Here is a 72089-nt window from a genome sequence, read left to right on the forward strand (position 1 = left end):
AAGCGTTGCTGGAAATGGAGGAGAAGCTGTGAACCCCGGTGGAGGAAGTAGTCTCGATGGGTGAGGAAGATCAGCGCCCCGAGGTGGAGACCAGCCGGGTGAGCGTGGCCCCCGGAGCCGTAAGTGCGGAGGGTCCCCGGATCCCTGTTGTTTCACCTGCTCAGCCAGAGGCTGGGGAGCAGATAGATCCAGGTAGGGAACCCCATGATGCACAGGGAAGCTCCGGGGGAGAGGCAAGTCGGATGGAACAGCATGGAAGGAAGCTGGTGGTGGTCCTTGCTAGGGGCCATGCTGTGCGGGCCCCCCCCCCCAGTGGCCCCGGTCGAACCCGCAGCATCTGAGACAGTGCGAGGGGTGCCGGCCGTAATGGCGGCTGCATGGAGTGAGGGGGAGGTGCCGGCAAGTGTGGACTGTGTTCAGAAAAAACACCTTGGACAAACATCCTCTGCAGACACCAGGGAGGGTGGGGGCGGGGAGGTGGATGTGTCACTTCCTGTTTCCGGAGGTGCGGCCGGAAGTGACCTCCGTGAACCGGAAGTACCACTTGCGGTGACCCCGGAGGTTGGGAAAGAATGTACTGAGGAGGTGGGGACACCCCAGGCCTCGGTGAACAAGTCTCCTGCTCCTCTGGGTCAGGTAGGGACTTTGGGGGTCTCGGGGGCTCCTCTGGTGGCTACTGCCTTGGGTACCCCTGAATCCTCCAGTGGAGCTTTACCCGGTGGACAGACAAGTTGGGGGGAGTCCCCTATGGGGGAACTAAGGGGAGAATGCCCGGCCTTGGACTTCATCAGGGAACTGGAGGGGTCCCAGCGGCAGGAGCAGGATATGGCACGGGGAATGGAAGTGGCTTCCTCTCAGGCTCCCGCCGCTGTGGGGGGTGTGGCTACGTCTCCATCTGCGGAGGTGGTTGGGAGCAAGGCACCTGTTGGGGGAGGGATAGAGGGTGGGAGTGGGGGGATGTGCGCTGCTCCGTCAGAGCCCATGGGCTCATCTCAGCGGGGGTCTGACCCTTCCCCCACAGTCCCGAATCCCATCTTGGGCACGCAGGAAGAGGCAAACCTCTTAGGTGCCCTGAAAGCTGGGCGCTCATTTGCCCAGGTGGCAGGTTCCTCTGTTCCTCTGGGCCCCCTGTATGGCCAGTTTGGTGCCCAGAACTTCAGGGCCCCCCCGAGGAACAGCTCCAGGGGGCACAGGCTTGGTCAAGGGGTACGGGGGGTACGGAGAGGCGCAGGCGGAATGTGGTGCAGCTCAGGTGGGAGGGGACGGCCGCGTGTCCCAGTAGGGGTCAAGTAATTGACTACCTGCTGGGATTACGCTTCAAGGTTTCTGACTTGTTCGCGGTCATACATCCTGCGAACAGCAAGGAGTTCGATGTGAGCTTCATCTCCGTGGTCTCTATGGAACTTTTCCTGACCCTGTACGAGATCATCAGGAAGTCAGATCCGTGGAAAGGTTTCCGTGTAGTACCTCTTTCGAGGCAGGAGGAGATAAAGAACGTGACCGTCTTGGTTAGAAACGAGTCCCTTCCTCCTGAGGATATCGCAACCTGGCTGGCGCGGTATGGGCAGCTCCAGACTAGGGTTGAGGAAGAATTTGGACGAGCGCGGGGTCTGGACAGGTGCTTGGTTGGTCAGGATCCTGCTCAAGCGCCACAACAACACTGTGGCACATGTACCCGGGAGTGCGTTTATAGGGAGAGACCGGATCCTGGTCTTCTACCCTGGCCAGCCCCGTCGCTGTTTCAAATGTGGCAGTCCCACGCACCTTAGCGCGGACTGCACTATGCCTCACTGCGTGAGGTGTAATGGTTTCGAGGGTTGCAGACTTATAGTCTGCAACCTCTGTGGGGAAATGGTGCACCCCTTCAGCCGCTGCCCCAAAGCTTTTAGGGGGTGCCAGGCTGAGGAGAGTGCTCCAGGCCCGGAGGGTGGGCGGGTCCCTAGACAAAGTGGGGGCCCCAATCCTTCTGGGTCACAGAATGAGGGCGCCCCCCTCCCTCAAAGGGTCAGACCCCCCAGGCGTGAGCAGGTTCCCCCGGCCCCATCCGGTTCTGTGCCTGATGGGGCGACAGTAGGAAATCCAGCAGAGGTTCAGGCTAAACCAAAAAAGCCCTCTGTTAAGAATCACCCCCCCCCCTCCCCCAGTTCCCGCCCCTTCCCCTCCCTCCCCCCTTGTTTCCCCTCTCCCTGCCTCCCCTTCCCGTCCCCGCCACCATCCCTTTCCCCCCCTTCTTCTCCTTCCCCGTCCGCCTCTCCCCCCCAGATGTACCATGTCTGCCTCCGGATCCGGCGGCCCTTCTCATGCCTCCTCCCGCCTCCACATAGGTGGTGGGTGGTTGGTGGGTTGACCTGGAGGGTGGTATCCCAATGGACACCTCTGAGGTGGGTAAGGGGGTGAATAAGCGCCCCAAGGAGGTGTCTAGTGGGAGGTCGGACGGCGAGAGTGGGAGAGAGCCCCCCCAAGTCGGGCTGGGTTAAGAAAAAAACAAAAAAACGGAAGAGGAAAGGCCTGGGGAAGGAGGGTGGCGAGGACCCTCAGCCCAGCACCAGTCTGGGGGCGGGTGGGGGACCCTCGCTCGCCCTCTGGAACCGTTTTGGGGTCCTATCCTCCGATTCCGAGGAGGATTAACTTAGGTTTGTAATATAGAGATGAACGTAAACTTTAATCACTAAGGATGACGGTACTCGCTCCAATACGCCTTGCGACGATTAATGTTGCAAGTGTGCGTTCTGCGGCGGCTAGGTTTTCAGCCTTTGATTTTCTCGGCCGCGTTGAAGCCGACATTTTGTTTTTGCAAGAGACCTGGCTGGCATCTGTGGCAGAGATGCACCTAGCAAAGAGGGAGTGGAGACATGGGCCCTCCCTCTGGTCTCTTGCGGCTGAGCCCTGCAGTGGTGTTGCGGTCCTTTTTAAGACCGCTTCGGTGGCTTGTCAACGAGTGATTGAATTAGAAATCGGTAGGTGTTTGATTGTGGATGCAGTCGTGAGAGGGGAATTTCTCCGCCTCATAAATTTCTATGGTCCCCAGTCAAGGAGAGGGAGGAAGGACCTTCTTGCGCTGCTGAAACCATACCTGTTTACATCCCAGCAGGTGGTCTTTGGTGATGACTTTAATCTAGTCACCAGGTCAAAGGACCGGGCAGGCACCTCAGGCCCTCTGGGATATGATAGTATCTTTTTGAATCACATAGTGAGGGAGGCCGGGTTGGTGGATGTGCACGTTCACCACTTCCCCAACCTCACTGGTTTCACATACTCCAGAGGTAGTAGTAAGAGTAGACTAGATAGGTTTTTTTTTGAAGGGGGACTCGTCCTTTGCCGCTCCTGTGCTGCATGCGGTCGAGTTTTACGATCACTGTATGGTGTCGGTCACTCTGAATGTGGCGGACACCCCTCAGAAGGGTAGGGGCATGTGGCGACTAAATGGGTCGCTACTTGAGGACCCTGAAGTCAGGTCGGACTATGAAGACTTCTTTATGGAACAAGCTTCGCTCCTTGAGAGCGGCTGCTCTCGCCAGGAATGGTGGGAAGTAGTGAAGAAGAGGTCGGAAGGCTTCTTCCGTGAAGTCTCTGGTCGTCGGGCAGCTTCCCGGTACCAGGCCTACCAGAAGTTGCGCAGGCGGCTTGACTGCTTGGTTTCTGATGGTGGCCCTCAGGACCAGATTTCAGGTCTGAAGCTTCAGATGAAGGTGTGTCAGTATGACAGTCTCGCCTCCCTGGTTCTTGAGAGGGATTACGGGAAGTTCACCAACCTGGACCCCTATAAGAGCTGTGGTGACGCGGTCAGTGGGAAGGTCATACACGGACTGAGGGATCCCTCGGGTTCTTTGGCGAGGTCCAGGCCGGGAATCCTAGGGATCGTCAGAGCCCATTTTTCAGACCTCTTGAAGAAGGAGCCTTTGGACCTGGGAAGAGCCAAGAAATTTCTTGATGAGACTCCACTTGAGGTGGGGTCTGACCCCCTTGGCTCTTTGACAGAGGAGATCTCTGTGGCCGAAGTTGAACAGGCCATAGACTCTTTGTCTCTAAAGAAGTCGCCGGGACTTGATGGGTTCACGGCGGAGTTCTACAGGACCTTTAAGGGCCTCTTGGCTCCTTGTCTGAGGGAGGTGTTCAGCGAGTGTTTGGCATCTGGCCTGCTTCCTCCCTCGATGAGAAGGTCGGCCTTGATCCTTCTGTCAAAGGGGAAAGATCCGTCCCTGGTGGAGAATTGGCGCCCTATCGCCCTTCTCTCTACAGATAGAAAGATCCTGGCGAAGATTCTGTTTGTGCGTATGTCTGCAGTAGCGGGCAAGCTACTGTCTGCTTCCCAACACTGCACGGTTCCTGGCCGCAGCACCTTTAGTGCTATCATCAACGTCCGGGAGGCTGTGGAAAGGTGCAGGGCAACGGGTGATGGGCGGTATCTGTTGGCATTAGACCAGGTGAAAGCTTTTGACCAGGTGAACCATGAGTATCTCTGGCTTCTCTTGGGGAGATACGGTCTGCCTGATCAATTCATCGATTGGCTCAGAGTTTTGTACAGGGGGGCTGAAAGCTTCACCCTTGTCAATGGTTGGGTGGGTCCTACCTTTCCGGTGGACTCTGGTGTTAGGCAGGGCTTCCCGCTGAGTCCCCTGCTCTACGTCTTTGCGGTTGACCCCTTCGTAAGGAGGCTAGACTGCGGACACCTGAGGGGGGTCCAGGCCGAGCCCTGCAGTGGCCCGGATAAGGCGGTAAGGGTGGTGGCCTATGCGGACGACGTCTCAATAGTAGTGGCTAGCCGAAAGGAGGCCCAGTTTGTGGAAACACAGATTGGAGATTACTCCGAGGCATCCGGTTCGCTGGTCAACTGGACTAAGAGTGAAGTTCTCTGGTTGGGGGGGGGAGGGTGAGCAGTTTGCCCTCCCGGACGTCTTCCCCACGCCCCGGCCAGAAATTAGAATTCTGGGCATCCTTTTTGGCCAGGGTGACTATCCCAAACTAAACTGGGAGTGCAGGCTGGTGAGTGCCACCCAAAAGGTTAATGCCTGGAAAGGCTGGAAGCTGTCACTGAGGGAAAGGGTGAGCCTGGTCAAAACCTATTTGCTTCCCGAATTTCTCTTTGTCAGCTACGTTTGTCTTCTGCCAAGATCGCTCTATGCGCAGATCTGCAGTCTGTTCTTTCTGCTTTTGTGGGGAAACAGGCTGAATCTGATAAAGAGGGAGGTCACGTACCGACAGAGGAGGCAGGGTGGGTTGGACATGATTAATCCCACGGTTTTCTTTACCGTGGTGTTTCTTAAGTTCAACCTACAATCCATTTTTCAGGACGAACCCTCTCTGTGGGAACGCTCATGTAAGAACTGGTTTCTGGTTTTCCTGAGTGGGTGGGAGGGGGGTGGTCGCCCCGGTGATCTACGGAGATCCCATGGGTACCTCCCCACCTATGTTCCAACTGCCCTAAGGGTACTGAGGCGGTGGAGGATAATGGCCCTGGAGGTGGGCTCGTTGGGTCGGCGCGAGCTGTACCAGCGGGTCATGACCTCGGACTTTTTGAGACCACTAGCCTTAAGGGATTGTCCGGACAGGGTTCTCAGGGAGGGATTAGCCCTTCTGAATTCTAAGAGAATTCCGGCCAAGTTCTGGGATCTTGCATGGAGGGCGTTCCAAGGACGGCTCTATGTGAGGTCGAACTTAAAGTACCGGAGTCTTGAGGACAGGGACTGTCCTCGTCCCGAGTGTGGAGGGGCACTAGAGACCATGGACCACTTTTTGGTTGAGTGCCCTTTCAACTTGGAGGTTCTGGGGGAGGTTGGGGATGCCATTGGCTATCCCCGTCTCCGGGCCCTTACCTATTCTGAGAAGGTGTACGGCGACTTCAGGGTCCGGAGGGGTCATGAGTTATCGTTAGAGGTCGACCGATATGGGTTTTTCTCTGGCCGATGCCGATATTTAGAAATCATGGCGGCCGATAGCCGATATATGATGCCGATTTTTTTGGGCCGATATGTTAGGCCGATTTTATTTTATTTATTTATTTTTTTTCCTTTTTTATTTATTATTATTTATTTTTTTAATCCCCCTTGATCTAACACACCTTTCCCATTGGGGCGTTTTTCAGGCGCTTTTGGGCTAAAAATAGAGCCTGTAAAGTGCCTGCAAAATGGCTCCCCTGCAGTCTGTGTAAAAGACAGAGTGCTTTCACACTGAGGCGATGCGCTGGCAGGATCTTTAAAAAAAAGTCCTCCAAGCAGCACGTTTGGAGTGGTGTATACCGCTCCGCCACCACTCCTGCCCATTGATATGAATGGGCACCACTGCCGAAGCGCATGCAATGCGATTTGGCAGCAGTGCTTCACGGGTGCATTTAACCTCTTCCTTGGCCGCTAGCTGGGTTATATGTGCCCCACTAGCAGCCAAATAGCACCGCTAAAATGATGGTAAAGAGCCGCTAAAACTTGCGTTTTACCATCAACGCTCCAGTGTGAAAGCAGCCTTCATAAGTTATACAGAAAATTTCTTACATTTAAACATTTATTAAACAAAAAAACCTCCAATCAGTTCACTTGTATGTATGATTTAGATAAAAAAAAAAAAAAAAACCTATGTATTAAATAAAAACAGGTAGTCAAAACTTTTGGACGAAAAAAAAAAATGGGCTAACTTTACTGTATTTTATTTTATTTTTAAATAGTGTATTTTTTCCCCCAAAAAATGCATTTGAAAGACCTCTGTGCAAATGCCGTGTGACATAAAATATTGCAACAACCACTATTTTATTCCCTAGGATCTCTGCTAAAAAAATATATATCATTTTTGGGGGGTCTAAGTGATTTTCTGGCAGAAAATACAGGATTTTTACTTGTAAGCAACAAGTGTCAGAAAAGATTTAGTCTTTAAATGGTTAAACTGAGAACTTCTACACACAGAGATGATTTCATTCATTCAAGTGTAAACATTGTATCATTTAGTTCTTTTCTTGGCAGCCTGCACAGAGAGGAGGAAAGTGTTGCTATGACGACTCACACTGACTTCTATACAGAAGTCATTTCAAAGTCCCGCTGTAGTTCTAAATCGGCTTTTTATCAGCACAATCGGCCGATGCCGATTATTTAAAAAACTGCAAATATCGGCCGGCCGATATATCGGTCGACCTCTAGTTATCGGCACTGTTTTTAGTTAGTACAGTTTGCCTTTATTACACCTGGCACACGTGGTGCTTAGTGTCCACTAGGGGCAAGTTCCTGCCCGTGCATGAGGTGGCGGGTGATATCTTTCAGGAATTGGTGAAGGTGAGGTATCTTGAAGGAGAAAGAACGGGCAGGGAAAGGTGTGCCAGATTGTGGAGAGGCTTTCCTTTCCGGCCACCTTGACGATCCTCCCCCTTCTTTTTCCCTAGGTGGTGGGTCTGTCTGTCCTGTCCCTCACGTTTAGTTTTTTGGGCAATCTAATTTTAAAAGCATGGTAGGCACTGATGGTTTTGTTACGTTCCTGTCTATAAAGGGTGTGTAGTGTATATAGATAGGTTGCTATTGTAGATAAACTGTTCTAATCCGAGTGACTTTTCTTTTAAGCTGGTAAAGAAAGCATGTTTTCTTTTCTATTTTATTAAGTCTGTTTAAGTTGGTTTTCCTTTCTTCTTTTCAAGAATGAGTATTTATGTCTTTGTTTTGTAAATACAACTGGCAGCAGTTTTTTTTAAATAAAAACCTCCATCTATATAGCTAGCTATCTTGCTCGTTTTAAATAGAGCTTGCAGTCAGTGGTAGGAGATTGTGCGTGCTGTCTGCGTGGTCTGAACCCAGTATACACCGCTATATCCATCTATATAGCTAGCTATCTTGCTCGTTTTAAATAGAGCTTGCAGTCAGTGGTAGGAGATTGTGCGTGCTGTCTGCGTGCTCTGAACCCAGTATACACCGCTATATCCACCTATATAGCTAGCTATCTTGCTCATTTTAAATAGAGCTTGCAGTCAGCGGTAGGAGCTTGTGCGTGCTGGCTGCATGCTCTGACCTGTCCTGTGATTGTGAGAGCTTCCAGAGAGGTGGAGGAGGAGAGGGAGCTGATGGCGTCAGCCAGCCCAGGTCCGGGGCCCTCTTCCCGGCCTGGGACCGTAGTTCATCCCCCTGGAGCGAAAGACCTCTCCAGGGAGGAAAGACTGTTCCTGCAAACGCAGTTTGAGCTGCTGGACTGGACCCGAGCCCAGCCGGGAGAGGACCCCGGGAGGATGCAGAAGCGCCGGACAAGGATCAAAGTCCTTGTACAGAAGGCCACGGTGGCCTATGTACTGAAGTCGGAGAGGCTAGCAGACCTGCGGAATCGCAGAGACCGCTCAGCCAGTAGCAGAAGGGGAGAGTACCGGGAGGCCATTGAAGGCCTGAAACATGAGTGCAGAGACCTGTGGCGGCTGCTGGGCGGTCTCTGCGAACGCGGAGTTGGTGAGAGGGGCTTCCTCTCCGAAGTGAAAAAAGAGCTCCTGAGAGCAAGCCAGGAGGGATCCTAGGCAGCCAGGAGAAAAGGCTCTTACCAGAAAATGGAGGAGAAGCTGCGAACCCCGTTGGGGGAAGTAGTCTCGATGGGTGAGGAAGATCAGTGCCCCAAGGTGGAGACCAGCCGGGTGACCGTGGCCCCTGGAGCCGTAGGTGCGGAGGGTCCCCAGATCCCTGTTGTTTCACCTGCTCTGCCAGAAGCTGTGAAGCAGGTAGATCCGGGTAGGGCACCCCATGATGTGCAGGGAAGCTCCGGGGAGAGGCAAGTCAGACGGAACAGCATGGGAGGAAGCTGGTGGTGGTCCTTACTAGAGGCCACCCAGAGGGACCTGTAAAGGCTGGTGGCCGGAGGTTGGTGGACGACGTTGCTGTGCGGCCCCCCCCAGTGGCCCAGATCGAGCCTGCAGCATCCGACACAGTGCGAGGGGTGCCGACCGTAATGACGGCCCCCGCCGCGGCCGCATGTAGTGAGGGGGAGGTGCCAGCAAGCTCGGACTATGTTCAGAAGGAACATTGTGGACAGACATCCATTGCAGACACTAGGCAAGGTGGATGTGTCACTTCCTGTTTCCGGGAGTGTGGCCGGAAGTGCCGCTCGTGGTGGCCCCGGAGGTCACAGAAATGTGTGCTGAGGAGGTGGGGACACCCCGGGCCTTGGCAGCCAAGTCTCCTGCTCCCTTAGGCCAGGGGAGAGCTCTGGGAGTCTCAAGGACTCCTCTGGTGGCTGCTGCCTTGGGTGCCCCAGAATATTCCGGTGAAGCTTTACCCGGTAAGCAAACAAGTTGGGGGGAGTACCCTATGGGGGAGCTAGGGGGAGAATGCCCGGCCCTAAGCTTTATCAGGGAGCTGGAGGGGTCTCAGCGGCAGGAGCAGGATATGGCTCAGGAGATGGAGGTGGCTTCCTCTCAAGCCTCCGCCGCTGTGGGGGGTGTGATTACGTCTCCATCTATGGAGGTGGTTAGGAGCAAGGTGCCTATTGGGAAGAGGGTAGAGGGTGGGAGTGGGGGGGCGTGTGCTGCTCCATCAGAGCCCATGGACTCATCTCAGCGGGGGTCTGGCCCTTCCCCCACGGTCCCGAATCCCATCTTCGGCACGCAGGAAGAGGCAAACTTCTTAGGTGCCCTGAAAGCTGGGCGCTCATTTGCCCAGGTGGCAGGTTCCTCTGTCCCTCTGGGCCCCCTGTATGGCCAGTTTGGTACCCAGAACTTCAGGGCCCCCCCTGAGGAGCAGCTCCAGGGGGCGCAGGCTTGGCCAAGGGGTACAGGGGGTCCGAAAAGGCGCAGGCGGAATGTGGTGCAGCTCAGGTGGGAGGGGACGTCCGCGTGTCCCAGTAGGGGTCAAGTAATTGACTACCTGCTGGGATTGCGCTTTAAAGTTTCTGACTTGTTCGTGGTCATACATCCCGCAAAAAGCAAGGAGTTCGATGTGAGCTTCGTCTCCGTGGTCTCTATGGAGCTTTTCCTGACCCTGTACGAGATTGTCAGGAAGTCAGATCCATGGAAAGGTTTCCGTGTAGTGCCTCTTTCGAGGCAAGAGGAGATAAAAAACGTGACCGTCTTGGTTAGAAACGAGTCCCTTCCTCCTGAGGACATCGCAACCTGGCTGGCGCGGTATATGGGCAGCTCCAGACAGGGTTGAGGAAGAATTTGGACGAGCGCGGGGTCTGGACGGGTGGTTGGTTGGTCAGGATCCGGCTCAAGCGCCACAACAATACCGTGGCGCATGTACCCGGGAGCGCATTCATAGGGAGAGACCGGATCCTGGTCTTCTACCCTGGCCAGCCCCGTCGGTGTTTCAAATGTGGCAGTCCCGCGCACCTTAGCGCGGACTGCACCATGCCTCGCTGCGTGAGGTGTAATGGCTTCGGCCACTCACCTGAGGGTTGCAGACTCATAGTTTGCAACCTCTGTGGGGAAATGGGGCACCCTTTTAGCCACTGCCCCAAGGCTTTTAGGGCGTGCCAGGCTGAGGGGAGTGCTCCAGGCCCGGAGGGTGGGCGGGTCCCTAGACAAAGTGTGGATCCCAATCCTTCTGGGCCACAGAATGAGGGTGCCCCCCTCCCTCAAAGGGTCAGACCCCCCAGGCGTGAGCAGGGGGTGGGCACTGCATCGGCAGGTATGTCAGTAAGTTCCCCGGCCCCATCCAGCCCTGTGCCCGACAGGGCGACGGTAGGAAAGCCAGCTGAGAAACAGGCTAAACCCAAAAAGCCCTCTGTTAAAAAACATCCTCCCCCTCTCCCCCGGTTCCCCCTCCCCCCTCTTGTTTCCCCCTCCCTGCCTCCCCTTCCCCTACCACTTTCCCCTTCTCCCCCTTCTTCCCCTCCCCTACCCGTTTCTTCCCCCCCAGATGTACCGTGTCCGCCTCCGGATCCGGCAGCCCTCCTTATGCCTCCTCCCGCCTCTACGGAGATAGTGGGTGGTCGGCGGATCCGCCCGGCGGGGGGTGTCCCAATGGACACCTCTGAGGTGGGTAAGGGGGTGAATAAGCGCCCCAAAGACGTATCTAGTGGGAGGTCAGATGGAGAGAGCGGGAGGGAGCCCCGCAAGTCAGATTGGGTGAAGAAAAAAACGAAAAAGCGGAAGAGGAGGGGCCTGGGGAAGGAGGGTGGCAAGGACCCCCAGCCTAGCACCAGTCTGGGGGTGGGTGTGGGTCCCTCGCTCTCCCTCTGGAACCGTTTCAGGGTCTTGTCCTCTGACTCTGAGGAGGATTGACCTAGGTATGTAATATAGAGAGGAACGTAAACTTTAATCACTAAGGATGACGGTACCCGCTCCAATACGCCTTGTGACGATTAATGTTACAAGTGTGCGTTCTGTGGCGGCTAGGTTTTCAGCCTTTGATTTTCTCGGCCGCGTTGAAGCCGACATTTTGTTTTTGCAAGAGACCTGGCTGGCATCTGTGGCAGAGATGCACCTAGCAAAGAGGGAGTGGAGACATGGGCCCTCCCTCTGGTCTCTTGCGGCTGAGCCCTGCAGTGGTGTTGCGGTCCTTTTTAAGACCGCTTCGGTGGCTTGTCGACGAGTGATTGAATTAGAAATTGGTAGGTATTTGATTGTGGATGCAGTCGTGAGAGGGGAATTTCTCCGCCTCATAAATTTCTATGGTCCCCAGTCAAGGAGAGGGAGGAAGGACCTTCTTGCGCTGCTGAAACCATACCTGTTTACATCCCAGCAGGTGGTCTTTGACCTGGTGACTAGATTAAAGTCATCACCAAAGGACCGGGCAGGCACCTCAGGCCCTCTGGGATATGATAGTATCTTTTTGAATCGCATAGTGAGGGAGGCCGGGTTGGTGGATGTGCACGTTCACCACTTCCCCAACCTCACTGGTTTCACATACTCCAGAGGTAGTAGTAAGAGTAGACTAGATAGGTTTTTTTTTTAAGGGGGACTCGTCCTTTGCGGCTCCTGTGCTGCATGCGGTCGAGTTTTACGATCACTGTATGGTGTCGGTCACTTTGAATGTGGCGGACACCCCTCAGAAGGGTAGGGGCCTGTGGCGACTAAATGGGTCGCTACTTGAGGACCCTGAAGTCAGGTCGGCCTATGAAGACTTCTTTATGGAACAAGCTTCGCTCCTTGAGAGCGGCTGCTCTCGCCAGGAATGGTGGGAAGTAGTGAAGAAGAGGTCGGAAGGCTTCTTCCGTGAAGTCTCTGGTCGTCGGGTAGCTTCCCGGTACCAGGCCTACCAGAAGTTGCGCAGGCGGCTTGACCACTTGGTTTCTAATGGTGGGCCTCAGGACCAGATTTCAGGTCTGAAGCTTCAGATGAAGGTGTGTCAGTATGACCGTCTCGCCTCCCTGGTTCTTGAGAGGGATTACAGGAAGTTCACCAACCCGGACCCCTACAAGAGCTGTGGTGACGCGGTCAGTGGGAAGGTCATACACGGACTGAGGTATCCCTCTGGTTCTTTGACGAGGTCCAGGCCGGGAATCCTGGGGATCGTCAGAGCCCATTTTTCGGACCTCCTGAAGAAGAAGCCTTTGGACCTGGGAAAAGCCAAGAAATTTCTTGATGAGACTCCACTTGAGGTGGGGTCTGACCCCCTTGGCTCTTTGACAGAGGAGATCTCTGTGGCCGAAGTTGAACAGGCCACAGACTCTTTGTCTCTAAAGAAGTCGCCAGGACCCGATGGGTTCACGGCGGAGTTCTACAGGACCTTTAAGGGCCTCTTGGCTCCTTGTCTGAGGGAGGTGTTCAGTGAGTGTTTGGCATCTGGCCTGCTTCCTCCCTCGATGAGAAGGTCGGCCTTGATCCTTCTGTCAAAGGGGAAAGATCCGTCCCTGGTGGAGAATTGGCGCCCTATCGCCCTTCTCTCCACGGATAGAAAGATCCTGGCGAAGATACTGTTTGTGCGTATGTCTGCAGTCACGGGCAAGCTACTGTCTGTTTCCCAGCACTGCACGGTTCCTGGCCGCAGCACCTTTAGTGCTGTCCTCAACATCCGGGAGGCTGTGGAAAGGTGCAGGGCAACGGGTGACGTGCGGTATCTGTTGACATTAGACCAGGCGAAAGCTTTTGACCAGGTGAACCATGAGTATCTCTGGCTTCTCTTGGGGAGATACGGTCTGCCTGATCAATTCATCGATTGGCTCAGAGTTTTGTACAGGGGGGCTGAAAGCTTCCCTCTTGTCAATGGTTGGGTGGGTCCTACCTTTCCGGTGGACTCTGGTGTTAGGCAGGGCTGCCCGCTGAGTCCCCTGCTCTACGTCGTTGACCCCTTCGTAAGGAGGCTAGACTGCGGACTCCTGAGGGGGGTCCAGGCGGAGCCCTGCAGTGGCACGGATAAGGCGGTAAGGGTGGTGGCCTATGCGGACGACGTCTCGGTAGTAGTGGCTAGCCGAAAGAAGGCCCAGTTTGTGGAAACACAGATTGGAGATTACTCCGAGGCGTCCGGTTCGCTGGTCAACTGGACTAAGAGTGAAGTTCTCTGGTTGGGGAGGGAGGGTGAGCAGTTTGCCCTCCCAGACTTGTTCCCCACGCCCGGCCAGAAATTAGAATTCTGGGCATCCTTTTTGGCCAGGGTGACTATCCCAAACTAAATTGGGAGCGCAGGCTGGTGAGTGCCACCCAAAAGGTTAATGCCTGGAAAGGCTGGAAGCTGTCACTGAGGGAAAGGGTGAGTCTGGTCAAAACCTATTTGCTTCCCGAATTCCTCTTTGTCAGCTACGTTTGTCTTCTGCCAAGATCGCTCTATGCGCGGATCTGCGGTCTGTTCTTTCTGCATTTGTAGGGAAACAGGCTGAATCTGATGAAGAGGGAGGTCACGTACCGACAGAGGAGGCAGGGTGGGTTGGACATGATTAATCCCACGGTTTTCTTTACCGTGGTGTTTCTTAAGTTCAACCTACAATCCATTTTTCAGGACGAACCCTCCCTGTGGGAACGCTCATGTAAGAACTGGTTTCTGGTTTTCCTGAGTGGGTGGGAGGGGGGTGGTCGCCCCGGTGATCTACGGAGATCCCATGGGTACCTCCCCACCTATGTTCCAACTGCCCTAAGGGTACTGAGGCAGTGGAGGATAATGGCCCTGGAGGTGGGCTCGTTGGGTCGGCGCGAGCTGTACCAGCAGGTCATGACCTCTGACTTTTTGAGACCACTAGCCTTAAGGGATTGTCCGGACAGGGTTCTCAGGGAGGGATTAGCCCTTCTGAATTCTAAGAGAATTCCTGCCAAGTTCTGGGATCTTGCATGGAGGGCGTTCCATGGACGGCTCTATGTGAGGTCGAACTTAAAGTACCGGAGTCTTGAGGACAGGGGCTGTCCTCGTCCCGAGTGTGGAGGGGCACTGGAGACCATGGACCACTTTTTGGTTGAGTGCCCTTTCAGCTTGGAGGTTCTGGGGGAGGTTGGGGATGCCATTGGCTATCCCCGTCTCCGGGCCCTTACCTATTGTGAGAGGGTGTACGGCGACTTCAGGGTCCGGAGGGGTCATGAGTTATCGGCACTGTTTTTAGTTAGTACAGTTTGCCTTTATTACACCTGGCACGCGCGGTGCCTAGTGTCCACTAGGGGCAAGTTCCTGCCCGTGCATGAGGTGGATATCTTTCGGGAATTGGGAAAGGTGAGGTATCTTGAGGGAGAAAGAACGGGCAGGGAAAGGTGTGCCAGATTGTGGAGAGGCTTTTCTTTCCGGCCACCTTGATGATCCTCCCCCTTCTTTTTCCCTAGGTGGTGGGTCTGTCTGTCCTGTCCCTCACGTTTAGTTTTTTGGGCAATCTATTTTTAAAAGCATGGTAGGCACTGATGGTTTCGTTACGTTCCTGTCTATAAAGGGTGTGTAGTGTATATAGATAGGTTGTTATTGTAGATAAACTGTTTTAATCCAAGTGACTTTTCTTTTAACCACTTTCAGACCGGACCAATTTGCTGGTCAAAGACCAGACCACTTTTTGCGATTCGGCACTGCGTCGCTTTAACTGACAATTGCGAGGTCGTGCGACGTGGCTCCCAAACAAAATTAACGTCCTTTTTTTCCCACAAATAGAGCTTTCTTTTGGTGGTATTTGATCACCCCTGCGGTTTTTATTTTTTGCGCTATAAACAAAAATAGAGCGATAATTTTGAAAAAAATGCATTATTTTTTACTTTTTGTAATAATAAATATCCCCCAAAAATATATAAAAAAACATTTTTTTCCGTCAGTTTAGGCCGATACGTATTCTTCTACATATTTTTGGTAAAAAAAATCGCAATAAGCGATTATTGATTGGTTTGCGCAAAAGTTATAGCGTTTACAAAATAGGGATAGTTTTATAGCATTTTTAATAATAATTTTTTATTATTATTTTTTTTACTAGTAATGGCGGCGATCTGCGATTTTTATTGTGACTGTGACATTGTGGGGGACCCATCGGACATTTTTGACACATTTTTGGGACCATTGTCATTTATACAGTAATCACTGCTATATAAATGCAGTGATTCCTGTGTAAATGACACTGGCAGTGAAAGGGTTAACCAGTGGGTGGCAGTGTAGGGGTTAAGTGTTCCTAGGGGTGTGTTACTAACTGTGGGGGGGTTGGGCTTTCATTTAGTGTACACTGATCTCTGCTCCAATCACATGGAGCAGAGATCAGCGTCACTAGTTGCTAGGCAGAATGGAAAAATGTTGTTTATACAGCATTTCCTCCATTCGGCTGCTCCGTGAGACGATCGCGGGGATGCCCGCGGCGATCGAGTCCGCGGGTCCCGCGACCGGACTCACGGGGGTCCCGACCAGCGCGGGAGCGCGCCGCCGGCGGCGCGCTCCCGATGGCACGGCGGCAACGAATATTGGACGTACATGTACGCCAATATGCCTGCCCGTGCCATTCTGTCGACGTACATCGTCGTGCGCTGGTCGGGAAGTGGTTAAGCTGGTGAAGAAAGCATGTTTTCTTTTCTATTTTATTAAGTCTGTTTAAGTTGGTTTTCCTTTCTTCTTTTCAAGAATGAGTATTTATGTCTTTGTTTTGTAAATACAACTGGCAGCAGTTTTTTTTAAAATAAAAACCTCCATCTATATAGCTAGCTATCTTGCTCGTTTTAAATAGAGCTTGCAGTCAGTGGTAGGAGATTGTGCGTGCTGTCTGCGTGCTCTGAACCCAGTATACACCGCTATATCTACCTACATAGCTCTTCTCTATTTGAGCCATCTGCAGGAGTTAGCGGAAGTTGTGTGTGCCTCCAGCACAATATACACTACCCAATTGCTGGTTTTCCCAACTCCCTTCAGGCCATTACCATGTCTGGAAGGCCAGCAAGGAGAGGCAGACAGGCACGAGCCGATAAAAGAGGGCAAGCAGGCTCTGTGTCTAGAGACAACAGTGCCGGTCGTGGATGTGGTGCATCACATCATCAGAACGTGGCCATGGGACACGCTTGTCCTTCTTTTTGGCAGCTGGACATGTTGAGCCGCAACATGCCAACGACTTGGTAGAGTGGATGACCAAGCCCTCTTCATCCTCCTCATCCTCTCTCACCCAGGCTCAGGGTACTAGCAAAGCAGCTGCCAACGCATCGTCTTCCCTCCTCTCAATGTCATCATCAGTGACTCCTTCCCTAGACCCACCACGTCCTCCTGAGGAGTCTCCTGAACTCTTTGAGCACAGTGTTGGGTACATGCTCCAGGAGGATGCCCAGTGTTTTGTAGGCTCTGATGATGATACTCAGCTAGAGGAAAGCAGTAGCGTGAATGCAGAGAGAGGGGATGCTCAAGAAGGACAGCAATCTGGCAGTCATGTTTCACAAGCTGCAGCATACTGCCAGGTTTGCTCCAGCGATGAAGAGGGAGGGGATGATGAGGGCACTGACTCCACGTGGGTGCCTGGTAGGAGAGAGGAGGAGGCACATGTCCAACAAGGCAGGATGCCCTCCGGGGCCAGCTTAGGGGCAGCACACCGACTGAATCACACCGCAGAGCTCCGCCTGTGCAGGGCGCTGCCTCTGCACGTTTTTCTAAAAGTTCTTTGGTGTGGGCCTTTTTTGAGATGAGTGCATCAGATCGCACCGCTGCTATTTGCAACATATGTCTCAAGCCTATCTCGCGTGTCCAAAACATCAGCCGCTTGGGCACCACATGCTTGACCAGACATATGTTGACCTGCCATGCAGCTCGTTGGCAAGCGTACCTCAAAGACCCACACCAAAGAACAAAGCGGACTTCTCCTTGCTCCTCATTAGCTGGGATCTCCAACCCCACTAGACCTGCAGTCCTCTCTGAAACTTGCTCTGAGAGGAAGAAAGGTGTACAATTAGGTGTGTCACAACCAAGTGCTTCCGGGCACTCTGCCAGCAGTACACCCACGTCTGATTATAGCAGGCAAATGTCCCTGCCCCAGCTGCTGTACCGGCGAAAGAAGTTCACTCCCAGCCATCCACATGCCCAGCGGTTGAATGCTAGCTTGGCTAAATTGCTAGCACTTCAACTGCTGTCTTTTCAGTTGGTAGACTCAGGCCCCCTTCCGTGAATTTGTACAATGTGCGGTTCCTCAGTGGCAGGTCCCCAAATGCCACTTTTTCTCATGGAAGGCGATTCTGGCTCTCTACCGGCATGTGGAAGGCAATGTCCTTGCCTCACTGGACAGGGCGGTCAGCGGTAAGGTGCATATTACCGCTGACTCATGGTCCAGCAGGCATGGACAGGGACGTTAACTGTCTTTCACGGCCCATTGGGTCACTCTTCTGGCAGCTGGGAAGGATGCAGGACAAGGTGCAGTAGTGTTGGAGGTTGTTCCGCCACCACGCCTCCAAAATGCTACTATTGGTGGTGACACACCTCTCTCCTCCACCCCCTCCTCTTCTTCTTCCTCCATGGCCTCTTCCAGTGCTCTGTCCTCAGAACCAGCGGTGCTCCGAAGGCGTTCCAGGGGCTACGCAAGTACGCAGGCAAAAGGATGCAATGCCGTGCTTGCGCTAGTTTGTTTGGGGGACAGGAGCCACACTGGGGCAGATGTTTTGTCAGCTCTGCAGGGGCAGGCCGAGAGGTGGTTGACGCCACGCCAGCTTAAGCCAGGAATGGTGGTTTGCAAAAAAATTGCACCAACCTCCTCTCCGCCCTCCGACAGGGACAACTGACCCATGTGCCCTGTGTGGCTCACGTCCTTAACCTGGTGGTGCAGCGGTTCTTGGGCAGGTACCCGGGCTTACAGGGTGTCCTGAAGCAGGCCAGGAAAGTCTGTGTGCATTTCCGCTGATAATTTAATGCCTGTGCTCGGCTGGCTGAGCTCCAAAAGGAGTTGAACCTGCCCAAGACCAGCCTTATATGTGACCCACCGGGTGGAACTCAACGTTGGCCATGCTGCAGCGGCTGCACGCGCAGCAGAGGGCCATCAATGAGTACCTGTGCGACTACAGCACCAGGACAGGGGAGCTCGGTTTTTTCTCACCATGCCAGTGGGGCATGATCAGGGATGCATGCACTGTCCTGTCACCATTTGAGGAGGCCACAAGGATGGTGAGCAGTGACAGTGCATGCATCAGTGACACTGTACCTCTTGTCCACCTCTTGGAGCATACGCTGCGTGGAATAATGGAGAGGGCAGGAAGAGGAGGACTTCCATGCCTCTCAAGGCCCCCTTTATCCAGACAGTGTTCCTGCTGTGCCACCCATCACACAGGAAGAGGATGAGGAGGAGGAGGAGGAGGAGGACGATGATTGTGTCAGCATGGAGGTGGAGGATGGCACTCAGCATCAGCAGCAGCAGCAGTCTTGTAGGGATGATTTACAGTCCCAAGAAACCCATGGACTTGTACATGGTTGGGAGGAGGTAGCTGCGGATCATGTTGTCCTTAGTGACCCAGAGGACTCCGGACCGAATGCCTCAGCTATCCTACGCTGCATGGCCTCCCTGATCCTGCAAAGCCTGCAGAAGGATCCAGTGGCGGAACTACCGCCATAGCAGCACATGCGGGCGCTATGGGGCCCGCAGTCAAAAGGGGCCCGGTGAGGACAGGCGCTATGGCTCCGCGGGAGATAGCGGGCGGCTCCACGGGTGGCCCGCGGGCAGTCCGCGGCTCCGCGGGTGGTCCGCGGGCGGCTCCGCGGGTGAGAGCTGGCGGTCCGCGGGCGGCCCGCGGGTAGTCCGCGGCTCCGCGGGTGGTCCGCGGGTAGTCCGCGTCTCCGCGGGTGGACCGCGGGCGGCTCCGCGGGTGAGAGCGGGCAGTCCGCGGGGGGCTCCGCGGAGTGATAGTGGGAGGCAGATGAGAGTGGCCGGTCCGCTGGTGAGAGAGTGGGCGTGAGTGGGCTGGCCAATCAGGGAGCTGATGGGCGAGGGAGCATAGAGATGACATCATCTCTCGCCGCCCTCTCATCCCTGCAGTGCAGTTCCCCCCTCACTGTGCAGGCAGCCAGGAAGCAGAGAGATGACATTATCTCTCTGCTGCCTGACTGATAATCTGCTGCCTGACTCTGTGACACAGCAGGAAAGTGGCAGAGCAAGTGACAATCCATAATGTGTGGCAGGCGACGTGGCAAGTGACAACCCAGGACATGGCAAGTGACAATCCGTAACGTGTGGCAGGTGACGTGGCAAGTGAAAATCCATGACGTGGCAAATGACAATCCATAATGTATGGCAGGCAACGTGGCAAGTGACAACCAGGGACGTGGCAAGTGACAATCCGTAACGTGTGGCAGGTGACATGGCAAGTGACAACTTGGATGTGGCAAGTGACAATCCATAACATGTGGCAGGTGACGTGGCAAGTGAAAATCCGTGACGTGACAAGTGACAATCCGTAATGTGTGGCAGGTGACGTGGCAAGTGACAACCCGGGACGTGCAAGTGACAATCCATAATGTGTGGCAAGTGACAATCTAGGATGTGGTAAGTGACAATCTGTAATGTGTGGCAATCTAGGACGTGGCAAGTGACAATCCGTAATGTGTGGCAGGTGACGTGGCAAGTGACAACCTGGATGTGGCAAGTGACAATCTGTAACATGTGGCAGGTGACGTGGCAAGTGAAAATCCGTGACGTGACAATCCGTAATGTGTGGCAGATGACGTGGCAAGTGACAACCCGGGACGTGCAAGTGACAATCCATAATGTGTGGCAAGTGACAATCTAGGATGTGGTAAGTGACAATCTGTAATGTGTGGCAATCTAGGACGTGGCAAGTGACAATCCGTAATGTGTGGCAGGTGACGTGGCAAGTGACAACCTGGGACGTGCAAGTGACAATCCATAATGTGTGGCAAGGGACAATCTAGGATGTGGTAAGTGACAATCTGTAATGTGTGGCAATCTAGGACGTGGCAAGTGACAATCCGTAATGTGTGGCAGGTGACGTGGCAAGTGACAACCTGGATGTGGCAAGTGACAATCTGTAACATGTGGCAGGTGACGTGGCAAGTGAAAATCCGTGACGTGACAATCCGTAATGTGTGGCAGGTGACGTGGCAAGTGACAACCCGGGACGTGCAAGTGACAATCCATAATGTGTGGCAAGTGACAATCTAGGATGTGGTAAGTGACAATCTGTAATGTGTGGCAATCTAGGACGTGGCAAGTGACAATCTGTAATGTGTGGCAGGTGACGTGGCAAGTGACAACCTGGATGTGGCAAGTGACAATCCGTAACATGTGGCAGGTGACGTGGCAAGTGAAAATCCGTGATGTGACAAGTGACAATCCGTAATGTGTGGCAGGTGACGTGGCAAGTGACAATCCGTAATGTGTGGCAGGTGACGTGGCAAGTGACAACCCGAGACGTGGCAAGTGACAATCTAGGACATGGCAAGTGACAATCCGTAATGTGTGGCAGGTAATGTGGCAAGTGACAATCCGGGACTTGGCAAGTGGACAATCCGCAACATGTGGCAGGTGACATTCTGCAACGTGTGACAAGTGACAATCTGCATCTGGTGGCAGGCGACGTGGCAAGTGGACAATCTGCAATGTGTAGCAGGTGATGTGACAAGTGACAATCCTTAATGTGTGGCAAGTGACAATCCAGGACGTGGCAAGTTACAATCCATAATGTGTGGCAAGTGACGTGGCAAGTGACAATCCAGGACGTGGCATGTGACAATCCATAATGTGTGGCAAGTGACAATCCAGGACATGGCAAGTGACAATCCATAATGTGTGGCAGGTGACTTGGCAAGTGACAATCTGGGATGTGGCAAGTGGACAATCCGCAACATGTGGTAGGTGACATTCCGCAACGTTTGACAAGTTACAATCTGCATCTGGTGGCAGGCGATGATGGCAAGTGACACGCTCAGGGATCCCACTGATTTTGCATTATGGTGAGTTGAACTATTTCATTTTATATAACAGAACAGAAATTGGTTAAAAGGCCTGGAGGTCAGCAATATGTTCCCTTCAGGGGCTGCATAGAGTATACTGCATACTTTGTTGTTCAAAATTAATATAAGCCGTTGCCTGGGTACTGTGCCACATGGGTGTGGTAGTCTGTTGTTTAATGGCATTAGTTCATTTTTTTTGGTGGGGGGGGGCCCATACAACATTTTGCTATGGGGCCCTGTGATTTCTAGTTACGCCCCTGATTTCAGCAATAGTTGAACTGCCAATTAGACAAGGGTGGTAAACAGATTAAGGATTTGGACCAGCCCCTTACTCCCTTGTACTTTAGACAGATTCCTAAAAACTAGCCCCTCACCCTTCACCTCCAAGTCTCTTTTGGGTTTGACCATGAAAGTGACTGCTCTGTAACTTTCACTTAGCACCCACAAGGAGCATACAGACAATTTCTTGTCTTGGCTTTGGTTGTGTCTTTGAGTCTTGGTGGTAGTCTCACAGGCAATGCTACAGCCAGGGGCGTAACTAGAAATCACAGGGCCCCATAGCAAAATGTTGTATGGGCCCCCCCCACCAAAAAAAATGAACTAATGCCATTAAACAACAGACTACCACACCCATGTGGCACAGTACCCAGGCAACGGCTTATTTTAATTTTGAACAACAAAGTATGCAGTATACTCTATGCAGCCCCTGAAGGGAACACATTGCTGACCTCCAGGCCTTTTAACCAATTTCTGTTCTGTTATATAAAATGAAATAGTTCAACTCACCATAATGCAAAATCAGTGGGATCCCTGAGCGTGTCACTTGCCATCATCGCCTGCCACCAGATGCAGATTGTAACTTGTCAAACGTTGCGGAATGTCACCTACCACATGTTGCGGATTGTCCACTTGCCACATCCCAGATTGTCACTTGCCAAGTCACCTGCCACACATTATGGATTGTCACTTGCCATGTCCTGGATTGTCACTTGCCACACATTATGGATTGTCACATGCCACGTCCTGGATTGTCACTTGCCACGTCACTTGCCACACATTATGGATTGTAACTTGCCACGTCCTGGATTGTCACTTGCCACACATTAAGGATTGTCACTTGTCACATCACCTGCTACACATTGCAGATTGTCCACTTGCCACGTCGCCTGCCACCAGATGCAGATTGTCACTTGTCACACGTTGCAGAATGTCACCTGCCACATGTTGCGGATTGTCCACTTGCCAAGTCCCGGATTGTCACTTGCCACATTACCTGCCACACATTACGGATTGTCACTTGCCATGTCCTAGATTGTCACTTGCCACGTCTCGGGTTGTCACTTGCCACGTCACCTGCCACACATTACGGATTGTCACTTGCCACGTCACCTGCCACACATTACGGATTGTCACTTGTCACATCACGGATTTTCACTTGCCACGTCACCTGCCACACATTACGGATTGTCACTTGCCACGTCCTAGATTGCCACACATTACAGATTGTCACTTACCACATCCTAGATTGTCACTTGCCACACATTATGGATTGTCACTTGCACGTCCCGGGTTGTCACTTGCCACGTCACCTGCCACACATTACGGATTGTCACGTCACGGATTTTCACTTGCCACGTCACCTGCCACATGTTACAGATTGTCACTTGCCACATCCAGGTTGTCACTTGCCACGTCACCTGCCACACATTACGGATTGTCACTTGCCACATCCTAGATTGCCACACATTACAGATTGTCACTTACCACATCCTAGATTGTCACTTGCCACACATTATGGATTGTCACTTGCCTGTCCCGGGTTGTCACTTGCCACGTCACCTGCCACACATTACGGATTGTCACTTGTCACGTCACGGATTTTCACTTGCCACGTCACCTGCCACATGTTACGGATTGTCACTTGCCACATCCAAGTTGTCACTTGCCATGTCACCTGCCACACGTTACGGATTGTCACTTGCCACGTCCCTGGTTGTCACTTGCCACGTTGCCTGCCACACATTATGGATTGTCATTTGCCACGTCATGGATTTTCACTTGCCACGTCACCTGCCACACGTTACGGATTGTCACTTGCCACGTCCTGGGTTGTCACTTGCCACGTCGCCTGCCACACATTATGGATTGTCACTTGCTCTGCCACTTTCCTGCTGTGTCACAGAGTCAGGCAGCAGATTATCAGTCAGGCAGCAGAGAGATAATGTCATCTCTCTGCTTCCTGGCTGCCTGCACAGTGAGGGGGGAACTGCACTGCAGGGATGAGAGGGCGGCGAGAGATGATGTCATCTCTATGCTCCCTCGCCCGTCAGCTCCCTGATTGGCCAGCCCGCTCACGCCCACTCTCTCACCAGCGGACCGGCCACTCTCATCTGCCTCCCACTATCACTCCGCGGAGCCCCCCGCGGACTGCCCGCTCTCACCCGCGGAGCCGCCCGTGGTCCACCCGCGGAGACGCGGACTACCCACGGACCACCCGCGGACCACCCGCGGAGCCGCGGACTGCCCGCGGGCCGCCCGCGGACCGCCAGCTCTCACCCGCGGAGCCGCCCGCGGACCACCCGCGGAGCCGCGGACTGCCCGCGGGCCACCCGCGGAGCCGCCCGCTATCTCCCGCGGAGCCATAGCGCCTGTCCTCACCGGGCCCCATTTGACTGCGGGCCCCATAGCGCCCGCATGTGCTGCTATGGCGGTAGTTCCGCCACTGGCTACAGCATTCTTATAGGATAAGTTCACCTTTACAAAACAAATTATAAATGCACATTTTTTTGCAGGTAAAAAAAAAATGTGCATTTATTATTTTTTTGTTAGGAGCCTGTAAAGCATGATCAGCAGACTAAATCAAAGCCACAGCTGTATCGGTGGAGGTCACATGGCCACACTCTCTTTGAATTGTGGCAGCGAGTGCTAGGAAAAAATTCCAGGTTCAGGTGGGGAGGGGTCAGATGCTGTACATGTTACATCCTATTAATACCCTTATACTTATCTGAGCCTGATCTCCATCCATCGATGTGCACAAGAGCTCTCTTTGCTCTCTCCCTTCTCACAGGGAAAGTTGAGAGCAGCAGGGACCAATGTCAATCAAATCTTGTGATGAAGGAGCAGGGGTGGAGCAAAGCTGTCTGTGTCTTTGGACGCAACGAGCACGCACAAGTACCCCACTAGCAAGCAGCTTGCTGGGGGGTTACATGAATGAGGGATTAGCCAGGAAGTCCGGCGGGAGACCCAAAAAGAGGAGGATCGAGGCTGCTCTGTGCAAAACCACACACACAGAGCAGGTAAATATAACCTGTTTATTTTATTTATGGTATAAATATAGGCTCCCCCATTCACTATCATCAGAACCTATCCCTCTTGCACATCTGTTTTATAATCTGGTCTTGTCTTCTTGTCCCCTTAATAGATGGCTTCCACTACTGCCACAGGTGAGGCACTTCATTCTTCCTCAGATTACCATTCTTATCGTGATTTTGTCCACATACCTTGATTTCCTCCACAGAATGCTCTCTCAATACCAGTTCTTCATCTTTAAAAAAAAGAAAGCTCTATTTAACTGGTTCCTCCCAGCATAACCTGACAGACTTTGAAAAACTATGCTTTTTCTTGGAGCAACACAAGCTCTCCACAATTTACAAAACATTACAACCAAGTTGCACCACCCATTCTCTTTTATTTATAGCAGCATAAAGGAAGAGAAACGGAAGCACCACATAAGTGTAGAGTTAAAAAGGTAATTTGTTACGCAAGGATTAAAAACACTTAGGCCGCGTACACACGCGCGGACTGTTCGCCCAACTTTGTCCGCTGAACAGTGTTTGGGCGGACAGTCCGCTCGTGTGTGGGCTTTCAGCGGACAGTTTCAGCGGACAGTTTGACGAACAAGGTTTTTCGGAAATTCCGTAAAACTGTCCGCTGAAACCTTGTTTCAGCGAACAGTCCGCCCGTGTGTAGGCTTGTTCGTCAAACTAAGTTCCGCGCATGCTCAGAAAGGATTTACACGCCGAAAGTTATGATGCAGTGTATAGGACGTCGTATTTTTCGTCCCGTCGTACGTGCCGTTCACGTCATCGCGCACGGTTTCAGCAAACTGTTCGTTCGTCGTGTGTGGCCATGTCCGTCCATGCTAATTTTGAGCGGACTGTTTGCCGAAACTGTTGGACGGACAAAGTTGGGCGAACAGTCCGCGCGTGTGTACGCGGCCTTACAGGATGTAAGTTGGTAACTGGCTCAGCAATGAAGCGTGGAGGGGGGGGGCTGTCCCGGTCCATCTTTCGGGTGTTGCATAGTCCAAAGGGTTGTGGAGATCAGGTGCTGGTTCTCTGGGTGTCCTGTGGCCACCAGGAAGCGAACCAGCATTGAACGTGGGTGGAGATGACATTACCGAATGGGCAAAAACAGCCGGGGAGACAGGCAGGCTATGCGCTCGGAGCTTCAGCTCTTTATACAACTTACATCCTGTAACTTTACACTTAGGTGGCGCTTCCTTTTCTCTCCCTTCTTGTTTTATCACAGAGCTGGCTTAACTCTGAGGACAGCTGCCACCTTCAGTCTTATGTACGTTTATCAACAACTGATGAGCTGATGAAGATTACACATGAACTATTTACTTTGTGCCATTCATTATGGGACTGTTATGCTTATTCAGCTATTGACCTTGCGCCAAAAAACTGTCTCATCTCTTTATAGCAGCATGGAATGAGGATTTAGAATGTGAGGTCACACCTGAAGAATGGCATAAAGCTTTCATTCTCACATTTAAATCATCAGTCTTTTGTTACAAACCAAGAAAAAAAAAACTAAAAATGTCTTACCAGATGGTACACAGATCCTGCTTCCTTGCACCATATTTACCTTATGGTTTTAGATGTCTGCTGGAGATGCGGCTATTCAAGAGGCGCCTATATCCCTATATGGTGTGAATGTAGCAAGATCCTTCCTTTGTGTCACAAGATTTTTAACATCAACAAACTCATGGGGGGTCATTATCTTCTTTCCTTTACATTGCTTTACTATCCATCCTCTCAGGGTCAATAATCTAACAAGAAACACAACTCCTTAGACATTTCCTTTCAGCAGTTTATCTGCCCTCCTAAATTGGTAACTGACTTCATGAGAACAGAGGAAGTCCTGCCTTTCGATCTGGACTCCATATACAAACTTCTTCTCCGTTGGTGAGTTTGGATTTGGTACCTGAAACATAGACTTGATATGTAATGGCTGTTTTGGGTTATCTAGCAACATAAAAATTGAAGACGTATACTGCAGAGCGTGGCACCGCATCCAATTATATATACAGTATCTCACAAATAGTAGCACACCCCTCACATTTTTGTAAATATTTTATTATATCTTTTCATGTGACAACACTGAAGAAATTACACTTTTCTACAATGTAAAGTAGTGAGTGTACAGCTTGTTTAACAGTGTAAATTTTCTTTCCCCTCAAGATAACTCAACACACAGCCATTAATGTCTAAAACACTGGCAACAAAAGTGAGTACACCCCTAAGTAAAAATGTCCAAATTGGGCCCAATTAGCAATTTTCCCTCCCCGGTGCCATGTGACTGGTTGTGTTATAAGGTCTCAGGTATGAATGGGGAGCAGGTGTATTAAATGTGGTGTTATCGCTCTCACTCACTCATACTGGTCACTGGAAGTTCAACATGGCACCTCATGGCAAAGAACTCTCTGAGGATCTAAAAAAAACAATTGTTGCTCTACATAAAGATGGCCAAGACCCTGACACTGAGCTGCAACAAGGTGGCCAAGGCCATACAGTGGTTTAACAGGACAAGTTCCACTCAGAACTGACCTCGCCATGGTTGACCAAAGAAGTTGAGTACACATGCTCAGCGTCATATCCAGAGGTTGTCTTTGAGAAATAGACTTATGAGTTCTGCCAGCATTGCTGCAGGGGTTGAGGGGGTGGGGGGGAGGGGGGTCAGCCTGTCAGTGCTTGGACCATACACCACACACTGCATCAAATTGGTCTGCATGGCTGTGTCCCAGAAGGAAGCCTCTTCTAAAGATGATGCACAAGAAAGCCCACAAACAGTTTGCTGAAGACAAGCAGACTAAGGACACGGAATACTGTTACCATGTCCTGTGGTCTGATGAGACCAGGATAAACTTATTTGGTTCAGATGGTGTCAAGTGTGTGTGGTGGCAACCAGGTGAGGAGTACAAAGCCAAGCATGTCTTGCTTACAGTCAAAGTTGCCACTATAAACCCAGATTAGGAAAAAAAGGGTCTCACATAAAGATAAAAATGTTAGATTTATTAGAATCACATATGTGATGTGTATTCTATACGTATATAACACATGACTAAAGAAATACAAAAACATGTCTGTAAATACTGTCACGTATATGAAAACTGGAACAGGGAGCTGATAATGCAAAAAACACATGGGTGGCCCCGTGATGATGACACTGTCCCACCCAGAAGGAACCTTCTTGGACCACAAACAGATGGAGTCACAAATATCAGCACCAATGGATCACTATGCGTTTCATCAATAGTTTCTTCAGGGGATCCCATTGGTACATAAAAAGGTATTCAAAAAGAGGTACGCATGTGGAATTTGATCCATGGAGAATCTCAGAAGTGCAAGAAGATACACAAAAAAAATAAAGAAGCAGGAAAAAGTAGAAGGAGCAAGAAAAACGGCTTTGATCTCCAAAATCAGCATCCGCCATATCCTTAAACAGTCCATCCAGGTAACTTTCCAAAAAGACAGGGGAACAAACAATAAGCCCTGTTTAGCAAACACATTTCAGCCGAGAATACTGGTTCTGCTCTGTCGGATACACCACTCCATGTGAAGACATCTAGAAAGTCCATTCAGTTGAGTACAAGTTTTTCTAAACAATTATTGTCACTGAGTGTAAGGCAGATTCCCATGATCAAAAAAAACATTCAGACTTATGCTCATGTGTGCTGCGATGCTCTTATTTCCAGGCAAATACACAATACTAGAAGTACTGAGGTTGTAGCGATTGCCATGCACTCTTGGCACTCAGCGACCTATTTAAACTGATGTGTCATTGAGAGAAGTTACTGAATGGTTTTCAGCTTGTTTTCGTGTTCTCCGAGACTTAATCTATTGCATCGGCCTATCCATGTATGACTTGACTTCCCCCTGGACTTCACCTCCACCATTTGCCTTACCTCTGGTCGGCTGGTTATCTTTGACCCCGGCCTGTTTACTGGATCTGTCCTTGCCTCCTGTTTGTTTATTGCTTTGCCTGGCTGTTACTGACCTTGGCCTGCTTCATGGACTTACCCTGCCTACTAATTCTGTCCTACGCTTCCCAACTATTAACGGCTTTGACCTGCTTTCAGGTTTCCTCTACCACTTCCTACTTTGGTACCAAGTTCAGACTGTATTTTCTCTTTTTTTTTTCCCCTTCCTCCTCCTATTCCCTCTTGACTCTGAAATTTTCCATGCATGATTTTCCTCAATAAGAATGGCAGTTCATCACTGCATAAGTGTACTTTCCTTTTCTATGTTAACGCAGAAATCTTACATAGCATACTGTACATTTCTGTGACCTGGTCTATGGTTTTGAGGTTGTCTTATTTTCACTCCATACCATGTGCTTAGTTTTTTATGAAGATATGGATCAATATTTTAATTCTTCCTACTATTTCTTGTACATTGCTGTATAATGCTTTCAAAATATATTCAACAATCAAAATTCTGGGCACAGGTATATTTTATTTCTTTTGCATAGTGCAGGTCAATGGCCAGATCTGAACCTATAGCTTCCTTTCAACTTGTGTCTATTTGCCCCATATTGGTACTAAATCCACTGGAGGATTTGCATTTTTCATGGTAGGGGCCAGACAGGGATTACTTTCATGCAGTTTGCCAGCTTAAACATGTATTGCAAAGTATTTTTTGTGCAAAGTTTGCTAGAAAGGGTATATAGCAGTATGCAGAAGGTCCATTCAAAATTGTTAGTGTGGTCCCTCCCTTTAGGGTTATATACTGTATATGTATAAGTTATTTGGATTTGAGCACTAGAATATCCTCTACTCAACCTTTTACATATTCTAGTTTCCTGCTCCTAGCCTGAGTTACAACGTAATAAAGTACGGTATAAATAAACTTTTATGAGATGGCTGGGTGTTTACCTGTGATTGTAAAGAAAGAGCGGCAATCAACTATATAAGGAAAGGCTTCCTTTAACCTATTCTGCCTACTAGTCAATCTGAGTCCTTCTGTGAATAGTCAAAAATATTGACTGAACATATTTTTCACTTGAGACTGGTACATATGGCCTGTACAATGTTAAAACAAGTCCAATGTGCAAGAGGTAGTATGAGGGTTTATTTTTATGTGGAAACCGGAATACTTGTACAGAAGCCTAATAGTTATGCTATGTAACTTGCCCATATTGCATTAAGCAATGTAAGTAATGTATATTGTTATATAGTTCAGTGCAAAGTCCAAACAATATATACATTCCAGTGAAAGTAATCAGTGATTCTAATGAGTCTCCAACACCATCCAACACCTTTAAGAAGTGATTGTGTGAGTCGTTACCACCATCAATGGCTGAAAGGCTTTCTTACCAGATCAAGAGGACCTCTTATTACAAAAGGTCACAATTGCCTGTGGCTCCATACACAGCCAGGTCTTTTAACCTCCCTGGCGGTATGATTATTTCTGATTTTAGGTGCTGAAAGCGATACCATTATTTTGCATGGAAATTTGGCGTTTTATATTGCAGGCCTGCAATTCTTAGGAATAACTCCTCCCGGGTATGACCGTAGTTTGAAACACAAAATCATAAATTATAATATAATAAATAACTATAAATAATTATAACAAATAATAATATAATAATAATAATAAAAAATATTCAATAATGTAATCAAATCAAAAACACTGAAATTTGCTCAGTTGCAGAATTGTCACTGTGATTAGATTTAGTGTTTGATGACGAATTTCCCCAGAAATTTCTATCGCTCAATTCTGCAAGTGATTATAATTTATTATCACTGTTTTCTAGCTGGTCTCTAACCACTTTTGACATAAAGGGACACTTTTTGGTTGCTATAGACAATCTCCAAATTCCAGGCAGAAAAAAACTGTATTTATAATATAAAACTACATGCAGGGCACTGGACAGACCACTAGGGAAAAGGGGGTGTGTAATTTTTTTTATACAGTACTGTAATCTGTAAGATTACAGTACTGTATGTGTATTGTGTGTTTTAACTTTTTTGAATTTGGCGTCACAACGTCGCAGGGAACGGAGCTCAGTGGCACCTGGGCACTGTGTGAATCGAGCGGAGGACGGCTCTCACACACAGCGGGGAGGACATCGTAGGATCCAGGGGACAAGGTGAGTAACTTGTCCTGTATCCTGCATAGGGATGAGCCGAACACCCCCCGGTTCGGTTCGCACCAGAACTTGCGAACGACCCCCGCGCTCGGCACGAACGTTAGAACCCCATTGAAGTCTATGGGACTCGAACATTCGAATTGGAAAGTGCTAATTTTAACGGCTAATATGCAAGATAGTATGCTAAAAAGGGTTTGGCGATCTGCCTCCTGCCTCAGGGGACATGGGTCACTGCAAAAAAAAGTTTTAAAAACTACCGTTTTGGCGGGAGCACTGATTTTAATGACGATTAAAGTGAAAAAAAAAAGTGAAATATTCCTTTAAATATGGTGCCTGGGGGGTGTCTATATAGTATGCCTGTGAAGTGCCACGTGTTTCCCGTGTTTAGAACAGTCCCTGCACAAAATGACATTAAACGGAAATAACACCATTTAAAACTGCTTGCGGTTTTAATGTTATATCTGGTTCCTGCAATATGGTTGAAAATCATTCAGAAAAATGGCATGGGTAGCCCTCCCTGCCCATTACCAGCCTATTTGGGTCTTGTACGCACATTAAGGGGAACCCTGTACCCATATTAAAAAAAAGGAAATGCGTGTGGCCCCCAGGCCCTATATACTCAGAACAGCAGTATACAGGCGGTGCAAACAAGACAGGGACTGTGTAGGTTTGTTGTGTTAAGTTGAATCTGTTTGTCATTTTCAACCGGTACATTTTTAAAGTGTAGCTCCAGTCAAAAAAAATATCTTTAAGCTTTTTGGAAAACATAGGGAAGGGTTATCACCCCTGTATAATTTGTTTTGTCGTCCATCTTTTTTCATCTCACTTGCTGTTGTCTCCTTCCGTTTGCAAGTAGGAGATGTTTGTAAATTGGATGTTTGAAAGTAGGGGCCTGCCCTATATGCTCTGCAGAAATGGCGGAACAAGGTGTTGGTTTTGCAACAACATTGTAAGCCCTCAAAGTGACTCTTGGTGGCCGCTGGAGCGCCCTGCTGTGAACGATTATATCAAGAATTGTAATTACATGCCATTGTTGAACAGTGGTAGAAAAATTGACCTTTGGTGGTTGTGGTGCTGGTGCCACAACACTATAAGTCCTCACAGTTACTCTGGGTGGGCACAGGAAGGGGCCCTCCTGTGAAATATTATATCAAGAATTGTAATTACATGTCCCTGTTAAACAGGGGCAGAAAAATTGGGCCTTAGGCACTGGTGCCATCACACTGCAACCTCTGCCATACACTCTAGTTTTTTTGCAGGAATTAGCCCTGCTGCAAAGCATTGCATCAAAAATTTTACTTAAACGCCCCTGTTAAACAGGGGCAGAAAAATTGGGCCTTAGGCACTGGTGCCATCACACTGCAACCTCTGCCATACACTCTAGTTTTTTTGCAGGAATTAGCCCTGCTGCAAAGCATTGCATCAAAAATTTTACTTAAACGCCCCTGTTAAACAGGGGCAGAAAAATTGGGCCTTAGGCACTGGTGCCATCACACTGCAACCTCTGCCATACACTCTAGTTTTATTGCAGGAATTAGCCCTGCTGCAAAGCATTGCATCAAAATTTTTACTTAAACGCCCCTGTTAAACAGGGGCAGAAAAATTGGGCCTTAGGCACTGGTGCCATCACACTGCAACCTCTGCCATATACTCTAGTTTTTTTGCAGGAATTAGCCCTGCTGCAAAGCATTGCATCAAAAATTGTACTTAAACGCCCCTGTTAAACAGGGGCAGAAAAATTGGGCTGCTGGCATCACCCAGAACCAAAAATGTTCTTCCAACATATCAGCGGAGGAGGAAGAGGATAGACAATCAACATAACAGGACAGTCACTCAGCATCAGCATAGGCAGTCTTGAAGGGATGTGGTATTTCAAAAAAAATTATTCGGTTACATCAGCTTCAGGTGCTTGGTAGCTGTGGGTGATCCAAGACTGATTCATCTTGATGAAGGTCAGTCGATCAACTGATTCGGTGGACAGGCGCACCCTGTGATCGGTAACGAAGCCACCAGCAGCACTGAAGGTGCGTTCCGAAAGAACGCTGGATGCAGGACAGGCCAGTAGCTCAATTGCATACTGTGCAAGCTCTGGCCAGTGATCCATCCTCAAGACCCAGTAAGCCAGAGGATTTTCAGTGGGAAAGGTGTCCAAGTCTGACCTTGCCCCTAGGTATTCCTGCACCATGTAAATTAGACGCTGGCGATGGGTGCTGGAACCAATCATACCTTGGGGCTGCGGACTAAAAAATTGTCTGAAAGCATCAGTCAGACGGCCACCTTCTCCACCGCTCCTTCTGACTGATGCCTCAGCAACACGTTGTCCAGGACCAGGAGTTTGTGACCTCCCAGTCTCTGGGAACGCGTTGCACAGAGCTTTCTGCAAGGCCTCCCGGAGATGTCTCATCCTCTGCTCCCTCTGCGATGGCAAGATAAGGTCGGCAACCTTACCCTTGTACCGTGGATCAAGGAGAGTGGCCAGCCAGTAATGGTCCCTCTCCTTGATCCGAAGAATACGAGGATCCTTCCGCAGGCTTTGCAGGATCAGGGAGGCCATGCAGCGTAGGTTAGCTGAGGCATTCGGTCCGGAGTCCTCTGGGTCACTAAGGACAACATGATCCGCAGCTACCTCCTTTCCAGCCACGTACAAGTCCACGTGTTTCTTGGGACTGTAAATCATCCCTATAAGACTGCTGCTGCTGATGCTGAGTGCCAGCCTCCACCTCCATGCTGACACAATCATCCTCCTCCTCCTCTTCCTCCTCCTCACCCTCTTCCTGTGTGATGGGTGGCACAGCAGGAACACTGTCTGGATAAAGGGGGCCTTGAGAGGCAAGGAAGTCCTCCTCTTCCTGCCTCTGTTCTGCCTCAAGTGCCCTGTCCATTATTCCACGCAGCGTATGCTCCAAGAGGTGGACAAGAGGTATAGTGTCACTGATGCATGCACTGTCACTGCTCACCATCCTTGTGGCCTCCTCAAACGGTGACAGGACAGTGCATGCATCCCTGATCATGCCCCACTGGCGTGGTGAGAAAAAACCGAGCTCCCCTGACCCTGTCCTGGTGCCGTAGTCGCACAGGTACTCATTGATGGCCCTCTGCTGCGTGTGCAGCCGCTGCAGCATGGCCAATGTTGAGTTCCATCTGGTGGGCATGTCACATATAAGGCGGTTCTTGGGCAGGTTCAACTCCTTTTGGAGCTCAGCCAGCCGAGCACAGGCATTAAATGATCGGCGGAAATGCACACAGACTCTCCTGGCCTGTTTCAGGACATCCTGTAAGCCGGGGTACCTGCCCAAGAACCGCTGCACCACCAGGTTAAGGACGTGAGCTACACAGGGCACATGGGTCAGTTGTCCCTGTCGGAGGGCGGAGAGGAGGTTGGTGCCATTGTCGCAAACCACCATTCCTGGCTTAAGCTGGCGTGGCGTCAACCACCTCTCGGCCTGCCCCTGCAGAGCTGACAAAACATCCGCCCCAGTGTGGCTCCTGTCCCCCAAACAAACCAGCGCAAGCACGGCATGGCATCGTTTTGCCTGCGTACTTGCGTAGCCCCTGCAACGCCTACGGAGCACCGCTGGTTCTGAGGACAGAGCACTGGAAGAGGCCATGGAGGAAGAAGAAGAGGAGGGGGTGGAGGAGAGAGGTGTGTCACAACCAATAGTAGCATTTTGGAGGCGTGGTGGCGGAACAACCTCCAATACTACTGCACCTTGTCCTGCATCCTTCCCAGCAGCCAGAAGAGTGACCCAATGGGCCGTGAAAGACAGGTAACGTCCCTGTCCATGCCTGCTGGACCATGAGTCAGCGGTAATATGCACCTTACCGCTGACCGCCCTGTCCAGCGAGGCAAGGACATTGCCTTCCACATGCCGGTAGAGAGCCGGAATTGCCTTCCGTGAGAAAAAGTGGCGTTTGGGGACCTGCCACTGAGGAACCGCACATTGTACAAACTCACGGAAGGGGGCCGAGTCTACCAACTGAAAAGGCAGCAGTTGAAGTGCTAGCAATTTAGCCAAGCTAGCATTCAACCGCTGGGCATGTGGATGGCTGGGAGTAAATTTCTTCCGCCGGTCCAGCAGCTGGGGCAGGGACATTTGTCTGCTATAATCGGACGTGGATGTACCACTAGCAGAGTTCCCGGAAGCACTTGGCTGTGACACACCTAATTCTACACCTTCATTCCTCTCAGAGCAGGTTTCAGAGAGGACTGAAGGTCTAGTGGGGTTGGAGATGCCAGCTGATGAGGAGCAAGGAGAGGTCCGCTTTGTTCTTTGGTGTGGGTCTTTGAGGTATGCTTGCCAACGAGCTGCATGGCAGGTCAACATATGTCTGGTCAAGCATGTGGTGCCCAAGCGGCTGATGTTTTGGCCACGTGAGATACGCTTGAGACATATGTTGCAAATAGCAGCGGTGCGATCTGATGCACTCGTCTCAAAAAAGGCCCACACCAAAGAACTTTTAGAATAACGCGCAGAGGAAGCGCTCTGCGCAGGCGGAGCTCTGCGGTGTGATTCAGTCGGTGTGCTGCCCCTAAGCTGGCCCCCGGAGGGCATCCTGCCTCGTTGGACATGTGCCTCCTCCTCCTCCTCCTCCCTCCTTCCAGGCACCCACGTGGAGTCAGTGCCCTCACCATCCCCTCCCTCTTCATCGCTGTAGCAAACCTGGCAGTATGCTGCAGCTTGTGGAACATGACTGCCAGATTGCTGTCCTTCTTGAGCATCCCCTCTCTCTGTGCTCACGCTACTGCCTTCCTCTAGCTGAGTGTCATCATCAGAGCCCACCAAACACTGGGCATCCTCCTGGAGCATGTACCCAACACTGTGCTCAAAGAGTTCAGGAGACTCCTCAGGAGGACGTGGTGGGTCTAGGGAAGGAGTCACTGATGATGACATTGAGAGGAGGGACGACGATGTGTTAGCAGCTGCTTTTCTACTACCCTGAGACTGGGTGAGAGAGGATGAGGAGGATGAAGAGGGCTTGGTCATCCACTCTACCAAGTCGTTGGCATGTTGCGGTTCAACATGTCCAGCTGCAGAAAAGAAGGACAAGCATGTCCCATGGCCACGTGCTGATGACAATGCACCGCGTCCCCGACCAGCACTGTTGTCTCTAGACACAGAGCCTGCTTGCCCTCTTTTATCGGCTCGCGCCTGTCTGCCTCTCCTTGCTGGCCTTCCAGACATGGTAATGGCCTGAAGGGAGTTGGGTAAAACAGTAGTTGGGTAGTTTATATTGTGCTGGAGGCACACAACACCCACTAACTCCTGCAGATGCCTTTTTTATAGAACAGCAGAGTTAAAGGGGTATATACAGATGTATACTGTGCTGTGCTGGAAGCACACACAACTTCCAATAACTCCAGCAGATGTCAATCGGGCCCAAATAGAGAACAGCTATGTAGGTGGATAATAGCGGTATGTACTGGGTACAGAGCAGGCACACAGCACGCACTATCTCCTGAGTGACACTGCTGACTGCAAGCTCTATTGTTAAAGATGGACCACTAGCTATATAGGTGAGGTGAATATCACGGTGTATACTGCGGTCAGGGCACGCAGACAATAACCAGAAAACAGCAGAGTTAAAGGGGTATATACAGATGTATACTGTGCTGTGCTGGAAGCACACACAACTTCCAATAACTCCAGCAGATGCCAATTGGGCCCAAATAGAGAACAGCTATGTAGGTGGATAATAGCGGTATGTACTGGGTACAGAGCAGGCACACAGCACGCACTATCTCCTGAGTGACACTGCTGACTGCAAGCTCTATTGTTAAAGATGGACCACTAGCTATATAGGTGAGGTGAATATCACGGTGTATACTGCGGTCAGGGCACGCAGACAATAACCAGAAAACAGCAGAGTTAAAGGGGTATATACAGATGTATACTGTGCTGTGCTGGAAGCACACACAACTTCCAATAACTCCAGCAGATGCCAATTGGGCCCAAATAGAGAACAGCTATGTAGGTGGATAATAGCGGTATGTACTGGGTACAGAGCAGGCACACAGCACGCACTATCTCCTGAGTGACACTGCTGACTGCAAGCTCTATTGTTAAAGATGGACCACTAGCTATATAGGTGAGGTGAATATCACGGTGTATACTGCGGTCAGGGCACGCAGACAATAACCAGTAAACAGCAGAGTTAAAGGGGTATATACAGATGTATACTGTGCTGTGCTGGAAGCACACACAACTTCCAATAACTCCAGCAGATGCCAATTGGGCCCAAATAGAGAACAGCTATGTAGGTGGATAATAGCGGTATGTACTGGGTACAGAGCAGGCACACAGCACGCACTATCTCCTGAGTGACACTGCTGACTGCAAGCTCTATTGTTAAAGATGGACCACTAGCTATATAGGTGAGGTGAATATCACGGTGTATACTGCGGTCAGGGCACGCAGACAATAACCAGAAAACAGCAGAGTTAAAGGGGTATATACAGATGTATACTGTGCTGTGCTGGAAGCACACACAACTTCCAATAACTCCAGCAGATGTCAATCGGGCCCAAATAGAGAACAGCTATGTAGGTGGATAATAGCGGTATGTACTGGGTACAGAGCAGGCACACAGCACGCACTATCTCCTGAGTGACACTGCTGACTGCAAGCTCTATTGTTAAAGATGGACCACTAGCTATATAGGTGAGGTGAATATCACGGTGTATACTGAGGTCAGGGCACGCAGACAATAACCAGAAAACAGCAGAGTTAAAGGGGTATATACAGATGTATACTGTGCTGTGCTGGAAGCACACACAACTTCCAATAACTCCAGCAGATGCCAATTGGGCCCAAATAGAGAACAGCTATGTAGGTGGATAATAGCGGTATGTACTGGGTACAGAGCAGGCACACAGCACGCACTATCTCCTGAGTGACACTGCTGACTGCAAGCTCTATTGTTAAAGATGGACCACTAGCTATATAGGTGAGGTGAATATCACGGTGTATACTGCGGTCAGGGCACGCAGACAATAACCAGAAAACAGCAGAGTTAAAGGGGTATATACAGATGTATACTGTGCTGTGCTGGAAGCACACACAACTTCCAATAACTCCAGCAGATGCCAATCGGGCCCAAATAGAGAACAGCTATGTAGGTGGATAATAGCGGTATGTACTGGGTACAGAGCAGGCACACAGCACGCACTATCTCCTGAGTGACACTGCTGACTGCAAGCTCTATTGTTAAAGATGGACCACTAGCTATATAGGTGAGGTGAATATCACGGTGTATACTGCGGTCAGGGCACGCAGACAATAACAAGAAAACAGCAGAGTTAAAGGGGTATATACAGATGTATACTGTGCTGTGCTGGAGGCACACACAACTTCCAATAACTCCAGCAAATGACAATCGGGCTCAAATAGAGAACAGCTATGTAGGTGTATATAGTGGTATGTACTGGGTACAGAGCACGCAGACAGCACGCACTAACACTACTGACTGCAAGCTCTATTATTAAAGCTAGATCACTAGCTATATAGGTGAGGTGAATATAGTGGTGTATACTGCGGTCAGGGCACAGACAGTAACCACTACACAAGAGCAAAATAGTAAATCAGCCAAAAACGATTGGTGTGTAACTGTGTTGAAGGTACACAGAACACCCACTGCTTCAGATGCTAACAAACACTACACGAGGCCGCCTGAAAGGCAGCTTTATATAGTGTGGGGCGTGCACTACACAGTCTGAGCTATGATTGGCCACAGGCAGGATGCCTGTGGCCAACCATTGCTCTTCCCGCTACTGGCGCTGCGATTGGCCAAGCATGCGGGGTCACAGTGCATGCTTGGCCAATCGTGAGACAGCAATGCATTGCGCCATCGCAGTGCATTGTGGGCCACACGAATTTTGCCGCGAACGGCCCAAACGTTCGGAATTCGGCGAACGCACGAACGACCGATGTTCGAGTCGAACATGCGTTCGACTCGAACACGAAGCTCATCCCTAATCCTGCAATGCGATCCCAAGCCTGGCTCGGGGTTACCACTTATGGTACTGAAATTCCACCCCGAGCCAGACTCCAGAATACCGCCAAGGGGGTTAGTCTGTCTTCTCAGCAGGGGACATCAATCCTCCTCATACAGTGGTTATAAAGATGCCCCAAAATAAAAAAGACTCTGCATAGTGTAAAATCCTCATGCTTTAACCACTTGCCGACCAGCCGCCGCAGTTGGACTGTGGCAGAATGGCATGGCTGGGCGAAGCAATGCTATGTTACTTCGCTTTGCCCTGTGGCCACTAGGGGTGCACGCTGCTCACTGCTCTCCCCTGGCGGTCACGATCACTGCCGGGCTCCAGCGATCGCGGCTGACACACAGAGAACCAGGATCTGTGTGTGTAAACACACAGTTTCCGGTTCTCTGAGGGGAGAACAGACAGACCGTCTTTTCATACACAGTATGAACAGCGATCTGTCATCTCTCCTACACAGTCCCCTCCCCCTTCAGTTAGAATAACCTCCCAGAGAACACAATTAACCCCTTGATCGTCCCCTAGTGTTAACCCCTTCCCAGCCAGTGACATTATTACAGTAATTAGTGCACTTTTATAGCACTGATCGCTGTATAAATGACAATGGTCCCAAAAATGTGTGTGTCAAACTTGTCCGATGTGTCCTCCATAATGTCGCAGTCCCGATCAAAATCACAGATCGCCGCCGTTACTAGTAAAAAAAAAATTATAAAAAAATGTTTTTGGGGGATATTTATTATAGCAAAAAGTAAAAAATATTGAGTTTTTTTTCAAAATGTTTTATTTCTGTATCACAGATGTATGTATTGGCAATTGTTTACTTATGCACCTTTGCACTTTATTGTTATAAGTTATATATTTATAATTGAAGTATATACACATTGTAACACTGACCCCCGAAGGAGCAGCTGAATTTTTCTGGGCTTACCGATTACCTCCACCAGCTTATAACTCATTGTCCTTGTCTAGGGGTTCCCAGGGTTGATGTCCCAGTAACTGTAGAGACCGGCACTTGGATTCCTAGTTTTTTTGTTGTTGCATATAACAGTTGAACAAACTCAGTCTCTAAGTTGGGAATAGAGGGTATCAGGATAAATTTTAGCTCAGGTGCTTGGAACTGCTGACTTCAATAAAAGTCTCTCTCTGTACATAATCCAGGAAATAGCCACTCGCAACTGGATTCTTTAACTGTTGGATAAATCCTTGACCTTGGATATAGCAGCCAACAAGTAATTCTAGCCTTGCAAAGTCTCTCACACAGACTTGGTTGAAAAACTTAGTTGTAACTGGAAGGATAGAGGTAGGAACTTTTCTTACTGTACCAGAATCTTGCAGCCGGTCCAGCGATACCGTAAGAAATGTGGATTCAATCAATGTCCATGGCAGCTCAGCTTCCAGGATCCTAACGAGCATCCAGCCTCGTGCATGGCCCTCTTACTGAAGAGTCCACCCCTGGTTTCATGTAGAGTGCATGCAAACAGGGGAGGACTCTTCAGTACAGGTGCAGAACACCTTAGAATCCTCCTTCCAGTTACTGCACCTTGAACTAGCCAGTTCTGAGGCTCAGAAACGGATGGATCCGCACCCCAGGCCATGAGGGCGTCTGGGGGCTGGTCAGGAGGACCAGGACCACGGAGTCAGCAACAACTTCTGGACCAGAACCCAGAACCACGTGACTTCGGCACCTTAAGTACCCTCTCCTGGGAATACACAGCGAAACAACCGCGCCCACTGATTGGCTCTGAGAGAGAGATTGGTACCCAATGCGTCCAACCAGACTGCGTTCTAATGCCTCTCACCTATGACCAGGCAGAACTTCAATACAGCCCAGCCAAACTGATGCCAAAGCACAATTTAGAACAATTAACCCCAAAACGTAATTATAGTTTTGGGCAAAAACTAAATTTACAGACATAGCGTGTACTCATCAGGAGTACCGGCGCTACAACGTTATTGGTGCCCCTCCTCACTTACATACTCACTATCCTCAAAAAGTGTCTGCAAAAGGTCAAATGTGATGAGTTTACTTGTAGAGTGAATGCAAATGAGGTTACAAGTGAAAGACATTGGAGGGAGGATCCAAGGTGGTCTGCTGTACTCTTTGTTAATCTCGTCTAAAAAGAGACAGCATCAACCCAATGTGGGACCCCCAAAGATTTGTTTTGATGGCTATTACCAGCTATTAAAGCAGTATTGAGCCCAATGCCAGCCACTGACAGGTTTCAGGTTTACCACTGGCCATTCAAAGGGGATAATGAGAAACTGTGGCTTTTAGCCCTGCCATCCCATCCCCCGTGTGTATACAGTATATTTCATATTTAGGGCAAGTCTGTGGAGGTGCAGTAGAGACATTTTCATAATAAAATAATTTGTTTTGTTTGAGTTCTTTATTTACATAAGGTTGTTTAGTTTATTATATTCTTTCCATTCCATTCTATTGTTTTTTTCTGTTCTATTGTTTTTTTTTTTTTTTCTTTTTTTTTTCTTTTCTATTATATTATATTCTTTTCTATTCTATTCAAATTCATTCTATTTGAAATTAGAATTTCGGAAACCGGTTATATTGTTATATTATTTCTATTTTATTCTATTATTTTCTATTGTTTATTCTATTCTATTATTTTATTTTCTATTCAAATTTGAATTTATTCTATTCAAAATTAGAATAGCATTCCAGAAGATGGTTATATTCTCTCTATTTTATTCTATTTTTTATTCTATTCCTTTATTTTCTATTCTATTTTACACTGTTATTTATTTTCTATTCTATTTTGTTCTGTTTTACTCTATTCTTTTATTTTCTATTCTGTCCATCTTTTTCTATTCAATTTTTTCTACTCTTTTATTTTCTATTCTGTTCTTTTATACTCTTCAGAAATTCTTATTCTCATCAGAAATTCAAATTCGATTAGAAAAGTACAGAAAAATCTTGGATTGAGGGGATAATTTGTTCCAGAAACATGCTTGTAATCCAAAGCACTTGTATTTTAAAGCGAATTTCCCCATACGGAATAATGGAAACTCAAATGATTTGTTCCACAACCATTTATTCATAGGTCCTTCAGTTTATAGTCCAAATAAAAAGATTATAGTAATGTGACCAGGTTGTGTAACCATAAAATGTCCACCCACAAATGGAAGCCTCCACAAGGGGATTAGAAGCAAAATCCATCAGGAACTACTGCGTATAAAAGAGAAGAGAGGCAGGCGCCTCTAAGTGTAGCAATTTGGTTACATTTAGGTAAAACATTTAGCAACTCACATGGTCGATGATTAAAATAGGCACATCTAAGTATGCAGTCATCCGGGGTAAAGACCATCCCCGTACCACCGGCTCTCACCGCTGTCAGTCTGCAATCGGGAAGACTACCCTGCAGTAGAATGATCTGAAAGCGAGGCTTGAAGCCCTCGTGGAGCGCAGCATGGAAGAGATGACGTGATGTCGGAGAGGAGGATACTCTATGTGGACAGCTGTACCATGGATGCCTGCATACTTAGATCTGCTTGTTTTAATCATCAACCATGTGACTTGCTAAATGTTGTACCTTCATTAAATGTAACCAAATTGCTACACTTAGAGCCGCCTCTCTTCTCTTTTATACTCTGTTGTGACATGACGCTACTTGTGTAGCACACTACCCTCTTGGGGGCTGCTGATTTTGCTCATTTACCTTTTGCCAGCCTGCTTCGATTCCGATCCTCCCATGTGATTCCATACAAGCAGCACCTCACACTCTGAACTTTTCAAATTGCTTTATTTGGGAATACATCAATAGGGCGGTATAATGAAGCATGTTAGATGCCCTGTAAATTCCCAATATTGGAATGAAAGGGAATATTAAATCATAGCCATAGCTTTGTGGATTTGATTTCCCTGTCAAGCGATCCCTCTCTGGTTTCTCTCTTTCTTTAACGCACTCTCGCTATGGGCAGATGAGCATCATTCTGAATAATGCTGTGGATATTGAAGCTCAAAGTCCTAGGCCTCACCACCTATTCCCTTGACTTGCAGTGTCCAACTTCCTTGACTAGCCCCGAGAAGTGCTCGATAGTGTGGTCCTTGAATACACAGCATAAAGTTTCTGAATAGATCCACTGGGTTTGCACTCTCCCAACAACAGTCCATGCGCTACTCACAGAAGGTTGTTTCCCAATCTTCTTCCACCTCTCAATTCCTACTTCCTTCTCCCGCAGCAGTCGGGTACATCCCCGCCTGGGACATCCAGGTGTTCATCCAGCGCTACATGATGACTCCTGCTCCAGGGACCCGACTTCGGCCTCCCTGGAGTCACCTCCGTCTATCCGGCTCCAGGATCTCTGAACTCCCGGGCCTCAACCTGAACCCGAACTCCAACCTTGAACCTCGCCCCCCCCCCCCCCCCCGAAGACATGTGACCCTCCTTTTTTTATGAGAGAACTCCTTCTGTGACCACTCAAATTAACCATTGGCCAGTTCTCTCATATGGGGTTTCCTCAGGTCTCAGCCCATCCTCTCTGTCCAGTACACCCACTGTCCAGCAGAGGAGGCATCCCTGAGGCGACCACACCCCTCTTTATCCTGACACTCTCAACCTTAAATCCACAACCAGGCCCAGCAAAAAGACATGGCCCTGGCCAAATTTACCTGTCTCTACACCCTACGCTATCAAAGACACCACTAAGAACTACCAAAAAGGTAGGGGGTGCTACATCTGCATCAAGTTATTGCTTGTCTATCAAGTAAAAATTTATTAAAACATTTTGCTTGTTTTGCAAAATGCTCTCAAACCAAGGTTTTACTGTATTCAAATTTGATGCTAAAAATTTGTCTGAAATTTTGATTCATTATTTTGTAATCGTTTAAATTCGTACCTATTGTAATTCGGAATTTCAGATACATCCGAATCTCTGAATAACAAAAAATGTGTCAGAATTTCAATTCAGAACTAAACAAACTGCACATGTCTAAGGTGCAGACTTTGCCCGTTGAGTTAGATTTGGGTACCCTGTGAAATTACGTTTGATAATATATTGCTTGTGATTGCGAATTGTTTATATTGCAACTGCTATTTGCTACTGCATACAGTTATTGACACTATTTGGGTGGTATACCCAGTAAGTTACAGACACCTTTTGCTTCAGCCTTGGGGTGTCAGAGGGTACAATTTTATCTGAATCATCATTGTCAATAGGAACCAGGGAACCCAATTATCCAGTGGCTACTTCGGTGGGTAGCGATATCAACATTTTCACAACATTTTCCACAGATTGAGGAAAAAAAGAATACTGCGCTAACACCCTAAACCCTAACCAGCAGCAGCTCAAATGTGTGAGATATACACAAAACAGAAATACAATGTAGAAAAGAACTGCCCTAAAAGTGTGTGTAAATATGTAAACATCACCTAGTTAAGTGTGTAAATATACAATCACCTATTGTGTACTATGAAATAAAAAAAATCATGCAATCATTAAGTAAACGAATACAATCCAAAGCAAAGTGAATAAAAATCCTGGATATACTATAAAATAAAGTAAAAAAGTCCATGCAATCACATGTGTGGTCCAATGAATAACAAAAAATGATGTGCTACGCTGGTCACTTTCAAAGGTTTGTTCAAAAGACATTACCAAGACAATGGCTTGAAGCAAAGAGCAAAATGCAGCCTGTAACAAACTGCCAACACAGATAAGAATTTTATTAGTGTTACGTGATGTGGTAAGATTTTCAGTAGTGGCAATTGACATAATTTAATATGCACTTTAGCTGCTTTGCATATTTTACCACCTTGGATCTATACAACCTGCCATCATTGTCACTAAGGTAAGAGATCTGAAGGTAATACAAGAAACTGTTATATAGGACTCTGTCAGAAAACACCTGAGACTTACATTTGGACCTACGCTTAGAACACACCAAACAACAAAAGCGTGAGTATACATGCAATGTGTTTATTTATGCGGACCTGATATATACCATGTTATCTATAGCCAGCTTTTGCTGGACTTCCTCCAATGAACATGGACACAAAATTGTACCAAAATGCTCATAGTTGCATTGGGAGTGGTGAGAGAACTTATGGGGAATGTGTGAGCAACTGGACACTGCAAAACACTGCTGGGCACCATGATAGCACTGTTCGCACTGAATTAACCACTTCAGAGCCCAATTTCTTTTCGCGATAAGGCACTGTGTTACATAAGTGACAATTGCGCGTTCGTGCAACACTGTACCCAAATAAAATCAATGTCTATTTAACACTGAGCATTGTTCACACTGAGCTGTGGGAATGAAGCCGTGTGAGTTCAGCTGAACTCGCACAATTTCACTCCCTCATGTCAGTCCCCATTTTGACCGCGATTTTATAGACATCTGTGTGGGTTTCCACACAGATGTCAATGGAAATTGCACCCCAAAATCGCAAAAAGTAGTATATAAATTACTTTTTGAAATCGGAGGGGTTGCATCGATTGGGACGGTACCATTGTCGGCAATTGCCACTGATTTGACATGTCAAATCACATGTCAAATCGCACCAATGTGAACCAGGGCTTAATACCACTTTATCAGCTACTGGGTACCGAGCTACTGGGCTCTGCAATATTAACTACTGAGCAGTATTATTGCTGGGCACAGTAAAACAACAGCTGGGCATTATGAAAACTCTGCTGAGCACAAGATTAACAACTGCTGGGTTTTACGACACTGGGCATTGTAATATCAGCTGCTGAGCACTGTGCAGTGCCTTCAAAACGTATTTATACTCCTTGAAATTTTCCACATTTTTTCATGTTACAACCAAAAACTTAAATGTACTTCACTGGGATTTTATGTGATAGACCAACACAAAGTGGCACATAATTGTGAAATGGAAGGACAATTATATGATAAATGGTCTTCAAAATTCTTTACCAATAAATATGTGAAAAGTGTGGTGTGCCTTTATATTCAGCCTCCTATACCCCTAACTAAAATCTAGTGGAGCCAATTGGTTTTAAAAGTCACCTAAGTAGTAAATATAGTCCACCTGTGAGTAATTTATTCTAAGTATAAATACAGCTGTTCTGTGAAGCCCTCATAGGTTTGTTAGAGAACCTTAGTGAACAAACAGCATCATGAAGGCCAAGAAACACACCACACAGGTCAGGGATACAGTTGTGGAGAGGTTTAAAGAAAGGTTAGGTTATACAAAATATCTCAAGCTTTGAACATCTCACAAAACACTGTTCAACCCATCACCTTATGGCACAACTGCAAACTTACCAAGACATGGCGATCCACCTAAACTGATAGGCCAGGGGAGCATTCACCAGAGAAGCAGCCGAGAGGCCCATGGTAACTCTGGAGGAGCTGCAGAGATCCACAGCTCAGGTGGGAGAATCTGTCCACAGGACAACTATTAGTCATGCACTCCACAAATATGGCCTTTATGTAGGACTGGCAAGAAGAAAGCCATTGTTGAAAGAAAGCCATAAGAAGTCCCGTATGCAGTTTGCGAGAAGCCAGGTTGGGGACACAGTATACACGTGGAAGAAAGTGCTCTGGTCATATGAGCCCAAAATGTTACTTTTTGGCCTAAAAGCCAACCACTATGTGTGACTGAAACCTAACCATGCACATCTCCCTGAACACACCATCCCCACCGTGAAACATGGTGGTGGCAGCATCATGTTGTTGGGATTAGGGATGAGCCGAACACCCCCCGGTTCGGTTCACACCAGAACTTTCGAACGGACCCCAAATTCGAACGAACGTTAGAACCCCATTGAAGTCTATGGGACTCGAACGTTCGAAATGAAAAGTGCTAATTTTAACGGCTAATATGCAAGATACTGTCCTAAAAAGGGTTTGGGGACCCGGCTCCTGCCCCAGGGGACATGGGTCAATGCCTAAAATGTTTTTAAAAATGTCTGTTTTGGCGGGAGCACTGATTTTAATGACGATTAAAGTGAAAAAAAAAAAGTGAAATATTCCTTTAAATATGGTGCCTGGGGGGTGTCTGTAGTATGCCTGTGAAGTGCCAAGTGTTTCCCGTGTTTAGAACAGTCCCTGCACAAAATGACATTAAACGGAAATAACACCATTTAAAACTGCTTGCGGTTTTAATGTTATATCTGGTTCCTGCAATATGGTTGAAAATCATTGAGAAAAATGGCATGGGTAGCCCTCCCTGCCCATTACCAGCCTATTTGGGTCTTGTACGCATTTTAAGGGGAACCCTGTACCCATATTAAAAAAAAGGAAATGCGTGTGGCCCCCAGGCCCTATATACTCAGAACAGCAGTATACAGGCGGTGCAAACAAGACAGGGACTGTGTAGGTTTGTTGTGTTAAGTTGAATCTGTTTGTAATTTTCAACTGGTACATTTTTAAAGTGTAGCTCCAGTCAAAAAAACTATTTTTAAGCTTTTTGGAAAACATAGGGAAGGGTTATCACCCCTGTATAATTTGTTTTGTCGTCCATCTTTTTTCATCTCACTTGCTGTTGTCTCCTTCCGTTTGCAAGTAGGAGATGTTTGTAAGTTGGATGTTTGAAAGTAGGGGCCTGCCCTATATGCTCTGCAGAAATGGCGGAACAAGGTGTTGGTTTTGCCACAACATTGTAAGCCCTCAAAGTGACTCTTGGTGGGCGCTGGAGCGCCCTGCTGTGAACGATTATATCAAGAATTGTAATTACATGCCATTGTTGAACAGTGGTAGAAAAATTGACCTTTGGTGGTTGTGGTGCTGGTGCCACAACACTATAAGTCCTCACCGTTACTCTGGGTGGGCACAGGAAGGGGCCCTCCTGTGAAATATTATATCAAGAATTGTAAATACATGTCCCTGTTAAACAGGGGCAGAAAAATTTGGCCTTAGGCACTGCTGCTGGTGCCACCACACTGCAACCTCTTCCATATACTCTAGTTTTATTGCAGGAATTAGCCCTGCTGCAAAGCATTGCATCAAAAATTGTACTTAAACGCCCCTGTTAAACGGGGGCAGAAAAATTGGGCCTTAGGCACTGGTGCTGGTGCCACCACACTGCAACCTCTGCCACATACTCTAGTTTTATTGCAGGAATTAGCCCTGCTGCAAAGCATTGCATCAAAAATTGTACTTAAACGCCCCTGTTAAGGCCTTAGGCAATAGTGCAATAGTTTTATTGCAGGAATTAGCCCTGCTGCAAAGCATTGCATCAAAAATTGTACTTAAACGCCCCTGTTAAACAGGGGCAGAAAAATTGGGCTGCTGGCATCACCCAGAACCAAAAATGTTCTTCCAACATATCAGCGGAGGAGGAAGAGGATAGACAATCAACATAACAGGACAGTCACTCAGCATCAGCATAGGCAGTCTTGAAGGGATGTGGTATTTCAAAAAAAAATATTCGGTTACATCAGCTTCAGGTGCTTGGTAGCTGTGGGTGATCCAAGACTGATTCATCTTGATGAAGGTCAGTCGATCAACTGATTCGGTGGACAGGCGCACCCTGTGATCGGTAACGAAGCCACCAGCAGCACTGAAGGTGCGTTCCGAAAGAACGCTGGATGCAGGACAGGCCAGTAGCTCAATTGCATACTGTGCAAGCTCTGGCCAGTGATCCATCCTCAAGACCCAGTAAGCCAGAGGATTTTCAGTGGGAAAGGTGTCCAAGTCTGACCTTGCCCCTAGGTATTCCTGCACCATGTAAATTAGACGCTGGCGATGGGTGCTGGAACCAATCATACCTTGGGGCTGCGGACTAAAAAATTGTCTGAAAGCATCAGTCAGACGGCCACCTTCTCCACCGCTCCTTCTGACTGATGCCTCAGCAACATGTTGTCCAGGACCAGGAGTTTGTGACCTCCCAGTCTCTGGGAACGCGTTGCACAGAGCTTTCTGCAAGGCCTCCCGGAGATGTCTCATCCTCTGCTCCCTCTGCGATGGCAAGATAAGGTCGGCAACCTTACCCTTGTACCGTGGATCAAGGAGAGTGGCCAGCCAGTAATGGTCCCTCTCCTTGATCCGAAGAATACGAGGATCCTTCCGCAGGCTTTGCAGGATCAGGGAGGCCATGCAGCGTAGGTTAGCTGAGGCATTCGGTCCGGAGTCCTCTGGGTCACTAAGGACAACATGATCCGCAGCTACCTCCTCCCAGCCACGTACAAGTCCACGTGTTTCTTGGGACTGTAAATCATCCCTATAAGACTGCTGCTGCTGATGCTGATGCTGAGTGCCAGCCTCCACCTCCATGCTGACACAATCATCCTCCTCCTCCTCTTCCTCCTCCTCACCCTCTTCCTGTGTGATGGGTGGCACAGCAGGAACACTGTCTGGATAAAGGGGGCCTTGAGAGGCAAGGAAGTCCTCCTCTTCCTGCCTCTGTTCTGCCTCAAGTGCCCTGTCCATTATTCCACGCAGCGTATGCTCCAAGAGGTGGACAAGAGGTACAGTGTCACTGATGCATGCACTGTCACTGCTCACCATCCTTGTGGCCTCCTCAAACGGTGACAGGACAGTGCATGCATCCCTGATCATGCCCCACTGGCGTGGTGAGAAAAAACCAAGCTCCCCTGACCCTGTCCTGGTGCCGTAGTCGCACAGGTACTCATTGATGGCCCTCTGCTGCGTGTGCAGCCGCTGCAGCATGGCCAATGTTTAGTTCCATCTGGTGGGCATGTCACATATAAGGCGGTTCTTGGGCAGGTTCAACTCCTTTTGGAGCTCAGCCAGCCGAGCACAGGCATTAAATGATCGGCGGAAATGCACACAGACTCTCCTGGCCTGCTTCAGGACATCCTGTAAGCCGGGGTACCTGCCCAAGAACCGCTGCACCACCAGGTTAAGGACGTGAGCTACACAGGGCACATGGGTCAGTTGTCCCTGTCGGAGGGCGGAGAGGAGGTTGGTGCCATTGTCGCAAACCACCATTCCTGGCTTAAGCTGGCGTGGCGTCAACCACCTCTCGGCCTGCCCCTGCAGAGCTGACAAAACATCCGCCCCAGTGTGGCTCCTGTCCCCCAAACAAACCAGCGCAAGCACGGCATGGCATCGTTTTGCCTGCGTACTTGCGTAGCCCCTGGAACGCCTACGGAGCACCGCTGGTTCTGAGGACAGAGCACTGGAAGAGGCCATGGAGGAAGAAGAAGAGGAGGGGGTGGAGGAGAGAGGTGTGTCACAACCAATAGTAGCATTTTGGAGGCGTGGTGGCGGAACAACCTCCAACACTACTGCACCTTGTCCTGCATCCTTCCCAGCAGCCAGAAGAGTGACCCAATGGGCAGTGAAAGACAGGTAACGTCCCTGTCCATGCCTGCTGGACCATGAGTCAGCGGTAATATGCACCTTACCGCTGACCGCCCTGTCCAGCGAGGCAAGGACATTGCCTTCCACATGCCGGTAGAGAGCCGGAATCGCCTTCCGTGAGAAAAAGTGGCGTTTGGGGACCTGCCACTGAGGAACCGCACATTGTACAAACTCACGGAAGGGGGCCGAGTCTACCAACTGAAAAGGCAGCAGTTGAAGTGCTAGCAATTTAGCCAAGCTAGCATTCAACCGCTGGGCATGTGGATGGCTGGGAGTAAACTTCTTCCGCCTGTCCAGCAGCTGGGGCAGGGACATTTGCCTGCTATAATCGGATGTGGATGTACCACTAGCAGAGTTCCCGGAAGCACTTGGCTGTGACACACCTAATTCTACACCTTCATTCCTCTCAGAGCAGGTTTCAGAGAGGACTGAAGGTCTAGTGGGGTTGGAGATGCCAGCTGATGAGGAGCAAGGAGAGGTCCGCTTTGTTCTTTGGTGTGGGTCTTTGAGGTACGCTTGCCAACGAGCTGCATGGCAGGTCAACATATGTCTGGTCAAGCATGTGGTGCCCAAGCGGCTGATGTTTTGGCCACGTGAGATACGCTTGAGACATATGTTGCAAATAGCAGCGGTGCGATCTGATGCACTCGTCTCAAAAAAGGCCCACACCAAAGAACTTTTAGAATAACGCGCAGAGGAAGCGCTCTGCGCAGGCGGAGCTCTGCGGTGTGATTCAGTCGGTGTGCTGCCCCTAAGCTGGCCCCCGGAGGGCATCCTGCCTCGTTGGACATGTGCCTCCTCCTCCTCCTCCTCCTCCCTCCTTCCAGGCACCCACGTGGAGTCAGTGCCCTCATAATCACCTCTCTCTTCATCGCTGTAGTAAACCTGGCAGTATGCTGCAGCTTGTGGAACATGACTGCCAGATTGCTGTGCTTCTTGAGCATCCTCTCTCTCTGCGCTCACGCTACTGCCTTCCTCTAGCTGAGTGTCATCATCAGAGCCCACCAAACACTGGGCATCCTCCTGGAGCATGTACCCAACACTGTGCTCAAAGAGTTCAGGAGACTCCTCAGGAGGACGTGGTGGGTCTAGGGAAGGAGTCACTGATGATGACATTGAGAGGAGGGAAGACGATGCGTTGGCAGCTGCTTTGCTACTACCCTGAGACTGGGTGAGAGAGGATGAGGAGAATGAAGAGGGCTTGGTCATCCACTCTACCAAGTCGTTGGCATGTTGCGGTTCAACATGTCCAGCTGCAGAAAAGAAGGACAAGCATGTCCCATGGCCACGTGCTGATGACAATGCACCGCGTCCACGACCAGCACTGTTGTCTCTAGACACAGGGCCTGCTTGCCCTCTTTTATCGGCTCGCGCCTGTCTGCCTCTCCTTGCTGGCCTTCCAGACATGGTAATGGCCTGAAGGGAGTTGGGTAAAACAGTGGTTGGGTAGTTTATATTGTGCTGTAGGCACACAACACCCACTAACTCCTGCAGATGCCTTTTTTATAGAACAGCAGAGTTAAAGGGGTATATACAGATGTATACTGTGCTGTGCTGGAAGCACACACAACTTCCAATAACTCCTGCAGATGACAATTGGGCCCAAATAGAGAACAGCTATGTAGGTGGATTATAGCGGTATGTACTGGGTACAGAGCACGCAGACAGCACGCACTATCTCCTGAGTGACACTACTGACTGCAAGCGCTATTATTAAAGATGGACCACTAGCTATATAGGTGAGGTGAATATCACGGTGTATACTGCGGTCAGGGTACGCAGACAATAACCAGAAAACAGCAGAGTTAAAGGGGTATATACAGATGTATACTGTGCTGTTCTGTGCTGGAAGCACACACAACTTCCAATAACTCCTGCAGATGACAATTGGGCCCAAATAGAGAACAGCTATGTAGGTGGATTATAGCGGTATGTACTGGGTACAGAGCATGCAGACAGCACGCACTATCTCCTAACACTACTGGGTACAGAGCACGCAGACAGCACGCACTATCTCCTAACACTACTGACTGCAAGCTCTATTATAAAAGAAAGATCACTACTACTAGCTATATAGGTGAGGTGAATATAGCGGTGTATACTGTGGTCAGGGCACGCAGACAATAACCAGAGAACACCAGAGATAAAGGGGTATATACAGATGTATACTGTGCTGTGCTGTGCTGGAGGCACACACAACTTCCAATAACTCCTGCAGATGGCAAGTGGGCTCAAATAGAGAACAGCTATGTAGGTGGATATAGCGGTATGTACTGGGTACAGAGCACGCAGACAGCACGCACTATCTCCTAACACTACTGACTGCAAGCTCTATTATTAAAGATAGATCACTAGCTATATAGGTGAGGTGAATATAGCGGTGTATACTGCGGTCAGGGCACGCAGACAATAACCAGAGAACACCAGAGATAAAGTGGTATATACAGATGTATACTGTGCTGTGCTGGAGGCACACGCAACTTCCAATAACTCCTGCAGATGGCAAGTGGGCTCAAATAGAGAAGAGCTATGTAGGTGGATATAGCGGTATGTACTGGGTACAGAGCACGCAGACAGCACGCACTATCTCCTAACACTACTGACTGCAAGCTCTATTATAAAAGATAGATCACTAGCTATATAGGTGAGGTGAATATAGCGGTGTATACTGCAGTCAGGGCACGCAGACAATAACCACTACACAACAGCAAGATAGAAAATCGGCCGAAAACTATCGGTGTGTACTGTGTTGAAGGTACACAGAACACCCACTGCTTCAGACGCCAACACACTACACGAGGCCGCCACGATGGCGGCCTTATATAGTGTGGGGCGTGCACTACACAGCCTGAGCTATGATTGGCCACAGGCATCCTGCCTGTGGCCAATCATGGCTCTCCTCGCTGCTGGCACTGCGATTGGCCAAGCATGCGGGGTCACAGTGCATGCTTGGCCAATCATGAGCCAGCAATGCACTGCGCCATCGCAGTGCATTGTGGGCCGTGAGCGCCACACGAATTTGACGCGAACGGACCAAAATGTTCGGACTTCGCCGAATGGACGAACAGCCAATGTTCGAGTCGAACGTACGTTCGACTCGAACACAAAGCTCATCCCTAGTTGGGATGCTTTTATTCAGCAGGGACAGAGAAGCTGGTGAGAATCAATGGGAAGATGGATGGAGCCAAATACAGGGCAATCTTAGAAGAAAACCTGTCTTTAAAAGATTTGAGACTGGGGCAAAGGTTCACCTTTTTAGCAGGACAATGACCCTAAACATACAGCCAGAGCTACAATGGAATGGTTGTTGTTTACAGACGCTCTCCATCCAACCTGACAGAGCTTGAGTTATTTTGCAAAGAAGAATGGGCAAAAATTTCACTCTCGGGGGGGGGGGGGTTGTTGAATACAAATGCACCCCACACTTTGTGCATATTTATTTGTAAAAGATATTGAAAACCATTTATCATTTTCCTTCCATTTCACTTATGTGCCACTATGAGGGCCATTTACTATAGTGCCGAAAAATTATCCTGCAGTCCCAGAAAATAGTGCCCAAATAAGGCCAATAAGACTTTAACTCTCAGAAACTGAGCACTAATGCAAATGGTAAGCAGCGCTATTCCGGGCATAAATGCTCAGATCACATTTGCGGAAATACTGGAAGTCAGTAGGGCTCGAACCTGCAAAATTCAAAGTTCTCACTGAAGGCTTATATGCATGTAGAGTAGCACACCTTTCCCATGTTTAGAAATGTAATTTTGCTGCAGTACAGTAATAAAGAAAAACATTTCATTCAAAATTGCTTGCGGCTGTAATGAATTGCCAGTTCCTGGCAATATAGAGTTAAAATCAAAGAAAAAAAAACAGCGTAGGTTCCCCCCACCAGTCCATACCCGGTCCTTCGAGTCTGGTATGGATATTAAGGGGAACTCCACGCCAAAAAAAAAAAAAATTTGGCATAGGGGTCCCCCCCAAAATCCATACCAGACCTTTATCCGAGCATCCAACCTGGCAGGCCGCAGGAAAAGAGGGGCGGATGAGAGAGCGCCCACACCATCCTGAACCATACCAGGCCGCATGCCCTCAACATGGGGAGGGTGCTTTGGGGTCACCCCGAAAACACTTTGTCCCCCCATGTTGATGGGGACAAGGCCCTCATCCCCACAACCCTTGTCCAGTGGTTGTGAGGGTATGTAGGCGGGGGGCTTATCGGAAACTGGAAGCCCCCCTTTATCCCCTAGATCCCCCCTATGTGAATTGGTAATGGAGTACATTGTAGACCTACCCATTCACCAAAAAAAGCAGTAAAATGTGAGAAAAGACAATAGCCGATTTTTGACAATTCCTTTATTAAAGATGCCTTCTACTTTCCCCTCTTCTTCCTCTAGCTTCTTCCTCCGGTCTTATCCATCCTCCTTCGGCTTATTATTTCCCGGTCCGTCTTTCAGTCTTTCTTCTCCACCGCTCCCACTGAACATTCAAAAAATGAACCTCCCTCAATGCTGCGATGGGGGCGAATGACATGATCAAGGCAGAGGGGTCTACTGATGATGTCATCCGGCAGGCACACCCCATAGTTATATCTAATACAATGTACCCAATACCCATTCAAACAGGGGGGAGGCTGGGATCTGGGGGTCCCCTTGTTAAAGGGTGCGTCCAGATTCCGCACAGGATGCCTGTGGCCAATCATAGCTCAGGCTGTGTAGTACATGCCCCACACTATATAAGGCCCCCAGCGCGGCAGCCTTGTGTAGTGTGTTGGCGTCAGTAGGAGTTAGTGGGTGCTCTCTGTGTACCTTCAACACAGTATACACCGTTTGTTATTGGCCGATTTTGCGTTCTTGCTCTTCTGTAATTGAGCTTTTAGCAATCTGCAGGACTTTTTGGGTGTTGTCTGCATGCCCCGACCGCAGTATACACCATTATATCCACCTATATAGCTAGCTATATTGCTCTTCTGTAATAGAGCTTTCAGTCAGTTGTGGGAGATTGTGCGTGTTGTCTGCATGCCCTGACTGCACTATACACCATTATATCCACGTATATAGCTAGCTATATTGCTCTTCTGCAGGAGTTAGTTAGTGTTGTGTGCCTCTAGCACAGCACAGTATACACCAGTATCTACTCTTTAATTCCTGTTCTATAATAAAGGCATATGCAGGAGTTAGTGGGTGTTGTGTGCCTCCAGCACAATATACACTACCCAATTGCTGGTTTTCCCATCTCCCTTCAGGCCATTACCATGTCTGGAAGGCCAACAAGGAGAGGCAGACAGGCACGAGTCGATAAAAGAGGGCAAGCAGGCTCTGTGTCTAGAGACAACAGTGCTGGTCATGGACGCGGTGCATCGTCATCATCAGCACATGGCCATGGGACATGCTTGTCCTTATTTTCGGCAGCTGGACGCGTTGAGCCGCATCATGCCGAAGACTTGGTAGAGTGGATGACCAAGCCCTCTTCATCCTCCTCATCCTCTCTCACCTAGGCTCAGGGTACTAGCAAAGCAGCTGCCAATGCATCGTCTTCCCTCGTCTCAATGTCATCATCAGTGACTCCTTCCCTAGACCCACCACGTCCTCCTGAGGAGTCCCCTGAACTCTTTGAGAACAGTGTTGGGTACATGCTCCAGGAGGATGCCCAGTGTTTTGTAGGCTCTGATGATGATACTCAGCTAGAGGAAGGCAGTAGCGTGAGCGCAGAGAGAGGGAATGCTCAAGAAGGACAGCAATCTGGCAGTCATGTTCCACAAGCTGCAGCATACTGCCAGGTTTGCTCCAGCGATGAAGAGTGAGGGGATGATGAGGGCACTGACTCCACGTGGGTGCCTGGTAGGAGAGAGGAGGAGAAGGAGGCACATGTCCAATGAGGCAGCTTAGGGGCAGCAGACCGACTGAATCACACCGCAGAGCTCCGTCTGTGCAGGGCGCTGCCTCTGTGCGTTATTCTAAAAGTTCTTTGGTGTGGGCCTTTTTTGAGACGAGTGCATCAGATCGCACCGCTGCTATTTGCAACATATGTCTCCAGCGTATATCTCGTGTGGCCAAAACATCAGCCGCTTGGGCACCACATGCTTGACCAGACATATGTTGACCTGCCATGCAGCTTGTTGGCAAGCATACCTCAAAGACCCACACCAAAGAACAAAGCGGACCTCTCCTTGCTCCTCATCAGCTGGGATCTCCAACCCCACTAGACCTTCAGTCCTCTCTGAAACCTGCTCTGAGAGGAATGAAGGTGTAGAATTAGGTGTGTCACAGCCAAGTGCTTCCGGGCACTCTGCTAGCAGTACACCCACGTCCGATTATAGCAGGCAAATGTCCCTGCCCCAGCTGCTGGACCGTCAAAAGAAGTTCACTCCCAGCCATCCACATGACCAGCAGTTGAATGCTAGCTTGGCTAAATTGCTAGCACTTCAACTGCTGCCTTTTCAGTTGGTAGACTCTGCCCCCTTCTGTGAGTTTGTACAATGTGCGGTTCCTCATTGGCAGGTCCCCAAACGCCACTTTTTCTCACGGAAGGCGATTCCAGCTCTCTACCGGCATGTGGAAGGCAATGTCCTTGCCTTGCTGGACAGGGCGGTCAGCGGTAAGGTGCATATTACCCCTGACTCATGGTCCAGCAGGCATGGACAGGGACGTTACCTGTCTTTCACGGCCTATTGGGTCACTCTTCTGGCAGCTGGGAAGGATGCAGGACAAGGTGCAGTAGTGTTGGAGGTTGTTCGGCCACCACGCCTCCAAAATGTTACTATTGGTTGTGACACACCTCTCTCCTCCACCCCCTCCTCTTCTTCTTCCTCCATGGCCTCTTCCAGTGCTCTGTCCTCAGAACCAGCGGTGCTCCGTAGGCGTTCCAGGGGCTACGCAAGTACGCAGGCAAAACAATACCATGCCGTGCTTGCGCTGGTTTGTTTGGGGGACAGGAGCCACACTGGGGCAGATATTTTGTCAGCTCTGCAGGGGCAGGCCGAGAGGTGGTTGACGCCATGCCAGCTTAAGCCAGGAATGGTGGTTTGCGACAATGGCACCAGGCTCCTCTCCGCCCTCCGAGAGGGACAACTGACCCATGTGCCCTGTGTGGCTCACGTCCTTAACCTGGTGGTGCAGCGGTTCTTGAGCAGGTACCCGGGCTTACAGGATGTCCTGAGGCAGGCCAGGAAAGTATGTGTGCATTTCCGCCGATCATTTAATGGCTGAGCTCCAAAAGGAGTTGAACCTGCCCAAGAACCGCCTTATATGTGACATGCCCACCAGGTGGAACTCAACGCTGGCCATGCTGCAGCGGCTGCACACGCAGCAGAGGGCCATCAATGAGTACCTGTGCGACTATGGTACCAGGACAGGGTCAGGGGAGCTCGGTTTTTTCTCACCACGCCAGTGGGGCATGATCAGGGATGCATGCACTGTCCTGTCACTGTTTGAGGAGGCTCCAAGGATGGTGAGCAGTGACAGTGCATGCATCAGTGACACTGTACCTCTTGTCCACCTCTTGGAGCATACGCTGCGTGGAATAATGGACAGGGCACTTGAGGCAGAACAGAGGCAGGAAGAGGGGGACTTCCTTGCCTCTCAAGGCCCCCTTTATCCAGACAGTGTTCCTGCTGTGCCACCCATCACACAGGAAGAGGATGAGGAGAAGGAGAAGAAGGAGGATGATTGTGTCAGCATGGAGGTGGAGGCTGGCACTCAGCATCAGCAGCAGTCTTGTAGGGATGATTTACAGTCCCAAGAAACCTGTGGACTTGTACGTGGCTGGGAGGAGGTAGCTGCGAATCATATTGTCCTTAGTGACCCAGAGGATTCCGGACCGAATGCCTCAGCTAACCTACGCTGCATGGCCTCCCTGATCCTACAATGCCTGCGGAAGGATCCTCGTATTCTTCGGATCAAGGAGAGGGACCATTACTGCCTGGCCACTCTCCTTGATCCACGGTACAAGGGTAAGGTTGCCGACCTTATCTTGCCGTCGCAGAGGGAGCAGAGGATGAGACATCTCCGGGAGGCCTTGCAGAAAGGTCTGTGCAACGCGTTCCCAGTCTGTGCAACACGTCTGTGCAATGCGACTGGGAGGTTACAAACTCCTGGTCCTGGACAACGTGTTGCTGAGGCATCGGTCAGAAGGAGCGGTGGAGAAGGTGGCCGGCTGACCGATGCGTTTAGACAATTTTTTAGTCCGCAGCCCCAAGGTATGATCGGTTCCAGCAACCATCGAATACCTAGAGGCAAGGTCAGACTTGGACACCTTTCCCACCGAAAATCCTCTGGCTTACTGGGTCTTGAGGATGGATCACTGGCCAGAGCTTGCACAGTATGCAATTGAGCTACTGGCCTGTCCTGCATCCAGCGTTCTTTCGGAATGCACCTTCAGTGCTGCTGGTGGCTTTGTTACCGATCACAGGGTGCACCTGTCCACCGACTCGGTTGATTGACTGACCTTCATCAAGATGAATCAGTCTTGGATCACCCACAGCTACCAAGCACCTGAAGCTGATGTAACCGAATATTTCTTTTTTGAAATATCACATCCCTTCAAGACTTCCTATGCTGATGCTGAGTGACTGTCCTGTTATGTTGATTGTCTATCCTCTTCCTCCTCCGCTGATATGTTGGAAGAACATTTTTGGTTCTGGGTGATGCCACCAGTCCAATTTTTCTGCCCCTGTTTAACAGGGGCGTTTAAAGAGGAAGTAAACCCTGGTGGGTTTACTTCCTCTTTCATTCTCTGCAAAGGCAAAGCATAATGGACTACTATGCATCGCATAGTAGTCCATTATGTGTAACTTACCTGACACAGGAGCCAGCTGTCAGGTCACCTTGAGGCCAGGTGACAGATGCACACCGTAGGGATTAGGAGTGCACCGCAAGGTTGTGGACCCCACGGCTGACTGCTGCTGACAGAGGTCAAGGTGATAGGAAGGCAGGGCCGCCAGAACACCAAGATGGATCCCACCGGGGATAGAGCGTAAGATTCCCTGGGGCGCGGAGTCTAAGAGCCAGGTGTTCACCAGAGCCTCGAGTGGTGAGGATTGACTTGGCTGCAACTGGCTCCAGGTTGCGACCCCCAGGGTTCCCCAGCTCGCACCCACAGTAGGCAACAGGAGGATAGGGATGGTGAGGGACAAAGCCAAGGTCGGGGCCACAAGCAGACAAGATTAGTCAGGGACACGCCAAAAGGTCAGGATCACAGGCAAACCGGGATGGTCAAGGACATGCCAAAGTCGGTAACGGAATAACAGCAGAACACACGGCAGGTAACAGGAAGCTAACACACAAAGGTTGATCAGCAGGGCTGGTCTGCAGTGCACAGGTTAATATAGAGCTCTCTGATAGGAACTAGGGTGGAGCCATGCCAGAGGATGGATTATAAAAGCAGTCAGGTGAGGGTCGGCTGGTCTCTAGAAATGAACACATGGAGACAGGTAAGCAGATGAACTCTATTGCATAATCATGACACCAGCGAAGTCACCGCTGTCCCTTGTAGTCCGGCGCATCCAACTTCTCGGTGGGGTCTCGCAGCTCCGCCGCTGTCATTCGGCGAAGCCGCGATTATGTCACTCCCACACATGCACACGGGAGCTGACACGCGCGCCATCTTCGTCGTTGATGATGCCGCGCTCAGTGCGCCTGCGCGCCGCTGTCTACGGCGCATGCGCCGTAGACAGCGGTGCCTGTCTTCGAGCAAATATCTCCTAAACCGTATAGGTTTAGGAGATATTTCTTGGACCTACAGGTAAGCCTTAATCTAGGCTTACCTGTAGGTCAAAGTGTGTTGTAAGGGTTTACAACCACTTTAATTACAATTTTTGATGCAATGCTTTGCAGCAGGGCTCATTCCTGCACTACAAGTAGAGTATATGGGAGAGGTTGCAGTGTCGTGGCACCAGCACCAGTGCCTAAGGCCCAATTTTTCAGCCCCTGTTTAACAGAGGCGTTTAATTACAATTTTTGATGCAATGCTTTGCAGCAGGGCTCATTCCTGCACCATAACTAGAGTATATGGAAGAGGTTGCAGTATCGTGGCACCAGCACCAGTGCCTAAGGCCCAATTTTTCTGCCCCTGTTTAACAGGGGCGTTTAATTAAAATTTTTGATGCAATGCTTTGCAGCAGGGCTCATTCCTGCACCACAACTAGAGTATATGGAAGAGGTTGCAGTGTGGTGGCACCAGCACCAGTGCCTAAGGCCCAATTTTTCAGCCCCTGTTTAACAGGGGTATGTAATTACAATTCTTGATATATTTCACAGGAGGGCCCGTTCCTGTGCCCACCCAGAGTAACTGTGAGGACTTATAGTGTTGTGGCACCAGCACCACAACCACCAAAGGTCAATTTTTCTACCACTGTTCAACAATGGCATGTAATTACAATTCTTGATATAATCGTTCACAGCAAGGCGCTCCAGCGCCCACCAAGTTTTACTTTGAGGGCTTACAATGTTGTGGCAACACCAACACCTTGTTCCGCCATTTCTGCAGAGCATATAGGGCAGGCCCCTACTTTCAAACATCCAACTTACAAACGTCTCCTACTTGCAAACGGAAGGAGACAACAGGAAGTGAGATGAAAAAAGACGGACGGCAAAACAAATTATACAGGGGTGATAACCCTTCCCTATGTTTTCCAAAAAGCTTAAAAATAATTTTTTTGGCTGCAGCTACACTTTAAAAATGTACCAGTTCAAAATTACACACAGATTCTACTTAACACAACAAATCTACACAGTCCCTGTTTTGTTTGCACCGCCTGACTACTGCTGTTCTGAGTATATAGGGCCTGGGGGCCCCACGTCTTTCCTTTTTTTAATATGGGTACGGGGTTCCCCTTAATATCCGTACAAGACCCAAAGGGGCTGGTAATGGGCAGGGGGGGCTACCCATGCCATTTTTCTCAATGATTTTCATCCATATTGCCGGAACCAGATATTACATTAATAACGCAAGTAGTTTGAAATTACTTTTTTTCCGTTAAATGTCATTTTGTGCAGGGACTGTTCTAAACACGGGAAACACATGGCATTTCACAGGCATACTATAGACACCCCCCCAGGCACGATATTTAAAGGAATATTTCACTTATTTTTTTCACTTTTAATCGTCATTAAAATCAGTGCTCCCGCCAAAATGGCCATTTTTAAAAACATTTTAGGCATTGACCCATGTCCCCTGGGGCAGGAGCCAGGTCCCCAAACCCTTTTTAGGACAGTATCTTGCATATTAGCCATTAAAATTAGCACTTTTTATTTCGAACGTTCGAGTCCCATAGACTTCAATGGGGTTCTAACGTTCGTATGAATTTGCGGTCGGTTCGAAAGTTCTGGTACGAGGGGGTTTGGCTCATCCCTAATGGGTAGGTCAATAGTCTTCTACGAAACAATTTATATCAAGTTCCTCATTCATTGCCAGAGGCCCTTTTGTTCTTAATTTAAATATCCAATATGTTTCATTACGTGATACCTCTCTACTTAGATTTAAATTCCTCCAATTTTGTTCTATTTTATCAATTGTGTAAAATTGCATGGATCCCTATTGTGTGTGTCCCTAAAGTGCTTTGAGACACTGTGATATTTATATCCTTTTTTAATATTCCTCACATGTTCGCCGATGTGTGTTGTTAAAGTTCTAGTAGTTCTACCCATGTACTGGAGCCCACAGCTGCACTCCAGCATGTAGGTAACATGTGTGCTGCCACATGTGATAAGTTTATCAATTGCGAACTCCTGTTTCGTAACATGTGACTGGAATTTTATAGTTTTTTTATTCCCATTAGTGAGCCTGCAAGGTTTGCATTTTACGCACCTATAAGAAACTTCATGGTCGAAAAACGCAATTTTTTTGGGTGGATCTGGTACGTTTTTTACAACAACAGCCCTTACTTTTTTGCTCTCCTATAAATAAATTCTGGCTTTCATGGGAGGATTTTGCTCAGATGTTGATCATTGCAAATTATGGGCCAGTTCTTTGCTATAATCTCTTCTAATGTTTTGTACTGACCATTGAATCCTGTAATAAATGGTACCTTGTCCCCCATGGATGGTCTATTTTTACTTTCTAATAGCTTGTCCCTATCAAGATGCCCTATTTTCTCTCTGATCTTCTCCAATTCCCTTCTTCCGGTATAGCGGGGTTTGCTGGGATGGGTGCTAAATTGGTAATTGTAAGGATTGTAGAGTATATAACAGGGAGGATGGAGGCATGTGGCAGCTTCCTGATGATGCAAGACAATTTGCGAAACGTGTAGGCTGCTGGGAACTCCGTTTCATCACTTCCAGTATAACGATAAACGAGGCTTGGAACGCAGTCCGAGGTTGTGGGACGCACACCGCTATTTGGAGGGGATAGGAGCGATAGGGTGATAGACCTGAACCCCATCCCCACGTACATGGCTGGATATGTTTGGTGACGGCATAGGCATAGGCACATGTTTAAATTTAGTTTTTTTACTTTTTAAATACATTTTTGATTACATACTACACTATGATGGCTATTTATATATCTTTATGAGAAACAATTAGAGTAAGAGGCTCTTACATACTGCTTGGAAAGGCTGTTGGTGAAACCCTTAACGAAGTGGTTATCCTAAATGAACTAAAGGCACATATACAGATTTATCTGGTGAGTGGCCATTGCAGCAGGTGGTGGTGAAGTCACTCGTTTGGTGGATAAAAGAAGCACTTTATATAGGAGGACATTCATTTTACACTGGAATTAATTACTTTTTCTGTCTATATACATTTTTTTCTGTTCTCTTTTTCCTTCTATATTTTTTTGGTATTGTTTACAATAAGGAATTGCACTTTATCCACTTACAGACCGGACCATTTTGCTGGTCAAAGACCAGACCACTTTTTGTGATTCTGCACTGCGTCGTTTTAACTGACAATTGTGCGGTCGTGCGACATGGCTCCCAAACAAAATTGACGTCCTTTTTTTCCCACAAATAGAGCTTTCTTTTGGTGGTATTTGATCACCCCTGCGGTTTTTATTTTTTGCGCTATAAACAAAAATAGAGCGACAATTTTGAAAAAAACGAATTTTTTTTTACTTTTTGTTATAATAAATATCCCCCAAAAATATATAAAAAAACGTTTTTTTCCCTGAGTTTAGGCCGATACGTATTCTTCTACATATTTTTGGTAAAAAAAATTGCAATAAGCGATTATTGATTGGTTTGCGCAAAAGTTATAGCGTTTACAAAATAGGGATAGTTTTATGGCATTTTTATTAATAATTTTTTATTATTTATTTTTTTACTAGTAATGGCGGCGATCAGCGATTTTTATTGTGACTGCGACATTATGGCAGACACATCGGACATTTTTGACACATTTTTGGGACCATTGTCATTTATACAGTAATCACTGCTATATAAATGCAGTGATTCCTGTGTAAATTACACTGGCAGTAAAGGGTTTAACCAGTGGGTGGCAGTGTAGGGGTTAAGTGTTCCTAGGGGTGTGTTACTAACTGTGGGGGGGTTGGGCTTTCATTTAGTGAACACTGATCTCTGCTCCAATCACATGGAGCAGAGATCAGCGTCACCAGTTGCTAGGCAGAATGAAGAAATGCTGTTTACACTGCATTTCCTCCATTCAGCCATCCCGTGAGGCGATCGCGGGTATGCCCACGGCGATCAAGTCCGCGGGACCCGCGACCGGACTCACGGGGGTCCCGACCGGCACGTGAGCGCGCCGCCGGCGGCGCGCTCACGATGGCAGGGCGGCATTGAAGATTGGACGTACCTGTACGCCAATATGCCTGCCCGTGCCATTCTGCCGACGTACATCGGCCTGGTCGGGAACCGGTTAAATAGCAATAAAGAATATATATGTCTTCATTAAGGATGGAGCGAGGAGCTTATAGGAGTATTAATTTATGCACGGCACTTTTGGTTTTTATAAGGCACCGTGAAAGTGATATTTGACATTTAATGAGTTGTGGTGGTAGTTAGCGCAATCCATTTTACACGTATAAATAATTTTACGTATTGGTTTATTTTTATCTGACAAATGTTTGCTTCAAAAAGTTTCAGCTTCGGAGATCCATACTACCACCTGGTCAGACCACGCCCCTATCAATGTCACTATTAACGTCAAAATACACCAACCCAACTTATACTTATGGAGAATCAACAACTACCTTCTTCATAACCCATCTACTGCCAAAAATATTCAAAAACACCTAGAAGAATTCTTCTCCATCAATTCCCAACAGTGTCTGACCCGGAGGTTGTGTGGAACGCTCACAAGGCTGTTATCAGGGGTGTCTTTATTCAAATGGGGTCCAGAGAAAAGAAAAAGAGATCACAAAAACTAGACCAACTTACGGCCGAATTAGAAATCGCTGATTTCCACAACAAAACCAACTCTTCCCCTATCCTCCAAACAAACATTTTTAAACTACGACACGAGTTGCGGTCCCTACTGCTGGAATCATTTGAAAAAACGTACACCAGACTCAGAGCAAATACATACTCCACAGGTAATAAAGCGGGTAAACTGATGGCATTGAGATTAAAAGGTCACAAAACCAAATCCAAAATCTCTTAACTGTATCACCCTCACACTAAAGAAAAATTTCTAAAGCCCCACAAGATAGCAAATGCATTCAGCGCATACTACAATGACCTTTATAACATAAAGGAAGATAAACGCACCATCCAACCCTCCCAAGAAGAAATAACTAAATTCTTAGCACAAATTGATCTCCCTTCCATCTTGCCAACACAACTAGCTAGCCTCAACGACCCTTTTACAGTCCCTGAAATAGCACACATAATCAACAAACTCCCGAACGCCAAATCTCCTGGTCTAGACGGATTCAACGGGGAATACTATAAAAAATTCCAACAACTCCTGACTCCCAGACTTTGCAAAGTATACAATTCTGCCGCAACCTCCTCCTCCTTCTCCTCAGAAATGCTAAGTGCAATAGTAGTAACACTCCCAAAACCCAGAAAACAACCAACCTCCCCCCAAAACTTCCGCCCCATATTCCTACTTAATGTAGATGTTAAAATCTATGCAAAACTGATCGCCAACAGACTAATCAACATTCTTCCAAACCTCATTCATAAGGATCAATCAGGTTTCACAAAAGGCCGCCAATCCTCAGATGCCACCAGATGGATGATAGATATCATCCATCAAGCAGGAAACTCAGGTACCTCCTCTGTACTCCTGTCCCTGGATGCTGAAAAAGCATTTGATAGGGTACATTGGGGGTACCTCTTATCAGTTTTGAAAAAAATTGGATTCACAGGACAAATATATAATGCCATCATGGCTTTATACTCTTCTCCCTCCGCCCGGGTGTATTTGGCAGAATCACGCTCATCTCTGTTTGGTATCTCAAATGGCACCAGACAGGGATGCCCCTAATATTCAACCTAATAATGGAACCCCTAACACAGACCATCCGAACAAGAACATAAAATTTGTCTATTTGCGGATGACGTGATACTCATGCTCTCCAATCCCACCACCACCTCCCTCCCGGCAGTTCAGAAGACGCTAGCCTGGTTTAGCAAATTATCATACTACAAAGTCAATGACTCAAAATCTTATATTTTGAACCTGAGACTTGACTCCACTACCAACCTACTCCTGCAACAACAACTCCCATTTGCATGGGCAGATAAAAGCATTACATACCTTGGAGTTCAATTAACTAAAACGACCACAGAACTATTCTATCATAACTATATCCCCTTCCACAATAAGCTCCAAGAAGATCTCCACAGGCTGGCGTCTTTTGAGCTGTCATGGATGGGCCACTTAGCAGCCTTTAAAATGTTTCACCTCCCCCAAATACTATACCTTTTTAGGACTTTACCAATCACCATACCTAACAACTATTTCAGATCTTTACAAACTATCCTCTCATCCTTCACATGGCAAGGCAAAAAAGCAGATGCGCACATAAAAACCTAATCAAACTCCACTCAGCTGGAGGATCAGGCCATGTTGAATTCCAGGACTATTACATGGCCTCAGTGTTCACACAGGTGAGGGAATGGATTTCTCCCTCCCAGCACACTATACAGGGATAATAAGAAGCTTCACTCACTACAGGGAAGAACTTATCCGTATGGCTCCTTTCTAAATCAGGCCCTTGCACTACATCTTCACATCTCCCCCCTACAATGACTGCCACAACCCAGGTCTGGAATAGATTTATACGCCTCAGTCGAAATTACCCCAACAGAGCCATAGTGAAAATCCCGCTGTACTACAGAGTAAAATGGATCTAGTATCCTTCAAAAAGTGGCAGGAAAGCGGCATCTTACATATCAATGACCTCTTCACCATTAACCAACTCAAACCATTCCCTGATTTACAAAAGGAATTTCATCTACCTGATCCAGACCTCTATCTATATCTTAGAACCAAACATTACCTACACACCTCCCCTTCCTGGACATGTAAAATCCCCCAACCCGCTTGGTTGTTCCTTACAACCCCATTATGCAAACACAAGGGCATATCCCTTTTCTATAACTTTCTTCAACAGAAAAACGTATTCACCAAAACCACTTCTATGTTTAAATTGGAATCAGAACTAGGACACGTATACACAACTGAACAATGGGCCAAAGCAATTAATGCCACCTACAAAGCCAATAACTGCTCCAATCTATGGGAACTGGCCATCAAAATATTTCAACGTTGGTACTTGACCCCAGCAAGAGTATCAAAATTCTCTAAAAAGCTAGACGCTCATTGCTGGAGACAATGTGGTAAAAAAGGAGACATGCTCCACACTTTCTGGAGCTACCCTAACTTGACACTCTGGGTATCAACGTTCCAACTAATATCTGAAATATCCCAAACTAAAATAACTCCACAACCCAGCCTGGCACTACTATCCCTGTAATTAGACCAATATCCAAAACAATTGAGGCATATCATATCTCACATTTTACTATCAGCCAGACTGTGCATAACTAGATGATGGAAAAACCCCACCCCACCCACCCTGGGAGAAGTAGTGAGAACAACTCATTTACACTACATGTATGAACAAACAATTGCACTCAAAAACAGTAAAAGGACCCACGTTTTCCAAATGTGGCTCCCATGGTCAGCATGGATCGAGAATAACAACCTACTACCACTAAGTGAGTAGGTCCCACACAACTCTAAACCTGGCTGTCAAGATAAAGAGTCACCCTCTCCAATACTTATATGTGAATATGCTGTATTGTCGTTACTTTCGTAAATGGTTTATTAGTTGATTATCTGAGTTTAATAGAACGCACACATGTTAACTACTGGGAGGCAGACTCACCTCCCAGACACGGTGTTGATCCCGTAAGGGGTGTCTGGGTTGGGAGTCAGTTCCTCCTCTCACTTCAGCAGATAATTCATGTACAGCCGCGTACACATGGGCGGATTGTATGGCCTACTTAGTCCGTCATACAATCCGACGGACAGTCCGTCATACTTTCCACTGAACGGACTTGACCACACACGGATAGCCAAACAGTCCGACGAAAGCTTGCGCGATGACGTACAGCTTGTACGACGGGACTAGAAATAGGAAGTCCAGGACACAGCAAAGCACCCTTTGGGCTCCTTCTGCTGACTTTGCGTTAGTAGAAGTTTGGTTAGAGACGATTCGCGCTTTTCAGACTTCAGCTTAATTTGTCCGTTTTCTGCGGCGCAGTCTACCTGTGAGGTTTGTATCTGTCTTTCGGTACGCGTGGATCAGTTGGTACCTGTTGTTAGGCGCTTCTGGTCCGCTCGTTTCTGGGTTTCAGGTCGTTCTTCATAGGTCTGGCTGTTCTTCAGTGCGTTCAGTTAAGCTTGTTTGTCCAGCCGACCGTTTCAAAGCCATGGAGAGTGGACGTACTCGGGAACGAGTTCGTGCTATATTGGGGCTTGGTGTTGGGGTTAATACTTTGACCCGAGCCCAGTCTGTGAACAGGGTGAGGAGGAGTTCATGGACAAAGAATTGGTTGCGCTAGCGTGACCAATTCTCGCATATGCCTTTACTCCGTGAGATCCGTGAGAATAATCCTGATGATTTCAGGAATTATCTCAGGATGACGGACCGTCACCGTCTGCTGGCTTTGCTGACCCCTTATATCAGCAGGCAGGATACCTGCATGCGGCAAGCCATCACTCCGGAGCAGAGGCTCATTGCCACGTTGCGCTACTTGGCGACAGGGAGAAACCTTCAGGACCTCAAGTTCTCTACAGGCATCTCCCCCCAGGCTCTGGGGATCATTATTCCAGAGACCTGTTCTGCCATTATTCGGGTCCTGCAGAAGGAATATATGAAGGTAAGTTTGTTCTTTTAATATTGCATTATATGCATTGTATGTTTGTATTAATTTCATCATGACTTTTAATATCCATGACAGGAATATGCTGTGAATGTATTTTTTTTTTTTTGTGTCATTTTTTTTTATAGCTTACCTTTTTGTGTCTCACGTGCATATTTGCTTTCACTAACGTCCCCAGCATGCAATCCTGGGCCCCTATACACCCACAGCCGAGACTGTTTTTCTCTAATTCATATTGTCAGCTCCATTGTACTGTTTTACTGCCCCCCACCCTTTGTATACTCTTTGTATACACCCTTTGTGTGTATGTGTATGTATATATATATATATATATATATATATATATTTTTTTTTTTTTTCTCAAATTTGAATATTAATCATAGGATGAGGATGAATAAAAACATTTGTGATAACTCTGTGTGAATATAAGCAGCAAAGCTACTTCACTTTTCTTGCATTATGAAGAAGAAAAGAATGGGCTATACTAAAAAAAACACAAAATTAGCAGCATGACGAATATGCTAGCTTCAATACGAACACTAGTTTTACAAGACTGAGCGCTTCCGCCCTGTAAATCCTTTCTGGGAATGCGTCATTCTTAGTCCGTCCGACTAGCCTACTGACGAGCGGATTGTCCGCTGAAACCAAAGTATGACGGACAGTATTACGGAAATTCCGAAATACTTAGTACGCCAGACTGCACGCTGAAAAAGTCCGCTGAAGCCCACACACGAGCGGACTGTCCGCTGAAATGTGTTTTGACGGAATAAGTAGGCCATACAATCCGCCCGTGTGTACGCGGCTTACTACTGCCTAGAGAGGTCTGCACAAGTATGCTACAGACAGTCACCTCCATCAATTTATGCATAGCATTGTTTTACCGCATCAGAATATATAATTGTTGTTCTATGCTACTACCAGTGTTTTATACTATTACCAGTGCATTGAAATCGTTTTCCTGTACTATATGTTATAAAATCTATTATTAAAAAAAAAATCATATGTGTATCACCAAACAGTCCAAATAATAAAATGTCCAAAACAGTGTGAAGTTGGTGAAGCTCCAAAATGGCCAAGTGTTCAAACGATCATGTGGCTCTTGTGCTCAACAGATCAGGTGACTCATGTGCTCCCTTCATGTGGGTCCCCACTCACCAGCTCCTGATACCCCTGCAGGGGTGTGTTGTGAATTCATTAAAAAAAAAATAATAATAATACATTCATATTTACTGTCAAAGAGGTGAGATTGTTTAGGCTTTAGGAACAGATGAACTACAATGTTGATATTATTGGACTATGACCTCTTGGAGAACTTTAAAATGCAAAGTACAAGATCTCACAGGTTTTCTAAATGTTAAAGGGATTAGCTATCTTTTACAATTTTACAAGTCTGTGCTGAGAAATGTGTGGCCTGAACAAAAGGGATGTTTGGTCACAAACACCAGAGGAAATCTTATCTACCTCATTTAATGGCCAAGGAAGGCCATGCAAATATATATGGCAAGGTTTGGGCTATACTCAGGAGTACCTGTGACCAACAGCCATTAAACCTGAATGACCAGAACAAATATCCCATTGTCTCAGAAAGTGAGAGATCAATAAGCCAAGTAGTCAGGGTTGTCCTAGCTTCTCATGAGACAATGGCTAAGATATGAAATGGAGATCTCCCCCACAGGGCAATAAGACACCTCTATTAGAAAAGTAAACAATGGGACTGTATGCATGAATGTTCACTGTTCAATTGAAGACACGACGAGGAAACATTGAAAATTGTGTATTTTTTTTTACATCATAATATACATATATTAGAAGCCGGGATATGATATCTTATTATAGAGTTCATCTCAAAACCTGCTGTAAGATTCATATACCAGTATCATCAATATTTTTCTAAGCCATTCAAATTATATATATAGGTCACAACTGAGATTATAATTTTAGTATCTAATGATCTAAAGAACTTGGTCACAAAGAAATTATATATGAAAGTATGATTATAAGTAGAAGTGTTTTAGCAACAAATTAGTATTATAAAAAACATAAATCATGATTAGAATTGTATAAGAATTTAACCTATGTTTAGATAAACAAATATTGATTGGATACCCAAATTATACATGTATCCATATAGGTAATAATTGTATGTGATTTGTTTGATATATATCTAACCTGTGTCCTTTCTAAACGGACTAAAGATTAACAGATATACAGTGATATGCATATATATCACCAATTTATGCAAGTGATTATTGGAAATTTATGTTAAAGCGTATTCTACATTATGCCATAATTCTTGAACACTCGAATATATTCGTTAGAACATATAAATAACGAACACATATTACAGAATTAGAAAAATATTCACTTAAAGAAATAAAACACCAAACATAGGTGAGACACCTGGTGGTGGAAGGTGCTATTACCTTAAAATCACGAGACTCCCGGGAAAGCTAACCATTAAGTCTGCCGGCCAATGAGGGGGGAACACATACCCTCTGGGCAGAACTTAGTATAATTTTATGATCCTTTTGTTGAAGAGGATATTTAAGAAACTAGAAAGATGGGAAAGAAAAGAAAAGAAAGCTCGGAGGAGAGCTGGGGGTGAGAGTCAGGGGGAAGCTTAGGGACCCCCCCTGAGAAGGGACACTGGAAGACATGCATGAATACATATTTTTACATTCATGAAGATCCCTGCTCCTTGGAACTCGGAGGTTACACAAAGTAATTCCTCTGTAAGAGAATCCATGTTGAAAGCCACGGCAGCCATCTTAAAATTCCTGGTAACCAACACTCCACACTAATAGCCATATTGGAAATGGGTAAATATATGTTTATCATTTATTCTATGTTCTCTTAAATATTGATTTTTGAATGTTCTATTATTGAAAATATTTCTCCCGAATCAATAACCGCCTTTTAGATTTTCTCTAAATGTATTTTTCATTATAAATTTCTTTTTGCATAGATGCCAATTTTATTGACAAACAAATGTCTAATTTATTTCACATTGTTAACCACTTACTTACCTGCAGTATAGTAACGGTTGGACGTGTGAAATACAGACATTCTGTTTAATTGTCAAGTATCAAAAGGTTATTGATTCTACTGAGAAGTGATAATGGTGATAATTTGTGTCCAAGGTACTACTACGCCCAGTTTGAGGGTGTTCCCAGTAATTGTCAAAATGATCAAGTAATGTAATCTGTATTTTAATATTTCATGTAAATATTTGTTTTCTGTCAACCAATAAATGTAGCTATTTTGTACGATCACTCGTCTCCGTGAATACGTTTCACATATATAGACTGTGTCATATAGACTGATTCTGTATCTTAAAAATATCTTCGTTAAAAATTACTTAATAAATATTGTGCGGGAAAATTTCCTTAAAAAGCACAACATATATAAATGGAGGCACTGCGTGAGATAACGTCGATATTTTGTACAGGATCAGTCATAGTTACGGTGGTGACAGAAATAATATTTTACATTAAATTATTAATTATTCGTTTTTTTAAAAAATATATATTTTTGCCAAAGAAAATGTCTGGTCAAAGTGAATTTTATGTTGATGGGGATTATCAAGAATCAGCCCTTAGTGGTAATATGAGTACTCAGACAAAATGGATACAAGTACAGGAAATGTTGGATATAATGTCAAAAAGTAACATGATAAATCATGCCGAAAAAAGTTTGTCTAACGAGACTGGTCTAGAAGCACGCATTGAAGGCCTTATAAACCACGCCCGTCAAGTAATAAAAGACGTGTGGAACGTGGAAGGTCAAAGCAGTGAACTCACAGACAGCTCATCTGAGACAAAGGAAATAGAAAGGCCTGATCACATGCATTTTGAATTAAGCACTAACCTGGTGTATCTTTATAGTGAGTTTAAACGTCAATATACCCAACTAGAGAGTGATATCTTAGAATCCCAGTCCCATTTAATAGAAGGGGAATGTGAGCTCACAAAAAGCTAAAGGAGATTAAAGACA

The sequence above is a fragment of the Lithobates pipiens genome, unplaced genomic scaffold (genome assembly GCF_037356315.1).
Source record: "Lithobates pipiens isolate NorthernLeopardFrog02 unplaced genomic scaffold, aLitPip1_a1.2 Scaffold_25, whole genome shotgun sequence".
NCBI classification, from domain to species: Eukaryota; Metazoa; Chordata; class Amphibia; order Anura; family Ranidae; genus Lithobates; species Lithobates pipiens.